Source organism: Prosopis cineraria, unplaced genomic scaffold, assembly GCF_029017545.1.
Source record: "Prosopis cineraria cultivar Desert tree isolate PC_DT_omini unplaced genomic scaffold, ASM2901754v1 PC4, whole genome shotgun sequence".
NCBI lineage: Eukaryota > Viridiplantae > Streptophyta > Magnoliopsida > Fabales > Fabaceae > Prosopis > Prosopis cineraria.
The window spans coordinates 42,778,603-42,850,691 of record NW_026555335.1 but is presented as its reverse complement, the minus strand read 5'-3'; the positions used below and the strand labels follow the sequence as shown (position 1 = coordinate 42,850,691).

The following is a 72,089-nucleotide window of genomic DNA, read 5'->3' as shown; positions in this document are numbered from 1 at the left end:
TTATTCGAGCTACTTGAATAAACACTAAAAAATTCTGGTCAAGCTTGAACCCAAGTAGACTTAGTTCGAATGTCCAAAATTCTTTTTTATTATTAATAAAATAATATAAAAATTGAAAATATTGATTTTTTAAAATAAAAATTGAAATTAGATAAAAAAATAAAAAATAAAATAAAATAACATTTAACAACTCAAGTATTTAAGATAACTCAAATAAACCTGAAATCCTGAGAAATTAAGGTTGGGTTTGGCTAAATGAGTTTTTTCTATATGTTAGGATATTATAAACCAAATTCAAATAAACCCAACCTAAATAAGCTCGGATCGCCTTAATTACTAACTCTACCTTAGGGTGTGGTATATTCACTGTATCCTTGAGCTTTCACCATATCCATAAGATTGCAAGAGTTGAGTTTGGAAAAATCAATCATGAGAACCTTCCAAACATCGAAGGTGCGCATATTTGGAGGGAATAGAGTTCAAATGATCGGATTCAACAAGCTATTGCATAATAGGCATCGTTCCCATCATTTTGCAATTCTTTTTTTGAGTTTGGGTTGAAGAAACCAAAATTAAAGAAGTGCAAATGGATTAAAGAAACCTTACATCATGTTGAATACATTAATTCATGCTGAATCTATAATTTGCACTTTGCACATGTTGAATTCTTTAAATTTGAATTTGCCCAGGAGCCCAAATGGACTATGTTGTGAAAACTATCATGTAATATTGTGAAAACATAAAGGTTCTCAAATTTGAGTTTGTCAATACTTGAATGAGAATACTTGTTTCACTCTTCTTTATTTGAATTGGTTTAATGCTATTATTTCAGCCTCTTCATAGTTGATGCATAATCTTGTGTTAACTTGAATTGAATTGTCTTGAATTGGTTCTTACATGATCTTGTGGAATGATTCTAGACTAGAACTTAGGTAGTGAATAATCTTGCAATCATTCTAAGTCTAATTCATAGCTTGGTCGAGACAATGGATTAGAGGAACATACTAGGAGACTTATTATAACTAGTAACCAAGGCTAGGTACACTTAATCTAGTGGAACTAGGCAAGGTTGGCTGGTTAACTCACTTAAGTTTAATTGAATCTAGGTGGATAATTAGCTAGTAAGGAGGATTAATTAGTAGACTACATAAATGGACAAGGACATCTCCAACACTATAATCTCTAGGATTTTCTTCATCTCACTAGGGCAACAACACTTTTACTCTAGCTTGCATTAGTGTTAGCAACTTTAGATTAGTTAAGAACTTAAATCATCACTCTTGATAACTCGTATGCACCTTAATAACCTGTTGAACAATTTGGATTAGCTCTTAAGGAGAAGACCTAGATTACACCCTAGGCTACATTTAAGGCCTATTTAGAATTTTATTTTGTAAGTAAGGCAACACACTTGTCACAAAGTCAAGAGAAGAAGTTAACTAAAAATTGAAGTTATATATGGAGGTGAAATTTGAAATTGAAGAGCTTTTGCTTGAGTTAGAATAATGAAATACGTGCATTGCAATTTTAACAAGAGACGAGATGTATGGAGATAATGCCACAAGTCACAAAAAGTTTAAGAATTTGGGATTGAATCTACAAAATAATGGTGAAATTGACGATAATATTACATTTAGGATCCAAGTAGGGTGGATGAAATCAAGGAAGGTATCAAAAGTTTTTTTTTTTTTTTGGTGATTACAAGGTCCCTAAGAAGCCTAAAGTAAAATTTTATAGAATTTGAATGAGATTAGCAATGCCATAGCCCCGTGAGCATAGAGATACTGAGATGGATGGGTGATTATACCAAAAAAAAAAAAGATATACACAAGGATCATATAAGAAGATAAATTAGCGTAGCATGTATGAATGGAGATAATAAGGGTATGATCGTCTAAGATGTGCTGGTGATGTCATGTGGAAAGAAAACTATTGAAAGACATAGAGAAGTGAAGGCGTGGGAGAGGCGGAGGAGGCCTCCATTCTCTGTCGCCGTGTCAATCACGCGCCCCTTGTCCCACGATGAAGAAATTCACCCATTACAATTAAGCTGTGTCAAACACGTATTTATGTGGTCATATATATATATATATATATAATGTGGGAAACGGAGGACAATAATTGAGAGAGAGGGTTGTCCATGTCATGTCACGGCGTCAGCACAAGTCGTAAAGTCTGGCGTCCTGTCTTTTAGATCCCAACACCTGTCCCTCCCCAAATTTTCGTCTTCATAATCCACATTTTACTTTCACTGTCATCATATCATTACCATTATACTACCAACACATCCTTTTACCACTTATTTGCTCTTCCTCCATGACAATCAAATCTCAAAATGCATGCACGTTCTTGCCCTTCTCACACCATCCAAAATACACCCCTTCCATTCTCTTATTGTGTGTGTGTGTTTTGGGTTCAAATACGATTTTTACACTTACCCAACTTATAAGATTTCACTTAAATAATCTAAATCTTATATTTATTTAATTATTTTTTCTACTCCCATAAAACAAATAGCCCTGGTTGGTGAGTCTTCATTACTAATGATGCCATGAAAAATATATCACGATTCAGGAGTATTTTGGGGGTGATGAATAAATAAAAATCTTTGAGTTTGGATTGAAAGACATGAACTTTGCCTCCACCTACTCTTCATTGTATTTGTCGTTTTATGAAAACATTTATTTCATGTCATATACTCCTACTGTTTTAGACTTTTAAAATATTTCCTCCCACCTAACTTATGTGATAATTTTAGAGAGATTTGACATCTCATCAAAACATAAGATATTTTTATAAAAAATAAAACTTTATTGATAATTTTGTTAATATTATCCTTTTCATTATATCATTTTTTTAATATTTTTTCATAAATAAAATATTAAAACATTGGGAAGTATAGCACTAAGGATGGCTTCAAAATGATATTATCTTCTGAATATCAAGGGCAACTTACAACCCTTGGGAGTAGTGCTATTTGGAAGCTCACACTTCCAATGAAACAGATTGTTTTCATTTGAAAGCTTCCTCATGAAGCTAATCCTTCGAATGACATTCTTCAAAAGCATCACTTATTTCCTGTCAGCAATTGCCCATTTAGATGCCAAGTTGAGGAAACAATTCCCGCCTTTTCTTCAGGTGCTCTCTCTAGGGCTTTATGGTTTAAAGTTCTTGCCTTCAAATTTGATTTACTTGCTCCAGGGAATCGCTTGCAGAATTTAAAGAGCATCAGCATGGGACTCATTGTCAAATATTGGTTAAATTAGTGATTATTTGGAGTCATAGAAATGCAATGATTCATCAAGGAATCAACCCAGATCTAGGTAAATCTATAAAAGCCATTCACCACACTTTTCTCTTCTTGAAGGAAATTTGTATCTGGTCGAATCTGGATCCCCAAGCACCTGACCTGAAAAGCACAAATGCAAATCTTAATCAATTCATGGGTTGCAGGATTTCTTCAAGCGATAGCAACCTTTTCTTTTCATCTGGCTGGTGCTTCCTATGTTAACTTCAAAGAGGAAATCGCAAGGATTCAAGACTTTGGAGTTGCTGAATTTATAGAAAAGGACATCAATTTGTTCTGCTCACCTGGCTGATACAAGGATCCTCTCGAACGATGCAAGATGACCTTCACTGCCTCCGCACTGGTCTCCTCTGGCTGAAACTGACCCATCTCAGTGAGAAGGTTTTGCAAAGTGGTTCTCTCACTCTTGCTTGTTGACCGACATTTTTTCTCCAGCCCTTGTTTTCAAAAGATGTGGTCTCTGTCCTGGAAGAAGTTATTCACACACGCCTAAGCAACTTCCAAATAATTAACAGGATTACTCTCTCACACTGCCAATAGCAAGTGGACACATGCCTACCGACAGTCCGCTTTTACATTCAGTGCTGTTATTTTTCTTTTTCTTTTTAATTTTTTTAAACTATTTAAACTTTGATAAAAGAATGAAGTGTTAAATGAAAGGTATTTTTAAAAATTTATATTTTTATTTAAAAATATAAAATTATAAAATATATTTAATAAGTTTTATTAATACGTGTTAATTCTATTTAAAAATATTTTATAATCTGACATGAAAAAGTAAAATTTAATGATATTTTTACTATTTTATTCTCAAGTGATATTTTATTACTTTTTGCATGGTATTAGAGGCAACAAACTATTAAAATGAAAGTGAAGGAAAAAAATTAATAAAATATATCCTATTTTTATATATTTTTTAATCTGTATGTAATAATTTTAAATGCTAAATATAATAAAATGAAGGGAGTAATATTTATTTAGTTGCTTCATATCAATCGAGGAATATTTCCTTATAAAAATCTCGTGGAGCAGACTTATTCACAAATAAGTCTCATAAAGTCAGGTCATTTAAGACCTAAGTATAATTTAAAATTAGACTGTAAAAATAATAAGACTATACTCCTATTAAACAAATATTACATTAATTAAATAATTAATTTAATTACGAATGCTTCATCTACAATTTATAGCTATAATTTTAATTTTTTACAATTGTAACTTTTCATATTTAATAATTAAACAATCATGCGTTACTAATAAAGTTTAAAATTGATTATTTACAACAACTTCATTAATAATTTACAACTATAACTTTAACTATTTACAATTATAATTTCACATATTCAATAGTTAAACTAATTATTGAATATGTAAAGTTACAATTGTAAATAGTTGAAGTTATAATTATAAATTATTTAACTAATATAATATATATATGTTTAATAGGGGCATTATTATCCTTTTATTCAAATTTTAAATTATATTTAGGTCCAAAAAAAATTTAGTTGTAGTTTTTAAATTTTACAAGATTTAATTGTAAATAAGTCAGCATGAAATTTATATGCAATTTTCCCTTTCCTTTTTCACACCTTCTAAATTCCTAATTCAATATTATTTCATGAGTAAATATGAAATCCAGATAGGCAATCACATAAAAATGACACTTTTGACCCTTCTCACTCCGTGCACGTAGAGGTGAGAAATAGGCCCTTAAACTCAATTTTTCAACAAGCTCAAGGTCAAGCCTATAAGTACTTTTTTTATTTTTATTTTTTGGATTTTAAAAAAAAATTAAAATTTCAATTATAATATTTCATAGTTTTTAAAAATACAAATTATAATATTAAAAAATTAAAAATAAATAATAAAAAATTATATTTTAAAGTGTAAACATATTTTGAAAGTTAAAATTAAAAAAAGATCTAAAGGGATAGTCGGGCTCGAGCTTATTTTTTTAGAACCTATTAAAGTTGGGTTTCAAAGCTCAATTTTTTTAAAAAATGTTATTTTTTTTAAATTCAAATTTATAAAAATATGTTTAAGCAACTAGCCGATCAAGCTATATCATAATTTTAGGCTCTAACAACCGCATGGCCGCACCTGCATGCATATAATTTGAGGCCAGGCTTGTCAACGTTGCCTCTATGAATGATATGGACATCGAATTTAACCCCATAATATTACTGTCGGAGCCTTCTTTTACCCATATCGCAAACAAACTTTTTCCGCAAAGTTGGGGGTTTATTATGAAGATGTGAGCTACATTTTTAAGAACATTGATACTTTATCATTTGATTATCAAATATTAAATGAACAACTTTCATTCTCAAAACATGCATGAAATTTGGGAGAATGACATTTAAAGCACTCTTAAAAGAAATTATCACAATAAAGATCCATTAATTTTATATTAAATGTTGTCTCGTGAAAATATGTAAGTATTTTTAAAGGCTGAACTTCAATTTATTTATTTTTTTTATTTTTTTTAAATTTAACAAGTTAAAGTTAAACTTTTAACAATAATATATACATATTTTTATAAAATAATATCCTATACAAAATTAATAGATTCTTATTATGATAAATTACTCTCAGAGTTTTAAATGTCATTTTCCCAATTTTTTTGTGTTATGATTTCATGTTTTTCCTTTTATACTTGAAAGATGGCTTTAGGTTTGTGTGAAAGTTTAATTGTCCTGTCCAACCCAATCTAATTTGGACAAACTCAGTTTGGTAAAAAAATTGGTTTGTAGGACCAAAGAAACTAAAGAGATTAGACTAACTCCTCATATTAAATGGAACAGGAGACCAAGTTCTCAAACTACTTGATTCAATTAGATATGAAATTGTTTTAATATAATTTTAATTATTTTTAATATGTTTGAATAGTTTAAAATTTAAACACAGTGTTACCTTTATTCACATTTCACCTTTTTTTAATATAAATTTAATTTAGATTGTTGCTAAATTATTGGTATAATGTAAATTAGACATGTTGTTAAAATTTGTCGAAGGTTATTATTATTGAAATTATGAATTTCAATAATTTAAATTGTAATTAAAATATTTATTGTTATTATTAAAAATTATTATGAATTTTTTATAATTATAAATATTTTTATTATTTTAATTAAATTTATCATGTTAATATAAATTGTTGCCTCCCACAAAAAAATTAAATGAATATTAAACCGTCAGGATCAATTCTCCAGTCTTATAAATCAGATTCACTCCTGTAAAATTAGACCAAATTACGGTTGGCGTAATCTCTTTTTTTTTTTTTTCCTTCTTGTATGAAAGAAACCAAATTTTGAGTAACACTAGTTCAGTCTTGTCAAGTCTTTTGCGCATCGGAGCAAACGGACACAAGTGAAAGGTCTACAGAGTCTCCCCTGTCTGCCTCTAAATATAGTAACCACAAATCTCTCCCTTCCATGGAGTTTGGGTCGCACTGAAAATTCTCTCTCACCTTCACTCGCTTCTGCTTCAACCCCCTCACTCTCTCATTATTGCAACTACACTGTTTAGAGTATTAAATCCATTTCTTCCTCGTGTTCTGGGCTAATTCCGGTTTCCCTGTACTCGGTTACTCTTTGGCTTTTTATTCAGTATCTGAATTTGAGTTTTTGCTTCTATTCAGTCCTCTGCTTAAGTCCACGCGCAGTCTTTAGTTATTCCTATTTCCGTTGAGCATATTCGCTTACCGTTTCACAGGTGCTTCTTTATTCATTTCACGTGTGCTTCTGCCTTTTTTTTTCTTTCCCTATTGTTTCGCTGTCTTCTTCTCTGGATTTTGAGCTCTTTGTGATGGGTTTTCTTCCTTTATTCAATCTTTCTTGTTTTCAGGAATTAAGCAAGTTCCCTCACTTGTGGCTTCAGGACGGATAATTTCTTTGCTTCTCTCTCTCTCTCTCTCTCTTAAGACTCATTGTTACTCCCTGCAAGCTTTCTGCTCCGTTGAAGCTTATACAAATCTAAATCAACTTTTGGGTAAAGCAGTACTGTTGACATAATATTCTTGAATCAATTGAAGTGGGTCCTTTACTTTTCCTCGGACTCTGATTCTTGCATATGTAATGGAGTCTTGGAGATACAGTTCTGAAGAACAGGGTTTTGTGCCCAATAATACACTTCCACCTTCCAATACACCTGCGAGAAGTAAAAATTCCTTCCTGGGTTGGGGATTCAAAACTCAACCTAGTTTTTCCGGCAACGTTTTGGCCCCAGCTCAACAACATTTCGAGAGTCAAGATTGTGAGGAATTGGGATTTCCAGAAATGTTGGGGAAACAGTTGTTAAATGATCCGCTTGGCTGTATTATGAATGATCCGAATTCATTTTCTGGAGGTGAAGACTCTGCTTCAAAGCTTTCAAACTCTGTGGTTGATTCTAATGGCCGGGATTCCCTCGTTGATTTGAAGTTGGGACGAGTTGGTGATCAAAGAAATGTCATTGAATCGCCATTTCCCAAAGGTATTCCCTTTTTGTGTTCATCAGAGTCATCTACGACCCCCAGGAGAGTGAGAACTTCAGGGGTTCAGTCACAGACTGCTTACTGCCAAGTGTATGGCTGCAACAAGGATCTAAGCGCCTCTAAAGACTACCACAAGAGGCATAAAGTTTGTGAGGTTCACTCCAAGACTGCTAAAGTCATAGTGAAGGGCATAGAGCAGAGGTTTTGTCAACAATGTAGCAGGTCGGTCAATTTCTCAGTCTTCCACCTTTCAACTCCTTTTGATTGCCGATTGATACATAAAATTAGTTTTAAGACTCCCAAAAGCTTTTTCTCCTTTCTCATGTCGTGGAAAGCTAAATTTAACCTCTTAAATTAGACGTTGTAAAGGTTCTTTTTCTCATGTCAATATCTCAAAGCTTTGCCTGCTATTGTTTTCATGTTCCGCCTTTCAAATTTTCTTGTCCAACTTGTTATCCCTCACTGCCCCACACCATTATATATCATTACTGTGGAAGTCATTGAATGCAACTTTTTCCCCCCTTTTCTTTTGGGTGGTTTTCAAACATCCAAGAATTTAGCCTCCCCCTGCTGGCTACAGGAGCAAACCTGACCTAATCATTGTTGGATATTTCTACTTCTCAAATAGAATCTATTTTTTAGCACTTCGTCTTGCTTATTAAATTTTGGAGTTCAGACGTTCTGACAAAGAGAAGCTTTAGAAAACAAAGCCATATTATTATGATTTTATAGCACCGCTAAAATGGTTAGCTATATATTCAGGTTTCATTTGCTGGCTGAATTTGATGATGTTAAGCGCAGCTGTCGCAAACGCCTTGCAGGCCACAATGAGCGTCGTAGAAAGCCACAAATGGGTACTCACTCTGGAAAGGGAAGGAAGTTAATTCCGTCGTATAATGGTATTAATATATCTTTTCTAAATCAAATCACAATGGAATAGATCTTTCCTCCCATAGTCCTATTAGGGCCTCTCAGGACATTCATATGCATTCTTGCACTTGTCATCCTCAGAATTTGCAGTAATTCCGTACTTCTTAGGTTTGAAATTAGATTATTTCTGTAAGTGTATAATTTTTCTTGTCTCATGTGAACGAATGCCGAGTTGTGATAGAGACAAAAAGACAGCAAGCCTTGCAAAAACTGGTTTCTTTTCTCAGTTCATTTCCACATTTTCAAATTTATGACCACTGGAATTAGCTTCTTAATGTTGATTCTGGAAAATTCTGTAGCTCATTTGCCACTCGATCCCCCTGAAGCTCATCTGGGAAATTCTGGAAAATTCCTAAAGCTTCCTTGATGTAAATTTTATCATATCATACATATCATAGCACCCCATTCTATTCAGTGTAGTTTCTTGGTGAAAAAATATTGATGTCCGGTGGTATTTGCTAATTAGACAGTTGTGCTGCCTTTTGCATGCTGAATTACTCTGGATAAAATTTTGATACACATCTGAGGATATACTCTAGTCCCCTTTGTTTCAGAATGGTTTTTGTTCATCAATACTCTCCCTTGTGGTCACTTATAGTCTATCCTTTGTCAATGGTCAGTTTTGAGGAATAAACGAGAGGATTCTTGTGTCAACAATATTTATGTTGGAATATTAGGCCATATGATATGTTTGAACTATAAGTGATTTGCCCGACAAATATGGTGGGGTGAACTCAGAAGAAATTCGATCTTTATTCTCTATATCTAGTCATCTTTGAATACTAGATTAAATCATGGGAATTTAATTACATTCATTTGGTAAAACATTACCCGATCACTGTTAGCATTAAAACTATTATATGATTAACTTTGACTCCTGGTTTTGTTTCACATTATTAACCTCAATTTGACATGCACATGTTACGTGTTAGCTTCCTGTCAAACTACTTTCTTTCTGAGGAAAAGGAAAACAGGCTGAAGAGACGTGAGAGTTTCCATTGGTTACTGTGTTTTCTAATCCTTGTAAGATTCAAGGGGATATTGCTTTTTTCTACTTTTCGAGTTTTAAAACATTTATGTGTGCTCCTAAAATTAGTATGAAGTGGTAATTGGGAAATTCAAGTTAGTGTTATTTGCAATGTCTGGAATCTAAGCTTCATACTCTGTTTTCCTTTGTTACTTAAAGTCTAAGACTCATTTTGGCATGTCACCAACTATTGAGCTGCTTTATTTTTTTCAAACGGTTTTTAAATATTGTTCTGATATGATAACCAATTTTTTATATATGAATTTTCGTTGTTACGGAGATATTCTTTGTTTATGAAATTTTTAGCTCTGAAGTTATATAAAGGTCTGTGGTTCTTGCAGATAGCAGATTCCAGGGTAGCATGCTAACAAGAGCATCTTTTATCTGTCAAAAGATACTTCCTAGTGGTGTTTTGCATTCTGAGAAGTATGGCACTGATAACTGGCGGAAACCTATAAGGGTCCAAGGTGGCAGTGATTTTAGACATATCTCTGCTACTCCTATCACAAATGGGCGTTCTCAATCAAGATCTCTGCTTCCTTCATATGCTGAAAAGCAATATCAGCTCCTGAATGAAACTGGTGCTCTGCCCACTACAGGAAGCATATTCTGTGAGAACAGTAGTCAGTATCCGCTTGCTCTTGGACATAGTTATTCTGGGCCACGATCACCATACCAAGACACCATCTTAGGAAGTAATGACTTTAATGTTTTTGATACAGCATCAACCATTCAGGGATTATCGGGACTTACAGGCTCGGGTTGTGCTCTCTCTCTTCTGTCATCTCAATTCCAGAACTCATCAAGCCATTCATCAGCAATGCCCATGGGTCGCCCCAGCCACTACAGCTTGAGTCATGCCTCTGAAAAGGTCATGGGAATAAGCTCCCAGGCTTCTACAGGTGGGGTGTCAGCGTCAGGTAGTTTTCCTTCAGAAACAAATCATTTTGATGGAGGTCGTCTTGGCCCTGTGTTGATATTAGACAATAATGAAATGGTGGACATAGAAATCGCAGATGGTATTTTTCAAGGGTTAGATGCTGTGAATATGAAAGCCCGTCATGATGGCCCCACTATTAACTTGCTTCAACTGTCATCACAGCTTCACCGAGTTGATCATCAACGCCAATCCTTGCAGGTGAAGCAAGAAAATGATTCTTTTTGCTCCCTCCGGATTACTTAGGTGATTTGGAAGAGGTACATCTTGAAAAGTTAGCAACAAGCCATTTTTCTTTCTGCAAAGTAGATTAGTTGACCACTTTGCTGCTGATGTACAACAATTTTCTCCGAGAATAATGTACCAACCTGAAATGGTGTTTTTGCTTCATGGGAAAATGAGTAGTCTGTGCCTATCAGTTTACAAATAGTGAAAGAAACATTGATTTATTTCCCTTCGGATTCTGACGGAATGATTGATATTCTTAAACATACGAGTGTGATACTTTAAGATGGAAGTAATTGTGAACGGAGCATGATCCAGGTCATTGACACAAGGTAAAGGCGAGAAAATAGCAATGCACCCCTTAGAAACAATATTAAGCTACAAAAGCAGCATGACTATTGTCAATTGAATTGAAAAGAAAGAAATATTTTATTTGTTGGGGGGTTTGATTTTACTTGTGACGTGTGAAAGCAATAAGGAGCTAGAGTTATGAATATTTAGATAAGTACAAAGTGAACTTTGCTCTGATATGATTTCTCAGTACCCTATTCTTTGGATGCAGGAAAAAGGAAGAACGGCATGAGGCAGAGGCCGATGATATGACAGTCCTTCTGAGGATTAAACAACGTAAACGGAACCGTTTTAAGCAATAGGGAACTTCAAATGGCTTCAAGTTTCCAAGAATGATAATTGTTAGTTCGAAAAGGCTGATGCATTTTGGTCCCTTTCCGGGGCATCGGCAGTTCATCTAGGTCCATCATTGATTAGGACTTGAAACTTTTGATTTCTTCTATAGTCTGTAATTTTTTGTTTTGGGAGAAATTCTAAAGTCAACCAAGCTGATATGTATTTAACTCCAAGTCCAAGTTGAATTTGTATTTTATTTTCATTGAATAAATTGTGAAAATTTTCATTGAAATTTGATTATCCTTCCTGTTATCTGGAATATTTTTAATGATATTTACTATTCATTATGTCATTATTAAGACATATCATTTGACATTATTGAAAAATATTATTTGATATGACATTGTCATAAATAATTATTATTAGGTTGTTTCTTCTTTCCTGTATATATTGCATTTTTCACAATAGTAATAGATATGGTATTTTTCAATCTTCTTTAGTCTCTCTTGTCTATGATAGCTTTTATGATACTAGAGTCATAAAATATTTTTTTTACACCCAAAGTCAGTGCCTTCATTGTCAGTGTTTCCATTCTCCGTCACAAGTTTGGGGGATCATATTCATATTGATATGCAACCTTTTGAGAGAGAAGAAAGAGAATGTAATTTTTGCGTTTTTTACAGGGCAGTCTCAAAAAATTGGAGTTTGTGAATTCGTTAATCATTGGATCGGGCTGAAATTTGGTCAGTAGGTTCATAACATTCAATCTGTTATTTTCATTAATTGGGTTGAAATTTGTGAGTTCATTAACCATTAGATTAGGTTAAAATTTGGTCAACAGGTTTATAACATCCAATCCATCATTTTCAATGATTGGATCATAAATTCATTCTTGTGAGAGTTATTATGTCCGCACTACAACCTCTATGGACCATGACCTTGTATACCTCCTATAATTGGTTCCCTGATTTGTGCTACTATGTAATATTTAAATTTTTTTATTAATGCTTTTTAGGTTCTTTTCCTTAAAAATGGTGAAATTAAAAGTTGCTCAATCTACCTTAGTTACTTTAAATTATTGCAATTATTATTTTTAGTTGGAAAAATGAGATATTGCTCAAACTCCTTTAGGATCCTCCCCTGTTGCACTTAGGCTCAATCTACTTTAGGATCCTCTTTAGTTGAACTTAAAACTTTGCTGTGCACACTTACATCTCATTCCTATAACCCATTTGTTGCCTTTTCTACTCCCCCTAGTAAATTCACTTGGTATTTTGACTCTGTTTGTTGCAATTATATGGCAAATCAGACAGATTTCTCCTCCTCTATGATGCCTAACTCTACTGACTATCCTATACATATTGTTGATAATTCTCAAATGTATGTCAGTCATATTGATACTATCTCCTTGCCTTCCCTATCTGCTCATGATACATATTTTGTTTCTACCATTAGTTTTAACCTTCTTTTTGTTAGATAACTTGTTGATATAGGTTATGACATTATTTAATAAATGTAGTTGTGTTATGATGGATTCTCATATGAGACAAGTTGTTAGGACTAGGTGCAAAGTTGTTCATATGTTTAAGCTCACCTTAATAGACCTCCCTTAGGGCTACTCCTTCAACATTATATACTACCTCTGCATCCTCGTCTCCTGATTCCTCTCTTGACTTATGGCATCATCGTCTTGTTTACCCTTCTATGAGTAAATTGCAATATTTAATTTCTAGTGATCTTTTAGGTTATGTTTATAATCAATCTTTGTAATGCAGTTCTTATCAAACTGCTACACAACCTACTTTATCTTTTTGAAAAAAAATGTTTCTATTGTTACTTCTCCATTTGATTTGATACATTCTAATATTTGAGGTCTTGCACCTACTCCTTCTATAAGGGGATCTTAATATTTTGTAATTTTTGTTGATGACTTTTCTTGTTTTACTTGGATCTATATGATAAAACTTCACCTTCAGTTATCTAAACTTTATATCAATTTGTTACCATGATTCACACTCAATATTTTAAAGTTTTAAAAAAATTTCATTGTGATAATACTTTAAAATATCGTGACTCTAGATTATTCAACTTTCTTGATTCTCAGGGCACTATTTTTTAGTATTCTTGTTTCTAAACTTCTCAATAGAATGGTAGTACTGAACATAAACACTATCATATTCTTGATTCTATTAGAGCATTACTCATTCCCTCTTCTTCTCCTAAATGTTTTTAGGGTGAAGTGGCCTTAAGCTCTATCTTTTGCATTCATTGACTCGCATCTCCTATCATTGGTAACATTTTTCCTTTTGATCATCTCCATAATTATCCTCCCAATTATAAAGTCCCAATTCAATCAAGAGTTTACCATTCCCAATCACACAATCAAAAAATCAAAATTAGAGTAGTAGCCCTTTATTTATTTTCAAATCACGGGATCCCAACTTCATAAAATATATATTTAAATAAGAGGGCTAGTGGAAGCACAAACACAATCAAATGACTCAATAAGACACAATTTCTTAACCTTGAAAAAGGACCATGCGCTACAGTATGTACCACATGCGTCGTAGCATATGGTACAGAGCAACGTTCTTTGTTTTTGTTTGCATCGGCTCATATGACAGTTCAGAAGATGAACTTTTGCTTTGCTCCATTTTCACATCTGATGTTTGATTGGAGTAATTAAAGCGCCACCCGATACTTACAATATATACTAGCTAATGGAACAAGTTTGAACTCGATTTGACGGTCTAATCTAAAATTGAACACCCTAGTGCAAAAAGCCACTTTTCTTTGAAAAACTTACACTTTAAATGCTCAATTCTCATTCATTGTCCCATTAGACCACTTCAGGCCTTAAACTAAGTCTAAAAGGACCACATATACCTGATTAACGCCTCATACCATATATATCACATTCATTGCCCATTTTGGCCTCTCAATGCCATATTACACAATTGTAGACTTATAAAGAAAAATACATACAACACATATTCACATATATATAATTAGACTTGTTTTACTTTCAACCATTTGACTCTTACATATAGAGCTCCACCTCACTATATGGTCAAAAATCATAACATACTCAACTCTTCTAAATAAGGCTTTGCTTCACCATTTGTATCAAGTTCTCATATATATATATATATATATATACACACAATTCACATTCAACACATAACCATCACATCAATTCACATATAAATAAGTAGAACAAGTTATACATAACATATACTTACTTGAATGGCATCTAAGTCTACTTACCTACCCTCTATTGAGGCACCCTTGGCAAGATGCACATCATATACACATACAAGTAAGGTTTTTACAACACAATTCATATACACAATCATTTATGCATCATAGTTGGCAACTCTACTATCACAACTCATTATACATTCATTTATACAAATGGTAGTCATACTACTACCAAGTAAGACTACTCTTTCCTCACTTCCTATCTCGACCTTCTCATGCTCTCTTCACCTGTGTTAAAAGTAACGGAGTGAGACATACGTCCTAGTAATTCAGAGGTAACCCTAATTACTAGTTAGTAAGCAAAATCATAAACAAGTAATAAAGTAGCATGTGCGTTAGTAAAAATAATATCATATACATATACAAAAATTTATTCTCATCAATCTCGTTATACTCATGCAATGCATTCTTGGTTTCACCTAACAGAGTAATCTTTATGCTTAGACCAGAACTTTACAATCATAAGGAACAAGGCCCACTATACCACTGCTCAGATTAGGTAATCCTTTTCATGTATGGGTGGTCTTTTAAGTCTGTCACGGCAAAGTTAAAATCTACGCTTTGAATTATCAGGACTTCTTAGCCTTATATAGAGTAAGACCCAAACCCCTTACCCCAGTATAGGGTAACCTCGTGGATAATTTTATATCCTAGGTCCATCATGATAGAGTCAAGTTTTATACTCTGGATCATCAGGATTCTTCTCCTAAGTATGTCTTGGTGGAATCAAGCTTTACGATCTAAATCATTAGGACTTCTTGGACCTCCTCATAGTAAGGTTGTGTCCCCCTACTATAATTTAGGGTATACTCACGAATGCAATGTATGTCAATACACATGCCACCTCAAATTCATTTTAATCAATACTCACACACCTACATGCATATTCTTTCATAATGCTACTACTCTATCAGTTCACAACACAATGCACATAGTTATATCAAAATACTTGTTAACAATTTAAAAATAAATAAGTAAAAAGGTTATTTCAATTACCTTTAACATTTACTATTAAAGATTACTAATCACATTAAGCTCCCAGGGGCGCAGATTCTCATAAGCAACTTCACATGTGCTTAATCTACATAACACAGTACCTCTCAGTCAATTCTCAACACTTCACAAAGCACTAATTCAGTTAAACTGAATCCCTTAACACATGAAATGATTCAATTAACACTTTTTGAATCCACTAGTCCATTATTTATAGTCATTAGCCCTATAGGCTATTTAAAAACCATAATAACCTCTTAATTCATTCATTCATCCAATTTCACCATTTAACCTAATTTATTAGGCTAAATGAGCCTAAATCCTCAAAACTTAACCATTCAACTCCATACTAGTCATAAAATCTTAGTTCTGTATTCGATAGCCTATTTTAAACCTTTCTTTTAGATTACAACACCTTAAAACTTCACAATTTAATTTCTCAACTGATGAAATTTAATGAAAATGGGGTAGAATTGAAGCTTAGGATTGTGCGATACTTACCCAATAAATTACTAATTAAAGCAGGCTCCCAAGAGCTGAATAAGGCTTGCCCTAACAGAGATAGACTCCTCTTCCCCTCTAAATACGTTTCCAGCAATTTCTCTTCTAATTTCACGAGCTGATCATGTTATCTTTAAGTGATCCCTGAATAATGCATCATGGCGCAAGCAGCTTCCGCCTTGGTGCATGGCACAATAAGTCTAATCTCACTTGTGCTCGTGTGTTATGCCTTGAATTTTCATTCTACCCTTCAATCATATCAATACAACATCCAAACAATACAAAACATTAACTCAACACTCAAATCACAATTAATTTACTAATTACTAATTTACCTTTGATTAACAATTAATTCCTAGGATTAAAATTCAAGATGTTACATCGATAGTCTTTTGAAAGTCTTTGCTCTTGCCCATTTTGTTCTTCTTTCATCTCATCAAACAAACAATCTTCAAGCTTGTTCTCACGTATGTTGTTTCCTTAGTTATGATTCTAAGCTTGAAGGTTATCATTGTTGGAATCCTCTCTCTCATTATATTCACATTTCTTGGTACATTGTCTTTTGAGAAAATATTAAGTTTTCATCTCTGATAGATCTCCTGTCACTATCTTTTTCTTCACCTCTTATTTTTACAAATATTTATGCTGATCTTTTTCCCAGTGACATAGGTACCAACTCTTTTACTGAGCTTATTTCTCCATATGTGCCAACTATCACACCTATTTCTCCTCTAGCACAAGTCATGCCTACTGAGTCTATATCATTCACAAATTCTCAACCCATTTGTGTAAGAAATCCTCCTTCTTATCTAAATAATTATCATTGTTTTTCCACTATTCTCTAGCTATAGGAACTTAAATCGTCTATGGCTCGTTTGGCAACAAGGAATTAGGAAGAGAAAAGTAAAGGTGAAACTAATATTTTTGTCTATTTGGTAAAATGAAAGCCAGTTCCCCATGGAACCTAGTTCCATCAAAATTAATGGAAGTAGGTTCCTTGTCTAAACCTATAGAACTGGATTCTATTTCCATTTTAGACCTTTTTACTTTGCCTTCTCTTTCCCTCTTCCATGTTCTTTCCATTCTTTCACTGACTCTTTACTAGCGATGGTGATAATCTTTTGACAGTAATTATGACGACAGCCTTCTACTTTTAAGAGTGGTGACAGTCCTCTACTAAGCATGGCAATACTTGGTTCAATTTCTCAAACAATGTCTTCACCTAATTCAAATTTGACATACCTACCTAATGTGAATCAATGCTCTAACATCGACTCGAATGGTGGCGGATCGAAGCTTTAGCTAGGATTTCATGAATAGCGATAGCTTAATTACAGTCAAACATAGAATGATGATGGCTCTGTCTTCTTCTTTACTATCACAAATGAGTTCAAATATAAGTTGCAAATCTATGTTTGAATGTTATTTTTAGATCTTGTTTTATGAAATATGGGTTGCAAAGCAATGAGGTTTTTTCATGATTTTTCTCTAATGATTTTCCATGATCTAGTTCCATATGATATTTTCATGATTTTCCATGATTTTCTCCAACGATGCAACGCAATGGCATTCGCTTCATAAGTGTTAAAGGTTTAATCGGGGTTTTTTTATTTTCAAGGGTATTTTGGTCTTTTTAAAATATAAATACAATATTAAATAAAATTTTTATTCCACTTTCATGTGCATACCAAACATACTTTTATACCCCACTTTCACTTCTATTTTCACTTTCACTTTCACTTCCACTTTTATTTTCACTCCCACTTCTATTTTCACTCTCACTTCCACAAAAAACAATTCCTTGTACAAGATGGGGCACTAAGGAAGCCTCTCTTGATTCCCTCTAGTAGTAAGATATGAATAAGGAATTATAGGCCCCAGAAAAAATACATACTTAGGATCTTACTGATTTTTGTCTTGGAAAAACTCTTATTAGGTACTAATGGGTCTACAAGAACAAGACTTATTCTAATGGTTCTTTGAACTAATGTAAGACCTGAGTGGTGGCCCAAGAATTTATTCAGGAGTATGGTGTCAATTTTGAGAAGACTTTTACACCTGTTACCCGTATGACTTCTATTCTCAACCTTTTATCCACTAATGCTATTAAGCATTAGCCTCTTCATCATGTGGATGTTAAAAATTCCTTTCTAAATGAAAATCTAGAGGAAGAAATGTATATGAAGCCTCCATCTAGGTATTTGAATCCATAAGACAAGTAGGCTCCTCATGCATGGTTTGCTAAGTTTAATAACACTATGAGTCAAAAGGGCTTTACTTATAGTCCTCACGAGTTAGCTTTTTTTGTTCGCTCTACCACTTATGGTATTGTTCTATTGCTATTACATGGTGATGACATGATTATCGCAGGCAGCAATGATATGAGAGTCCAAAAGCTTAAGACATAATTGGGAAAGCAATTTAAAATAAAGGATCTTGATAGATTGAAATATTTTCTTAAGCTTGAGGTCTACCATGGGAGTGATGGTATATCTCTCTCAAGTCAAGTATGCAACTAATTTGATATCCAGAGCTCACCCTTCTAATGAGAAGGTTGAAAATATTCCTATTAAGCTAAATGTTCATTATACTTCTATTGATAAAACCTTATTGGATAATCCAACCCGTTACACCCACTTAGTTGGGAGCCTCATCTATCTTACCATGACTCATCTTGGCATTACTTATACAGTCTACTTTATTAGACAGTTTATGTCAAAGCCTCGAACAACACATTATACAGCAGTTCTTCGAATCATTTGGTATATCAAAAGCACTCTAAATCATGGGCTTAACTTCTCTGCTAGCTCATGTCTTACACTATAAGCTTACTCTGATGCCAATTAGGGCAGTAATCATGACTATTGACGGTCTACAACTAGTTTATATATCTTCCTTAATCATTCCCTTATCACTAGGAGAAGCAAGACACAAATATTAGCCTCTTACTCTAGTGTTGAATAAGAATATCATGCACTAGCAAACACGACTACTAAGGTACTTTGACTCCATTGGTTACTTAATGAGTTGGGAGCATCTCAAAGCTTCTCTATAGACATCTATTATGACAATCAAGCTGTGATCAAGATTGTTCACAATGGTATGTTTCATAAGTGAACCAAACACATCATTTTGACTCCATTGGTTACTTGATGAGTTAGGAGCATCTCAAAGCTTCTTCACAGACATCTATTGTGACAATCAAGCTGTGATCAAGATTGTTCACAATGACATGTTTTATAAGTGAACTAAACACATTAAGATTGACTGTCACTTGAGTCAACAACATGCTATTCAGGGCACTGTCTGACTTGTTCTAATTTGAACCAAGTATTAGCCAGTAGACTTGTTTATGAAGTCTTTTCTTTCAGGCTATTTTCAATTTCTGCTAGACAAACTCAAGTTGCTCTCTGTTAAACCATTTTAAGTTTGAAGGTAGATGTTATATAGAATATTCTAAGGATATTTTAGTATTTATTATGTCATTATTGAGAAATATCATTTGCCATTATTAAGAGATATTATTTGACATGATATTATTATAAATAGTCATTATTAGGTTGTTTCTTCCTCCTTATATATATATATATATATGTTGTACTCTTTACAATAGTAATAGATATGGCATTTTAGGATGTTCAACTTGTACCCATTTCAATTGACCTGATTTAGTCCCGATAATATCAAACGGGTCTCATCCTAGCCTGAAAACAATCAAGACAAGACTTTACGGGGTGGAATGGGACGGGAAAGGGGTTTGAGACAAGACAGGACACAGGATTACCATCAGGAAGTCTCGTCCTGTCCCGAATATCATATATATTATTTTTATTTTAAAAATATATATCAAATATATTAATTATATTAATATAATTTATACTTATATTAATTATAATTTCAATATGTACAATTATTATTTAAAACTAAAAGTATTGTACAATTATTACAATTCTTTATAATATATTAATTATATTAATATAATTTATTCTTATATCTATCTATTTAAAAACTTTTATTTATATTATATTTCTTGCTTTATTTTTAAAAGATTAATTAATTTAGCATATTTTAATTAAAGAAAAAGAACAATAATTTGATATTGTATTTGGCTTGTGTAACATTCTAAAAAATTTAACCTAAAATTAATTAAGGGCAAGCGAGTAATTTAGATAAATATTTAGGGATTTTGTGTGTGTGTGTGTGTGTGTTAATAAAATATTTTAGTTGAAATTTTAAGTATTCAACGACTATATAAGTATCTCAAATATTTTTTTTAGTTAGATTTTTCTTTAAGTTTTTGATTTGCAGATTATGAGAAACCTAGAGTTTGAAAGAGGGATAATTTTTTTATGAGTAAATCTAGTTATTGAGATTATTGGCAGTGTAATAAATATTTTAAAGTATTATTTTGTTAATAGAATTAAAATTTGAGGCCTTTGAGTTTTTTTCTAGATTCCTATGGGTAGCTTTTTGGTTAAATCTGAAAATATAAATTAATTTGTTGATGTTTAGATGATTATTTGGGATGAGAAATAAATTATTATGGCTATAGAATAATGAATCTAGGCTTGAGATCAAGTTTTCAATTTTTGAATATTTTTATGTGCGAATTTTTAGAATAAAAAGAAAAATTTTGATATTAAAAAATTATTTGAATGATATTTTTAGCTAAATTTCAATAAAATTATTGTAAAGAAGGCTATGAAACCAAGTAGATAGGTTCAAATATGTGAAGTTAAATTTTAGAATTTAAGAGGCTAAGACTAAAGTCTTAAAAATGAAATAAAATAAAATAAATATTTAGATGTTGGAGTATGAGCGAAAATTGTGTTAATAATATTATTGACACATTGAGATATGATTAATTGTAGATTAATTTTTTTTTAACACCATTCAAGCTTTGAAAAGTTTTGAAAGTGTTGTAATTTGAGGGGTAACCTTTAACCTCTCAAAGGTAGAAGTAACCGAAAAAAATTTATCATATGTATTTGTATGTTAATTAATTATTTATATTGATAAAACCAAAGAATTTATATTTTATATATATATATATATATATCTCTAAATTTTAAAATGGTTGTTTGTAATGCATATGTGGCTTTGTTAAGACCTTATGATTTATGACCAAGTTAATTGTGACTTGGTGTGAGTAACGAGATTGATGGTTGATGATAATGTGCACACTCTTGATTATAAATTGTGGATTATGCATAATGATGAATTGTCTATGAACATGTTGAGTGTTATGTGATGCTAATGTGATTAATGTGGTAATATAAAAGTGATACAAGAGGCATGATTGAAAAATGATGATTCTTGATGCTTGTTGAGCAAGAAAGTTAATGAGCACATGGGATAATTGTAAATTATATATATGAGTTTTTGAAATGCATTTTATCATGAGCGGGAGCTCCCCTTAGTGAAGGAGTTAGCGATTGTGTAAAATCCATATGGTGCTTGGCTATTAACCAATAATCCTAAGGGTTATAGCCGCTATTTACCTTATAAGATACTGTAACATTGTTCCTATTAAGGGATTTGACCTTATTAGCCTACTTGAAGTTTTAGGTAAAGTTAGTTTTGGGTATGACACCTTATAGTATGTGATATGAGAAAAAATTATGTTCATAAGTGAGTAAGGTAAAGCCTGATAACCCCTCACAATATGATTAAGGTCTTGGATAGTCTCACTACATGAACGATCCCTTTTAGTTGTTGGCCCACGGATTTCATGTCAGAGGAAATGAGGAGAGATATAAAGAAGAGATTGATCATGCATATTATTATTATTATCATGCCATTTGAGTGATTGATGGCTATGTTGAGAATATGATTATAATTGTGAAAATGAGAACATGTGGTAATTATGTGAATAATGTATATGTAGCCATTTGTGCAAATTGTGTACTAGACTTTATTCTTAAGATTATTCACATGAGTAAGATGTTAATGTGATTAACATGTTATTAATGTGATTATTTACATGGTCACCTTGATAAATTTATTAGCCACTTACATTCATGATTAATTATCATGCATTTGTATAACTTAGATATACCTTGATTACTGAGTGGTTGTATTCACCTCTCTCTTTTAACATATTACAGGAACTAGCTCATTTACGAAGAACAGAGGAAAGGAGCATTAGGCCAAGTGATAATAATCACTTTTGTAGGCCTTTCTCTTTTTATTTTAATATGTGTATTTAGTTTATGATATTGTCAACTAGGATAATATATTTTTGATTCACTTGCATTATGGATTTTGTGTTGGGTGGAAATGTATTTTGGGCCCTTGGGAATGTAGTTTGATGCTTGTATCTATATTAATAGGCCAAAATATTTGTATAAATAAAAATAGTTATTATCTGTTTAATTTGAGAACTTAAATATTATTATGGTCTCCCCTTGTGTTTTTAATGTCCAAGGGTGAGTAGTTGATATTTTTCATATGTGAATGAAAAAGAAAATTAATACATATGGTGAGCTATTGATGAATAGATGATATATAGAGTACGATCAATAGGTAATAGTCATTGCGATAAATGTGAGTGAGACCTAGCCTCCCCGCTGCTAGGTATGGAAGGGTTTAAATGGTCAAATGTTATGTTATAAATATATATATATATATATATTGTGTAGTACGACATAAGGAGAAAATAAAGGGGGAAGTTTTTCTCTCATGTTGAGATGTATTTTTTTTATCATGCTTGCACATATGTTTAATTAAATGATATGAGTTCTTGAAATATTTTATAGATTTGGGATCCCTTTGTTTTGAATCGTTTGTGAAAATACATGTTAAGAATTTGTTTAAGTTAATTCCTTATAGGATAATTTTTTCAGATTAATCCTTGATTAATCATAGTTAGTATGATTATCTGAGTCTTAATTTAGGCACCCTTTACAGCTTGCTTGTTTTTGCTGCTTTTATGATGTAAAGATTCTTGTAATTTTTATCATAATGTGTTATACACTTATAGTTATGATTGATGTAATTCAATAATTGGCTTTAGATTATTGTGATTTATATATTTGTGTTGTTTTGATTTTAAATTTAATAAATTATATGATTTAAAATTTGAATAAATGTTATTATTTAGATATGTCTCCGACATTGTTCAAGGATGACAACACGTCTTGATCTTGTTTCTATCCCTATCTTAATTTCTAACGGGACAAGAAGGAAAATAGGATAAAAATTCAATCTTGATCTTTTTTTAAAGATAGAATATGGGATAAAAGTGTCTCGATTCTATCTCGTTTCATCTCGTGAACCCAATCTTCCCTGATCTCTTTCTTGTTTCTACTAGCTTTCACTTCCTATGATGCTTCTCTCCCTCTCCCTCTCTCGCATATTTATGAGAACATGAAATACTCCATTAGTCTTGGAAACATTGCTCTCACATATCGAAGCTGATATATATATATATATATATATTTTGGGTATTGTGATTCGATATATTAACATGATGATTGGATTGAGAAACTATTAAGTATATCAAGTTTGAAAATAAGAATATGATTTTATTCTTTATGCAACGATATAAGCAGTTAATAAATTGTTTTTTATTCATTTAAAAAAATATTATTTTTTATTGAAAATAAAATAAAAATTTGTATGAACTGAAATAATATGTCAAATTGGAATTTTTATAAACATTTAACTCATCACGAGTAATTCACTCCACAGAAACCGAGGTTTGAAAAGAAAAAAAAACATAAGACATAAACCTATGCTCGAATAAATGAAATTTGATATATTAATTTTCAAGTTTAACATTAGCGTGAATAAGTTTGTACCCCCGCCCGGGGGGTGTAAGAATATGGGAAGAAAATATTGGGTCACTGGTAAAGTATCTGTGAATCAAATTAAATTGAAAAGCAGCACTATGTCCAAACCAATTCGTTAAAAACAAATCTTTGTTAAAATAAGTCTGAGACAGTGGTAAATAAGAGAGAGAGTCAAAGTGAATGCACTAGCAAATAAGTCGTTGTAGTATAGTGGTGAGTATTCCCGCCTGTCACGCGGGTGACCCGGGTTCGATCCCCGGCAACGGCGAACTCTTTTGCACAAATTAATTCCCTTTTGACTCCAGATCACCATCACATCACTCCCTCTTGCCCTATCGTTTGGGGTCGGCATATGTTTGGGCCATAGTTGGGCTTCACATTTTCCGCAATTCCCCATCTAATTTTTCTCATTTACATTTGCTCTCTCTCTCTCTCTCTCCCCCCCCTCCCCCCCCCCCTTCTTCATTTGCAAATTATACATATGGTCCTGCTATCAAGATGGATATAGTACATGATACCCCACATCACTAGCATATGGGACATTACTAGATTGAATCCCATAGATTACACGGATTTGAGGTCACATAAATGTAAGAATTTTTTAAATATGATATTAAACTAAAAATTAGAAACAAAATGTAATTAGAGAGGTGATTATGATTTATTTTAAAACATCATTACTTAAGCTAAAAAAATGTTAAGACATAAATTTTAAATTTTAATTGCGTAAACATGATAACTGAAGAGGACAGAGATTTTCTACATATCTATATTTATACTAATGAAGCAATTAAAACAGGAAATTATTTTATTTTTAAGACATGTATGCAATAATCCTACACGCTTTAACCTTTGACACTAATGTGCTAGATAGAGGGCAACTATCATCCACATACATTGCAGGATGATCAGTAATACAATCTTGGGAGAGTATTAATAAAAAAAACCTGAAATAATAAAAAAAGTTAAATGGAGTAATTAATAATTTAATTTTGGTTAATTTTTTTTATTAACGCTCTTGTGCTCTAATTTAAATCTCCCGTGGAAAGATAAAAGTAGATTAAAATAAATCAAAAAGAAAAAAAATAAGTCAAACCCCGGTCAATTAATCAAAAAAAATATTCAATAAAATTAATCAATGAGAAAGTAAATTAACATTAAGCTAAAGTATATCCACTAATCAAAAACAATCTTTTTCTGGTACAATTAAAAATACAAAAACAAAGTCATAATGAACATGAAAATCCAAATATACAGTCAATATAAAAAACAATAAGATTTTATCTAGAAAAAAAAAAATCAATTTTTGTTTGTATCTAGAAGTTTCATGTAGTGCAACCATGAATTTATTCCCGTGCATTGCATGGGTTTAAAAAAGATAAGATAATTTTTCAAGGTTAATTATCATTTTACCATTTTTAAAATTTGGGCGCCAAAGAGCAAAAACAATGATAATAATGTCAATCAGATTTAATACAGAAAAATAAAATAGCTATGGATTTGAATTCATCCTGGTATGTAAGCGATGGGAGAAAGTTGCTTTAGAATTAAAGATTTATTATATAGTACCCACAACTAATGACCTAAAAGTTTTATTATAAATAGATTAAAGTATACTTTTAATTATTTAACTTTATATAAAATTTTATTGTAGTTCCTTAATTTTAAAAAAGTGTATTTCTAGTCATTTAACTCTAATACTATTAGTTTCATCATGAAAATTTTTTATATTAAATTTTTAAATATTAAAAAAATACTTTTAAATGTTGACTTATTAAGTTTAATTTTTTTAAAATAACAATGATTGATATAAAAAATAATCATTTAAAACTAATAGTATTAAGGTTAAAAGACTAAAAATACAGTTTATAAAATTAAGGGACTAAAATAAAATTTTATGTAAAGTTAGGGGACTAAAAACATACTTTAAACTAAAATTGAACTTATAAAATTTATTGACATTATGCATGATCTTTCTAAAAATCTTTCAATTTTCTATATAAGTGATGGGGGAAGTTTCTTTAGAATTAAGACTTATTACCTAGTGCCCACAACTAATGACCTAAAAGTTCCATCATAAAATTAAACTTATAAAATTTATTAACATTGTTTCCAATCCTTTTGAAAATCTTTCAATTTTCTTTCTCTACTTTGTTCCTCGTAAAATTTCCTTCTTAATTTGGAACCTTGAAAATGGGTAATTTTCAATTGTTCTCATCCTCACCCGACCTCCAAAAAAATATAATCTCACAAATAACTCTTATGTTTGTCCTCCACGTTAAATAAAGACAAATAGGGTGATGAGTTTTTTTTTTAAAAAAAAACCCCATCTTCCATGGAAGTCCTTTCTCAATCTGATTGCTCATGTATAGATATTCTCTAATTTTAAATTTTACCTCTTACCAATAATGAAACTGATTCTCAATCTTCTATCATCTAATAATCAACATATTTGGCGACTAAAATATACTTTTATGGTATATATGTTTGATAATAGTTCCTTTGCTCTTCTTGGGGATTATAGCTTCATTTTTTTAATCAAGATGTATACTTAGTGCTTTTACATCCTTTGAATTGCATGTCTGATATACTTTTTTTTTTTTTTTGCCAAGATATACTTTTCATATCTAAACATTGTGTTTCATGACTTCATGAAACATACAAAACATGTTTATATCTACTTAGATCTCACTAGACATTAATGCTGCATTTTCTATACACCAAGTGAAATAAAACATTTTTTCTCTCATTTTGTCATAGCCTTATCAGTAACCTTGAGAAAGAGATCCTTCTCTCCTTTTTATATCCTATAGAAACATTTCAAAATAGTCAACAAGTAATCATTTTTTTGGACCAACAAAGAAGTGGTGGATAGTTATGATCATCCCCCCAACTTCAATACAAACCAAAAACAATTGGATAGCTTCCTCAGTTTCAAACTTGTAGATATTATAGTCCAGATATAGGATAACGCAATTTCCTCCAGTTACAAGATAATATTACAGTTACAAATAGAACTTGAGACTCTATCATCAATTGTTTCAATGTCATCTTTAAATGAGAAACCATGAGTGTCAATGTGCTTCTTCCTATCTTTTCTTTACCCTTCCTACCTCTCAATGTCCATTTGAACACATGACCTGTGGGAGGACACAAACCTCAACACCAACATGACACTTGAATGTTGATTGCCTCCTCCTCCTCCCTCCCTCCCTTCCTTTCTCTCTCTCTCTCTCTCTCTCTCTCTCTCTCTCTCTCTGTGTAAGGAAAAAAGTCCAATATACTATTTTCCTAAAGTTAAAAACAATTCAAACAAATAGATAGACTGAGTTTAGAAGATGTAGACTGAGTTTAGAAGATGTTGACTGCTACATAAATTTTAGGAGTTAATGAAAGGAAAGAAAACTTAAAATCTTTCATATCGCCAAGAAAATCATTAGTAGAATTGCCAACCCAAGTTTGGGATTTTTATCCAAGGCCTTTGTGTGAACATTGCACTGACTTTGGTATGACCTCATGCTGGAGGAGAGCCCCAAGATTCTCAAGATTGTTGAGCCTTGCTTTGACCTGTGTCAGATAGTCAACAGCAAATGACCCTCCAACCATAAAAGTGTTCTCATTTGCGAAAATTTTTCTACTTATCTCTCCTACAATAGCACATTTCTTAGATTGGTCTTGATGATGCACATATGATGTTCTAATGCTGTCTCCCTTGTCGCCACTGAAACAATTTAAACCTTTCTCAATGTCATTGCAAATTACTAAAAAATTTGGAACACTTATCATGATAACAGATGCTAAAAACAGAATTTTTGAAGCATATCAATTGGGTCTAGTCACACTACTCCCAGCAGTGTCTTTGTTAGTGCGGTATCATAGCCTACCTCAGCGCCACAAACAATGGTTGGAGTACCAATAGTGGCAAAAACATCAATAATAGGTGACTTTTTCAATGCAATGACTATTCTTACATTAATGTAATCATAGAAGCATTGAACCTTTAACTGCCAAAGCCAAGGTGAACATATTTTTCAAAATAAATGTGAGGACAAATTTCCTTGCTAGTAGATACAAACTTCTGGATACGAGAACTCTCATGAGCTCCCAAAATACATTAGGATGAGAGTCTAGCACTTTTGGATCACCAAATAAATCAAAAGCAACCATTCTCATTGAGAGTGTATATTCTTCAAGAAAAATTGAGTTGCTACACCATATGTAATTCCTTGAAACCTATATAAGATAAGGCTAATAGTTCTTCATTCATGTTTGAAAATTGTAAAATTGATAAGTAAAAACAATCTTAATTTACAATATGAAAGGTTGCTCCCATTCCTTCCAATTCCCTGGTTTGGCCATTAATCAAGGACCGGTTTAACATCACACTCAGTGCTGCAGAAGTTAAGACCTTGTACATTTCATTCCCAAAACTTGCCTCAGCAATTTTTCCTAGATTGAAACCATGACAATAAAACTGCTCAAAGGGGAGATCCCTAATTCTTGAAGCACCTGAAACAAAATTAATCTATATCACAATCCAATTAAGAATTGCATAATTCCTGTTTAATGTTCATGTTACTAATATGACCTTATTATTAATATTTACATATGTTTTTCAAAAATAATTGTAATTATAAGAATATATACTAAGGTATAAAATAGTTGGATTTAGTATTGATCACCATTTCTTATGATGCACAATCCTTTCGGTAAGTGAAAGAAAGTAAAAAATGGTGTCACAAGCACAAAAGCAACAGTCTTGCTGTGAAACATATACACATAAAGGTTATGTCTAAACATCACAAATAAAGAAAAATGACATATCAGAGCTGTCTAGTATTTGGCTCAAATTGGGGATGATGCTCATTCTACAAATATCACCGCCATTGAAAAAGCACCAATTAATAATAAAAAAATGTCTCGCACCAATGCTATTCGTCGTGTTTCAAATTGAAAACCATGAAAAAAAATAAATCAATGAACAATATAAAAAATATACATGAAGAAATCAAACCCTCACCCTTACCTTATCTCTATTGAGATAACTCCACCAGCGACAACAGCAATGATAAGGGAGGAGAGAGTAAAAGCCCCCAAATAAAAGAACAGTGACGTCTGGTGAAGCTCGATGTCCCTCCAATAGAAATGAAAAAATGAGGATTTGTCCCACCAAACTCAGAGAACCCTTTAAAGGAAGTGAATTTCCAAAAGAGGAAAAGAAATTCAAAGCATTATGAAGAAAGGGATGTTGTGAGTTTGGGTTTGGGATATGCAGTGGTGGCTCCAACATTAGTGTTGACAGCAATGACGACAACTTTTAGGCAAAAAATGGGCATGAGTGGTGATGCCATAGAGGCGGAAGTCGGTGGTGCTCAAACTTTCTTTTTAGCCAAAAGTGGTGCTCGAACTGAAAAAAATAAAGAACGAATAAAATGGTTTATGAAATGAAAAAAATATTTTTTTTATTAATAAGGCTAGCTAAAGCTAGGAGTTAAAACAAAACACAAAGATAACTAGTGTCTATGGGATAGAACCCCACTATAGCCACCATGAAATTTCATTTAGGAAGACCACTCTGTTAGCGGAGTTTTAAGCGAGTTGAGCCAAGCGATCAGCACATGTCATCGCTTCCCTAGGAGCATGCATCAATGTAAAATCTGTATGTGCAAACAACATTTCTTGTACTTCTAATATTTTCTCAAAAAACGGATGAGTGTTGCTTACTCCTCTATAAATGCAATTGATTGCATCCATTGAATCTAAATATATCAAAGCCTTTTTGATATTGAGGATTAAACAAAGATGGATCCCATGTTTAATGGCTTTTAGTTCAGCTATGGTGATTGGGAGGTTACCAAATTGCATTTAAATCCGCCTAACCATTCACTTGAAGAACTTCAGCCCAGCCCCCTGCATGATGCATTATTATGTTGGCCTAAGAATATGCATCTGCATCAACTCGTACACTGCCCAAAGGTGGTGCACTCTAGTGATGTCCATAATTTCCTGTTCTATTTCTATGTGTATTTGAAGAGCTGCCAAATCCCTCTCCTCCACAAGTTTCCTTCTACACGCATTGATATTATCCTTGGAAGTATGTTGGGTGCCTTCAAATCTATCCTTACATTTGTGCACCCACAATAGCCAGCAAAAGTTACTAAAAACTTTGATCCAAGGCCAATTTCGAAAACGGCCTCCTCTAATTTGGTGGTTTGCGTTCCATCTAATCCATTCCTGTACGTTACATGAGAAAACATTGGTCAAGATAGATAGGATTAATAATTTCCTTCCACGTGTTTTTGCTCTTGAGCAATATCTCAAAATACGTATTATGCTCTATTCCTGATCACACTCAAACGGGCATGAGGCATTTATGGTAAAACCCCTTCTCACTCTTAGTTGATTATTAGAAATGAAAAAAAATATGAAATTAAACAATTGCGCTTGAGGACTAAGAAAAAGGGGAAAATGGAGTCCCATGGGAACTTGTAGTAGACAAATGCCATAAATGGAGAAAATCGAATCAGATAATGCTCCCGTGTAAGTGGTGATTTACAATTTGAATTTGAAAAAAAGTGCAAGACGGGATATTAAAAGAAGGAAACATATTAAATGAAATCAAACCAATCAGAAAGTAATATTTACATGAGACTAAAGTGCATCAACCAACTAGAGTGAATGTTTTTTTGGCCAATCAAATTCATTCTACAACATTTGTATGATATAGATGATGATTGACTGATAAAAATCAAATATTTAATAAATATTAGTTTGATGATTTCATAAAAAAATAGTAGTATTTAGAAAGTATAAAATAAAATAAAATAAACAATTACATTTAAATAATTATACAAATAAAAATATAAATAATTATATTTTTATTTTCCAAATCACATATATTTTTTTATTTTATTTTAAATTTTTTGTCCCAATTATATCGAAATATAAACTATATTTTATTTTAATCCATGAATTTTATTCTAAGATGTATTATAATTTGCCGATTTAAGAAAAGTGTATATTTTTAGTTTTGTTCGTGTTATCCACAAATAAATTAAAAATTAAATAATAGTATTCTGTAGTTTATAAGTTATAATCTGTATATATTAAAAATATATTAAAAATAACTTAGTTTATTTTAGAATTCCTTATTGTTGTACATATTAAAAATATAAACAAAATTTTTTTATTTCTGCATAAATTACTTTATAATTCGTTATACATTGTATGTTAAAAATATGAAAAATAATTTGTTATCCTGGGATATGTTATCCCCACATAAACTAAAACTTAAATAATAATGTGCAAATTAAAATTTAAGAAAATCATCGAAAAAAATAAAATCTAGATAACAAATTGTTCGATCTTGTAAATTGTTATTATGTGCCAATTAAAATGATAGATATTATATTTTTATTTTAAATTTAGTATCAAATATGGTCAAGATGTTATTGTCATATTTCCCGCAAACAATATTGGGTTGCTTAATTTCTTTTATGCAAAGTATACTTATTAAAAAGTAAAAATGACAATATTACAATTCAGTGAAGTATTTTTATATTTTTATATGATTATTCGATTGGGTAGGCTTGAATATTGTTAAGCTGAGTTAACTTGACCTTTAAAAATATTTTTTCCATTTATATGGACTTAGTTAACAGCTCTATTTGATAGTTTAACTGATTCAATTTTTAACTTTATTTGATTCGATAGGAGGAAGAGAAAAAAAGGAGGGGAGGGGATAAGAGATGAGGGGAGAGGAGGGAAGGGAGGGGAAGGAGGGAAGGTGAGAGGATTCTCCAATTTGAGAGGAAGGTTTTAAAGAACCAAACAGACCTTAAAATAAGAAATTTTGAGTTCAATGCCCATGTAACCTGAAAAACGAAAATTATTATTATTATTATTACTATTATTATTACTATTACTATTTGCTGTGTACAGTGGAATTGTGCATGTGTGTTTTCTTTTTTTGCGCGGAAGTTTTCGATAGGATAGGGGGGAAAAAACTATCACCACAATAATAGTAATATCTGAACTATAAAAAATAAATAATTCAAAAATAGTGTAATTTTTTAGTATTAAATTTTTCCAATGCACATTGTTTTCAAAATAAACTTTAAATCACTACCTTTGATCTATTGAGAGTTCCTAACAAAGAATTTCACGAATATGGTATGCAGTTTTTCAAATTATTTCAAAATATATTTAATTTAAGAAAAACATATTCGCTGCGTAGCTCCGGCCTGTAAGGTAAACAACGGTATTTTTCTTTTTCGCTTGACAAACTAACCGAAGTATTAAATAATAATTTTTTAAAAAATTAAAATTTAATTGGAGCCCTGTACGGCTATACTTAGTTCTTCCCAACAAAATTTGTATCAGACATGCAACAATCACTGGAGTAGATACTAAAAACCTAACCATGTGCTTGGCTGGCCGGGGAGAAAAAAAGAAGAGAAAATGAAGAGGAAAAAAAAGAGAGAGAGATATAATTTTATTTCATTGTGCTTGGCTGAATGAAAAAAAAACTGAGGGAGAGAGAAAAATTATTAATTTTATATAGATAATAATAACTTTATTATTTATACAAATATTTATAAAATAAAATTTAACATTTTAACATATCATATGTATAATAATTTTTAACATATATTATTGACCGGACAAAAGCATAATTAAAAATTATTTTATCCAATATTGACAAAAAATATTTTATCCAATTCAAAATTTTATTTATTAAATTATTAAATATATAATATTTTAATTAAAAATTAACCTGAAAATTTAGAACTAACATTTGTTTAATTAGTCTAAAATTTAAATATACTGTTTGTTTAACAAAAGTTTATACTTAAAATATAACTACACTATAAATATCATGATAAAAATAGAGGAAAGCAAGAGGTGGCAATAAAAAAAATTAGTGGGCAAATTTAAAAATAAAATTTTCTTTTTAAAATCTTGCTTGGAGAAAAAAGTTAAGGTAAATATATGTGAGTCTTATATTTTTTTTTTTACTTTTTTTTTCTCTTCACTTTTATCTCCTCAATCAAGCAGACAAAAATGTTATTTTCTCTCTGTTTTTCCCTCCTACTTTTCTCTCTCCCTTACTTTTCTCTCCTACCAAACGTAGCATAAGATAGAAGTAGAAGTAAATAAAACAAGAAACAAACCCCAAAACATAGGACACAAAAGACAATCTGTTGTAGGGGCAAAATTATAAGTCGTTCGAGTATTTGTGGTAGTATAATTTTTTTCACATTCAGCTAAAATAGAGTCAATAATTTAAATAGATCAGACTTAAAATATCTAAATATAAGAAAAACTTATATAGTTAAACTCAACCTTAACATCTCAAACTTATTCAAATAAGTCTAAATAAACAAATTGTTAAATATTAATGGGAGAATTGCAATCAATCACTTCTCAAGAGAATTTATTGCAGATAAGGACTAATTTAAAATGAATTATTGTTAAAATGTGAAACATGATTTGTTATTTCTCAAATAGGACTTGTTGTTGGTTTTTGTCCATAATTAATTTCCTTGAGAAGGGGCTAGCTGTAATTGTCCCAATATTATTTTATTTTATTTTTAAATTTTATTTTTATTTTAGAAAATTAAGATTTTAAATTTTTTAATTTTATTTTAATATTATTTTATTAATAATAAAAATTTTGAGTATTCATGTTGAGCTCACTTAGATTCATGCTTGACCAAATTTTTTCAAGCTTATTCATGAGGCTTGAATAAGTCTGAAGTGAAAAAGATATTCTAAACTATCAAATTCCTTTAAGAATTTTCTAATTTATTTAGATTGATCCAAATTACTATCTCTAGTTAAAAATATCATGTTTAAAATGTAGTTAGTAAATATTCCATCGAATTAGATATACTTTTTAGCCAACTATACTGGATATTTTTTAAAAAACAAAAATCTCTCGAGGAAAGCCATTCAATAATTATTCAAAATATAAAAAACAGGTATATTTTTATATATCATTTTTAGATATCTACAAGATCAAGCTACTAACTGTTCTGATTAAATCCAAAACGTTCTGAATTTTGGATAATTTTATTTACATATACTTTATCAATTATCATTAAATTTTATATTTATTCTGATCTGACAAGCCATTTTTTAATTACTTTTATCCTAGTTCTAATAGATGTAATTAGAGTTTATCAGGAGCGGATCAAGATGACTCTTTTGTTTTGATAAAAGGATCTAAAATTTAAATTTCTCTTTAGAAACTCTATTCCAATACTTAAAAATTAAAATAAAATATTTATCCTGAAAAATCTAAAATCTATCTCCCTCAATCCTTATATATATATATATATATATATATATATTCATGAAAGGGCCTCTCATGCTTGTATTCATGCAGGAATTTTACTTATGGCTGACGATACCTTGCAGAGAATCTTCTTCGCCGTCATCGAGCATACTTTCGTAATTATAGTCTTTGCCGCTTTGCTTTGGCAACTTTGCCGTTACATTTTGGACCGGCGGCGCCGCTACCGCAGCAGTTCCCCTTCCGATGACGACGACGACATTCCCTCTGGTCTTCCTCTCTTCCACAACACTCCTCTTGACCCTTCGCTTTTCAAGTTCCTTCCCAGCTTCACCTACTCCTCCTCCTCCACCACCGCCGATGCAGACGAGAGCAGTGGCTCTCCTCTGGAGTGCGCCATCTGCTTGATCGAGTTCAAGGATCACCACAGAGGGCGAGTGCTTCCAAACTGCGACCACATCTTTCACCTCTATTGCATAGATAGGTGGCTCGGATCACACTCGACTTGCCCATTGTGCCGAAGGCTCGTCGATCCGCCGAGAATCAAGTCAGAGCATGAGAATAATGAAGCGTCTGGTGGAGAAGAATGTCAGTTAGAGGACGCGTCGAATGTAAACCTTCCTCCGCCGATTAGGTGCCCGAAAAAGACGATAGAATTGGGAGGAGTAATTCTAGAGATTCCTGACGAAGACCCTCGCCGAAGGTAGATCACGTCGTCGCGTGCTTCTGAGAGCTGGTTAACGGCTGGTGATTTAGCATATTTTTTGTATGCCTCATCAACTATAGCATTCCTTTTTCTTTTTCTTTTCCTTTTTTTTTCTTTTCCTTTCTCCTTTTTTTTTTTTTTTTTTTTTTTGCGCCATATACATCGAATCATTTATTCCTTTTCCATTGAATGAGTCTGCATGGCCTCACAAAAGCCACTGCTCCATTGAACTTTTACGAGAAAAATGTAATTTTTAATTTTTGTATTTTATTCATATTTTATTATAAATCTTTATATATTTTTTTTTATATTAGTTTTTTATACTTTTATTTTTTGATATTTTAGTGAACAAAATATAAGAACGTTAAAGGGACTCAGAACATCAAAAAATAAAAGTGTAGAACCTAAAACACAATATATATATATATAAGGACTTATAGCAAAATACAAGTAAAGGACTCAAAAATTATGTTTTTTCAATTTTGTAATATCTTTATGTATTCTGCCTCTTTAAAATACTTTTTTTTATGTATTAGATTATTTTTAGAAACAATGTTTAGAAGCTACTCAAAATAACTTTCTAAAATAATAAACAAAAATTTGAATTCCAATTATTTTCAAAAGTTTAAATAAACATCATAAAAACTTATAAAATAGATTTTGTCAAAAGTTAAAACTCTAAACATAATTAACTAATAATCACTTTTTTATTATTATAACAAGACATAAAATAATGCTTTCTTTTTATAAAATCTCTCTAAAATAAATCTCTTTTTATAAAATTTTTAAATTATTTAAAAATAAATTATTTTTTAATCTTAAACAAATAAGTCTATAATTTTTTTATTAAATTTTAATTAGTCATTACTCAGTACATGGTGATTCATATATTAAGTGCCTGTTTGTTTTAACTTATCTTATGAAAAAAAATATTTTTTTAAAATAATCTATTTTGTAAATTTTTATATTGTTTGTTTAAACTTTATTGATAATCAGAATCTGAAAAATTAATTTTTTTTACTATTTGAAAAATTTATTTTAAATATTTTTTAAAAATAATCTAATATGATAGATGAAAGATAATCCATTTGTTTAAAATTAAAAAATAAGTGATTAATAAATAGTTTAGAAATTTTATAAAAAATAATTATTCGTTAGTTATTTTTAAAGTTTATGATATATTTCTTGATTTCTGTTTTATAAAATAAGTTATTATTCTAAAATATATCACAAAATTAAAAATAACTAACTAATAATCATTTATTATTATTATAATCAAACATAAAATAATATTTTTTATAAAAATTTTAAATTATTTAAAAATTACTCATTTTTAATTTTAAACAAACAGCCATAATTGTTGTATATACTTGTTTATTCAAGCGCCGTTAAATAGTTGGTTATCGAACTATAAATTTTGTATTGATTGATGTATATTGAGATATTGATTGAATTAAAATTATTTACTTTGTAGTATATATTAATTTAATTATAATTTAGAAACAATTGGTAAACCTTTAAAAAATGAAATTATGAACAATTACTTCTACACTTCTCACAATAATTATCTTTACTTCTTCAGATGTTTAAAAACTATAAACATATTTGGTCAAAATATATTATCTACAAACATGCGCGCATCCTTTTAATCATTTTACAAATCCTTGCTACCTAATTTTGCAAATGCAAACCCTCATCATCATCTAATTTTGTAACATTTAATTTTGTAATTTTTTACTCGTGAAAATACACAGTAATACTAGTGTGTATAATTTATCAATCATTTTTTATGAAGTGTTCACTTGATCATATATATATATATATATATATATATCAAGATCCCAATTCTAGTTATATTTAAGTTTAAAAAATTATAAATTCTACTTTCAAAAGAATAAATGTATCTAGATTCATGCCACTGAAACAGTAATTTTGCTTGGCTAAAGGAAACGGTAATCAAACTGTCTAAATGATAGTGCAACGAAAAAATTTCATTAACTCACAAATAATTTGACAATGCAACACCTTAAAAATACGTGACTGACGCGTAAAAGCCAGAAATCTTGGAGGAAACTGGAAAGCATTTTGCACCTTGGTGACTTTCCTCTACTCCTCCTCCTTTTTTCTTTTTTCTTTTTTTTTGGGTCAAAGGTGACTTTCCTCTCCTTCATTTGCAAATGTGCATATATTATATATAACAGCTTCAATCTTCATCGATCGGTTCGAAGACATGATTGTCTATGAATTAGCCAATAAAAGTACCAAAGAAACAAAGGCAAACGTGGCGGTAGTTAGGAGGGAGAAAACTAGTTTTGAAGTTGCATTTGGCAGCCATGGGTAGGCATCAGGAGGAGGCATAACGCAGTTATCTCCATTGAAATAAATTCTCCGGGGAAAAGCCCAACCTTTGTCAAATGTGAAGGTTGATGCATCCTTTCTAAATAACAGCTCTGACTGTACATTCCCAAATTCTCCAGCTGATGACAGCAAATCGTTATAGAACTGTAATCCCCATAGCATGCCTGTATCATCTGCAAAATCCGGATTCCAAGTGATTACACAAGAACTGGAGCTGCGCCCTTTTTATTTGAAAATAGGTGGAAAAAATCAATTTAGTTGGTATAATGGGTATGTTTATTTTCCAGGCGGGGTCAACAAGCTGGAATTTGATCCGTTTGGTCCGTGATCAGAACGACTAGAATATGGGTAAGAAGAACAGAACTTACTCAAACCCTCGTAAGGTGTTAATGGCTTGTAATTAAAGCTAAAAAGCTGGGTCAGATTGTCAAAATTGGGGTGCTGCACAACAAGGTTCCATTGTGTATAGTTCATCCGGTAATTGAAATTCGTGACTGTGATCTTCACTCTCCAGTACTCTTTATAGTTGACTTTCACATGCCAATGCACTCGAATTGGACACATATGGCTGGTGCACTGGACAACAGGTGTATTACTAGCTTTGCCTGAAGATGCTACTACTGTGGCCAAGTGCGGGGAATTTGGGCTGTCAGACATAATTAGAAAGAATTCATCAGATGAGAACCAAAAAAGGGCTAAGTTTCACGTATTCTGTAGAAAATAATATCACGTGCTTACTCCACACAGCTTCCAGGCTCTGTTTTGTTTTGACAGCCACATGTGCAGGTTGGGCAGTTTACTATAGTATCATTATAGAAGGATGAAAGGGAAACACAGCAACTTGGGGTCTTTTGAGCAAGGAATTGAGAATATGTGCAGGTAACATTCCAGGTCACTGCCACAAAAGACGCAGATAAGGTTAAACAGATTTCAAGCTTGGTTTGAAAAGCATAATAATCATTGATACAACATTTATCAGACACCGCATCTAATAAAGGACAAAATCCAATGCAATTCTTTGAGTGTTTAACTGTTTATTATCAACTTAAACAAAACATGGCATTGTAGAGAAAATGAATGCGTGTAGATTGATGTAGGTTCTATCAAAGGAAGTGCTGGAAGACACAAGTAAAATCCCAAATTGCAGAGTCCTTTTCAATTAACTTACTCAATGCTTGAGTGGTTCTCCTTTTGTCATTGGTGACAAACTTGGTTGGTTTCACAATCTTCGCAGGGCCACAAGTGTATCCAGGCCCCGGTGCTTTGAGGGTGAAATTTCTAGGCAACTTGACAGTTTTGTTGGTAGTTCCAGCAAGGCCAACACTGACCTGAAATGAACTTACTGCTGTGGCTGGGTCCTGAGCCCATGAGTTCATTACTCCCCCTTTGCAGCAATTTGCAATCTGCTGATTGTACGGAGTTCCAGGAAGTAGATCCACCACCGTTGGATCCCTCTTGCAACAATGCGGGGGGTTCGCTTTGAACTTTGAGCAGTCACCTTGCTCGGTGGTTTGGGCTCCCATCATGTTCCAAATCACTTCCTTTTTAGCCCATGTCCATCCCAAGGTCCAGCCAGGGGCCTGAATGTGCCGATACTGTTGAAAGTTGTACATTGTAACCACAGCCTGCTTAAAATAACCAAGAAGGTTACAATATATGTTACAAAAAGGAAAGACAGCGACATACTCATTTCCCTTGATAAAATCATGTTAGAGTTTCATTGAAATACCAAGGTCAGTTTCGCTTTTGGACTAAATTATTAGTTGTTTCGTTGCCACTAAAGGCAGCCTATCCTGTCCTCCTCAAACATATTTATGCCGAAAGTCTCACTCTTACATAGTTCATAACTTATTCTATAGTACTCATCCAGTGACGTTTATACTGAAGAAATGGAATCAACACATAACTCGCAGAATTTTTCATATCAATTTATCTGTTACAGTATGAAAGCTATAATGATTTATTCTCAAAGACCATTTTGTTCCAAAGGTTTGGCGACAATATCTTCTAACGCTTACAACATAGCCATCTGGAGTCCAGCTTATGACATCCCATTTGATTGTTATGTTTCCACTTGGATCAAGAGGGTCATAGGCTTCTGTATGAAAGAGTCAGGACAATGAAAATCAGACTTGAATTCCACTATCATGAAAGCAAAAATAATGATAATAATAATAACCAGAGTTGTATTTTTTTTTTTAATACCAATTAATCGTTTCACAGAGATTATCAAAGGAAAATAAGAAAACAGAAATGACACTTAAGCCATGATTATTATCACGCTTCTTCAAGCTAGACAAAGTAACAGTGAGATGCTTTTAATTCCTCCTCTATTTTTCACCACTTGATTTTAAAGATGTTAAAAGATTTTCCAACCCACCCAATAAGATAAGGCTTGTTATTGTTGTAAAAGATTTGTAATTATGTCCCATCAAGTATGACCTTGAACTTCAATGGCAAGCTAGTATGGTTCTATGGAATGAACTGGAATGCACAATTAACATCAAGAAATGGAAAACTTCAAGCTCTCTGTTCTGTATTCTATTCACGAATAAGTACAAATCTCTGCAAATATTAGTTTTGAATAGCAAGCCAGAGCTATGAAGAAACACTAACGGCAAAAAGAGTATCAATTATAAGATCAGATCGGATTGTAGGGAACAATGCCACGGCCAAGGATTCTCCAGAAAGGAAATCTCCATATTCTAGAAAATGGAGCTTGGAAGCAAAGTCCAGCAGGAGAACACTTTCCGGGTAAAGGAAAGAAAGAAAGAAAAAAAGAGCTAGAAGAAGTGGTGATACCTGTGGAGGTGAATATGGAGCAAGAGAAGAGAAATGCGAGTAAGAAAGCGGAGGCAACAGATCCACTGATTGATGTCGCCATAGACTCAATTTCTGCGTGCAGAATCGCCGAGGGTATTTGGACAGGCCTCGAGATCTGCACGAGAAAGAGAGGCAAGGAAGGAGATGTGTTGGGCGGCCTTCGAGCTCACATGAGAAAGCAGGGAGGAGAGGTCGGGTGTGTTGAGAAGAGCAAGGACTCAAAAGCTCGAGCTGAAGCGAAGCTGTCACCAACGATGTGTATGTATGGAAACAAAATCTCACGAGAAGACCTGATACAGACTTAACTGTTTGTTTATTTATTTATTTATTTATTTATTTATTTTTGGATCACCGACTTAACTGTTTGGTGAGATTGATTAATCAACGTGAAATGTCTGTTATATAAATTGGAAGATTTTTTTTTTGGCCAAAAAATTGGAAGATTTATTAGATATTTGTAACTTTATAATAATTGTATAATTAACTTTGAATTCGGAAATCAAGCATTATATTGGGAAATCAAACAATTCTAAATCATTCGAAAATTAGCTGGAGTTAATATGGGATTTGGGGTAGATACAAAAAGGAGGACAACCACGATGGTGGGTCGGGTCGTGGCCAACGGCTCTGGAAGATCATACTATTAAACTTCCCACACTACGATCCTTGTCGGTGGATATCTTAATCTGGAGCCTGTGGTTGAGATTGACCAGTAATAGTATTAGCAACAATAATGGTTGTTTTTCCAACGCCTCCTCTAACCACATTGTCACACATGTAAAAATGATAATATAAGTCAACTCATAATCCATGAGTTAACCCACAATAAATTATGAGTTTGACATGATGAGTTAATATAACCTACATTTTATGCGGATTGTATTTCTACCAACTTATCAAGTAAATTAATGAACTAAGCTATCAATATAAAATATTTTTTATATCCATTTTGTTAAATTTTTAAAGATTACAAATTCATCATAATATTATAAGCTTTATTTATCATTAATTGTTAGCATCACATAATTAAATATAAAAATATAATTAACATGTAAAAGTCTGGAAAGTAAAATCAAATTTGACATTAATTTAAATAAAGGTTAGCAGGCTAACCTTTTTTTTTTCTAACTTAGAAATTTTGAATTCATTGAAGTAAAATGTAATAACAAAGATGCTACAAGAAAAAAATAAAATTAAGATTTGTTCACAACTTGACAGCCCAATATGTAACACACCAAATTTTTTTTTAAAAAAAAAATTTAACTCAATTATAGTTAGATTACAGTCACCCAACACATTTTATATCAATAAATTCAATATAAAAATATTTTATAATTGGCTTCAACTCACACAATATAACATTTCAGATAAATTTTTACCTCCCACATACCATTAGGTTAAATCACATTTGTCCATCCTTATACTCCCAACAAGTAAACTAAATCACATTTGTCCATCATTATACTCCCAACAAGTAAAATAAATAATTTAGTTAATTTTTAAAACAAGTTAGTTATTTGGCCTCATAATTATGCCATTTTAACCAATCCAAAGTAAACCAAATATTAAAATTACAGTCATCCAAAGTGTATCAAAAATAGAAATAGTTTGAAAGGCATGATTACATTTATATATTCATATAATTGTCAATAAACAAAAAACTCTAATATTGGCAATATAAAACATTATAAATCATAAATCAAATACCCAAAAGAGACAGTGGATCTATGCCACTAAGCCTCTGAGACTCCTCCACGTGTCACTCGTGGCTCTTCTCCTGAAAATTATTAACCACATAATGAGACTCAAAAGTCCCAGTAATCAAAGCCAATTTATGATAGTATATACAAACAGTTAAGTGTGTGCTTATTAAGTGAGAATTAAAAATGATATAATTCCAACAAATATAAAAAATATTACAATACACACAAACAACCATCCTTATATCCCTCCATTAACCTCGAGCCGTAGCTCTCACTCGGTGCTAAATTATCCAGCCAAAGGTAGATTAGCCTGAACCCTTACAAGCCACCTATTGAGCTCCAATAGGGGCGTACCACGTGGCACATAAATACAACAACAATAGCAAGTCTCCCAACACCTCCCACAATAATCAAACAAATTCATAATAATATTGTACAATTATATAATATTACAAAATTCATAATTTTCTCAATAATCACCCAATTAACATGAAGTAACACTAATCACAAATTAAAAGCATGGTTACCTCGTGGCTTTTTTAATAAATTATTCCTTATAAATTTCTCTCCCACCACAATCTTCACCAACAACACAATCTACAAATAACATATTATTTATAAATATTAGTTTCAATTATTGAAACTAATAAAATAATTCTAATAATAGAATTAAAAATATAACATAATTCCTAATCTAAATCTTAATACAAATCTAGAGTTAATACTATTAAGTAAAATTTTTAACTCCTCTTTTGCTCATTAATAAACATTAATAATCTAAAAATCAACTTCCAAACTAATTTTTATTATCAAAATTTTCTTTTTATTTCATAAATTCGCACCTAAAATACTCAAAAATTGAAAATTGAGTCTCAAACTTAGAATCATAATCCTATAGCCATAATAATTCATTTCTCATCCCAAATAATCATCTAAACCTTAATAAATCAACATATATTTTCAGATTTAATAAAAATATAGTTTAGGATTTGATCTTTAAGCCACAAATTCAAAGATCACCAATAAATTTATACTCTAGAATATTTATTATACTACTAATAACCTCAAAAACCATATTTATTCAACATAAATTCATCCCTCTTCCAAATCTTAAATTTTTTACCACTACAAAATCAGAAACCAAAGAGGAAAGATGACTAAAAAAGATTTTTAGAACACATACTTAGTCTTGAAAAGCTTAAAATCACACTCTAAATATCCTATTAAAAACTCTTACCTTAAAACCCAGCGCCAGTGAAACTAGATGCTCTTTCTGCCTCAGCTCGTGCACAGGAAAGAATGAAGAAATGAAGAAGTAAAGAAAGAAGGAAGGAGGTGGGTTTTTATAAAAAAAAATTTGTGGGTCTCACATTTTTTTATTATTTCTTCTTTCCTCTCTCTCCCTTTTTTTTATTATTATATACATAATCATTGCACCGAAAGTCGCTCTCATTTTTTTCTTTCTTTCCTTCCTCTTTCTCATACTTTTTCTTCTTCTTCTTTTTTTTATAATAATAATAATAATTTAATATATCTTTTTAATTAATTAATTTTTAATTAATTTTTTTATTTTTAATTTAGAATTATATCCTAAGTTAGATTTAATAATCATCTCCTACTAATTTACTTACCTCTAAATATTTTTCAAAATCTCTATTAACCTAAATTAACTATTAAAATTTAAATTGGGATGTTACACAATAACTCACAATTCAAAAAAAAAAAAGACGACTATATTGCTTATGCTTACTTGAAAATATTTTACTTAAATTATGAAAATAAATTTAGTTGGGTGCAAGTCACACTAGTGCATTTTGACTGGTTATGAATTTATCACTATCTCAATTGATTTGTTTTACAAAATAAATGATGGGTTATGTCCACTATACATTAAAGAAATGTATGATTTGCTTCCGCCAGTTATTTCTCTGATTGTATTATAAATTGAATGGTTTTGTAAAATGAGTCTTGAGCCTAAGCTTTTCAAATAAATCCTTTGATTCATGGTTGGTGAGTTATCATTTGTTTTGTGATTGAGTTGCATAAATATGTGATAGTGTGTATAGCATGATCATTGGCAAGAGCTCGCCTAAGGAGAAGAGTAGATTGATTTAAATCTATGTGGTATTGGCAGTGACTGCTAGAATCGAAAACTTACCTTGGTACCGATCGTTGGAATCGAAAGATAGCCTTTATCTCATAGTTGATTCAAGATTGTCCTACTTATTCCATAAGGGATTTGAACCTAACTAGTCTCCATCGATTCATGAGGAGGCTAAATTAGGGGTATAAAACTGCATAGTTATTAGTATTGGGGGAAATCGAATTACATAAGTGAGTAAGATGACCTAGGCCTGGTATGTAACCTCCGCCTATATTCACTTAATATAATTTAAATTATCCTAATAATTTGAACAATTGTAAGGGTTTGAGAATTGAGAGAACTATTTTGTGATTTTCATCTTTTTTTTTAAAAAAAATAAGTGGGTTAGCCTATTAGGTGTTCAAGCTATGCTAGGTGAGTCAAAACCGCCCCTTATAAAAATAAACCCATTTTTTCAACCTAATCTACTTTTTTTTAGGGTTGTTAGGTTGAGCTACGAGCACAACGTATATTACTAGCTCTAGTCTTATGTTCTGTTTATTTAATTTAATTTTCACTATATACAGAAATGGTCACTTTTTTGTATAATTCATCATAATTTAATCATAATACTGACATTGTTCACTATTTAAAACTAGCCATATTTTTGTATTAGTTATTTTATATTTTCTTAAAATAGAAACATGATGTTCATTATACTTTTGAAAGTAATTTATTTTTTATTTTTTGTAACAAACAAGTGCTTAATGTGCCCTCATTATGATAAATCTTTTATGACAACATGCTTAAAGGAAAACTAGCCTGGATCATGCTTACACGGGCTTAAAAAAAAAAAAAATTACAAGTAGCTTAAATACCAACATTTGCCTAGATCAGATGTTCATTATAATTTTTAAAATGATTTATTTTTCATAACAAATAAGTTCTTAATGTGCCCTCATTATGATAAATCTTTTATGACAACATGCTTAAAGGAAAACTAGCCTGGATCATGCTTACACAATCTTAATATAAAAAAATTACAAGTAGCTTAAATACCAACATTTGCCTAGATCAGATGTTCATTATATTTTTTAAAATGATTTATTTTTCATAACAAATAAGTTCTCAATGTGCCCCCATTATGATAAATCTTTTATGACAACATATTTAAGGGGAAGCTATCCTAGATCTCGTGCTTACACAGGTTTAATATAAGAAAATTACAAGAAGTAACTTAAATACTAACTTTTGCCTGGATCCGATGTTCATTATATTTTTTTAAAATGATTTATTTTTTGTAACAAACAAGTGCTTAATGTGCCCTCTTTATGATAAATCTTTTATGACAACGTGTTTAAGGGCAAACTAGCCTAGATCCCGCGCTTACACGAGTTTAATATAAGAAAAATACAAGTAACTTAAATACCAACATTTACAAAATTCCAACTTAAATAATAATGTTATCTTGTTTAACAAAATGAAGATTTGTTGACAAATATATTCAACTAGACTCAAATCTCATGCATTATACGAAATTGACCTAACACAATTGAGTGGATTAACTAACATTTCCCAATTGAATGGAGTACATCCATTTTTTGCTGCATGACTTCCATTGAATTTTGTATATAATGATATGTCTTATCTCTTACATGTTTCTTTTAGATTTTGTAAGATAGTAATTTGATTTTAAAAATTCAAATACCAACAAAAGACTAAATCCCGTGTGTTGCACAGATTTATCCCAGCATAATTGAGAGAAGAATATGATAATTCGAACTTTTAATTTTTATGATTTAAGAAATATTTTTTGGCTCAAAATTGTTGAAAAAGACTACTCCCTCCATTAAAAAATATAAGACATTTTTTAGAAAGTTGAATGTTAAAAAATGTAAAGTATTTTTAATATTTTGAGATGTAATAGTTGCTTTTTAAAAAAAAAGCCCCTATTGATAATGAATTTATATTTATTGTAGAGTATTTAATAGAGATAAATATAAAAAAATAGAGTTAGTTTGGAAGTAGATAACTACTTTATTAGGGGTAAGATTTACTTAAAAATGCCTTATATTTTTTAAATTATATTGATTATTATGCATATACTTTTGTTGATATTTATTTTAATATATAAATATCTGCTCATTATATAAATCAATTATCATTCTTTTTAATCGTTAGAGAAAATTTGTTAGTGATAATGGTTTATTGCTTTATTTTCAACATCAAAGACATTGAGTTCCAAATATTTTTTATTAAGAATATGATGACCATTTAGTTATAATCACCTTTTAGTTGACTAAGTTGTTTGAAATAAATATCATTTAATTTTTAATTATCCGGTTTCAACACCAAAAATGTTGTATTTTGTAATGCTTAAAGTTTCTTTAGTAATTTAATTATATGTCATTAATAAATGTTGAAGTTACATATTTCATTAGTATGTAATAATTTCCACTAAAAATATTATTTTTATATTATTTTTACTTAAAAAAACATTATAAGGTACTTTATTCAAACTGCAATATAAGTTAGAGTTAATTAATTCATGATTTATTAATAATATTAGTTGAAACTTTAAATTTTTAAAAATGTTCATATATTTTCATTTATGCCCTCATAAAATATTTTATATGAGAGCCTTGATGATAATAATTAAAATTTTGATACATAATTTTTTCAAAAAGAATAATAAATGAAATAAGGGTATGGTTGAAAAAATTATAAAAATTATTCAATATCTTAAATTTTAAATTAGGCAAGGTGTTTAAAAAATGTCTTGTATTATGATTTGAAATGGAGTATGTAATAGATGTTTTACTTCAAAAGGCACATTGTTATTAATTATTAATTAATGTCGCTTAAATAAACAATAAAAGGTATGTAATAAATGTTTTACTTCGGAAAGCACATTGTTATTAATTAGTAATTAATTATCATATATACGGGTCAACGTTGGAAGATAAATATAGATGTGAATCTGAGAATTTGATTTAAAAAAATTGTAAGAAGTAATATAAATAATAACATTTATAAATTTTTAATTTAAATAATAATAATAATATTATCTTGTTAACAAAAATGACGTTTTATTGTTTACACATACATACATACATACATATATATATATATATATATAAATGAATGAATGAATGTTAATTTTTTTTTTAAATTGAACATATTCTGTTAAGAAATAATAGATGTTTTTTGGTTACGGCTCATGTCTTGCTATTGATTTAAACAATAATATCTGTAATTATTAAAATTGTTATAGATTTTTTTTTTTTAAATCTAATGACTAATGGGTTAGAAAATGTAAATTAATGAAATCATTTGAAATAACTTCTTAACTAATATTAATGTGAAAAAATGAAAATAAAATCTTTCTAAATTATATAAATGATAATCTGCCTTTTTAAAATGCCATAATTTTATTGAAACTTCTAAAAACTTTTGTATCTAGGGATAAGAGGCAAAAATATCTTCTAATTTAAAAAAATACTAAATACTCTTACCTTTTAATTAAAATAATTTTACTTCTAAACTTTAAAAAAAAAAAACAATTTTACCCCACCATCAGCTCAAGCTTACGTTGACTATTACTTTGACCTTCATGTGTTCATGCGGTAGCCACTTGGCATTTAGGAAAAAAAAAATCCACACTTCTTGTCCCTTGGTTCTCAGCAACGTCAATCTCTCCAACCTAAAACCCAATCCTTAGATTTTTTTTTTTTTTTTTACTGTCATCAATAGATTGTCATTTGCAATAGGGTTCGTAATCAAGTATTAAAAACCCAACTCAAGCTTCATATCTAATCTCTAAAGAAAAATCAACCAATAAAGGAAAAAAAAAAAAAATCTCAATATCTAGTTTCAGTTTCAGACGAGGGAGAATAGCCCGACAACCATAGTCCAAGGAGAAACATACATTCGAAGCAGGTTAGACAGTTCAAGGGAGCAAAAGGGAAGACTGGAAATCTAGAACACTAAGCTGAAGAATCAAACCCAAAACACTAAAATCAAACCTGTTCAAGCAAGGTAAAAACAATTGAATCCATATCAATAATAATCGAACCGATTTCAAGCAGCTCAAAAGCAATCAAACCCAGTTTAAGCATGTTAAAAATACAAAATTAAACCCAGTTCAGCAATGAAACCGTCACCATCGTTCGTTGTTTCTAGCCCCATTTTCTTTCGTCTTCTTCAGGGCAGTACCACCACCGGCTTCACCTCTCTAATTTCCCTTTTCTTCCTTCCAGTCATCACCTCTCAAAGCGTCTTCCTCATCCTCAACCCCATCCATCGATCCCTCATTTCCTAAGCCAAGACGCATTCTAACCCCTTTGCTCCAAACCCTAAATCCTCAATAATATCGAAGCTCTTCGGTCTCTCATGGAGCTTAAGATGAGGGCACATAAAATTGAAGAGGCTATTCGGGTCATTAACCGTTTGATTGAACTTAAACCCTAAGACTTTGAGTGGCTATTCGCGCTTATAAAGATCACGAGTTCACGGCGGATGAAGATAGATTTGAAGGTCTTCACTAACGTTGGTGCACGAGTTCATCGTGGCGCGGTCGAAGAATCTCAATGGCAGGTTGGGAGAAGGAGACGACGGCAAGAGAAAAGTGGAAGGGTCTCAACTGATCTCCAGTGGAGAAGAATGGGCTTTTTTACCAAAATACTATACACACACTAAACAAATTCTGAAAATGCTACAGCATGTAAAGTTGTTCTTAAAATACTATACAAAAAATTATTCATAAAAAGAATAAATTTAAGGTTTTGAAAAAATCATTCTTATCTAAAAGGATTTTAAAATCAAAAATTAATTTTTATTTAAGTAAAAGTGAAATTATTCATTGCCTAAACAATTTTAATTTATTATTACTAATTTGATATTTTATTTTTAATTTTTTTAATTTTTTAACTTGTGATCATTTTGTTAAAATTTTCAAAACCCTCAGGCTTAGCTTCTGCTTTTCACATAAGAATAAAAAATTCATGCACAATGGCTATATAAATGGCCAAAAAACATGAAAACACAATAATAAAGTTGAAGCCACATTGTGTGAAATCAATTTTTTTACCGACATATCATACAATATAAAAGAAAATACTAAAATGTTACATTTAAAATCATGCAAGGGGAGAATAATTTTTTAAAATTCATTATACTAAGAAAAATTTATTCAATGTGTCCATTTAGTTCTTTCAAAATTTATTCTTGGCAAAAATAATTTATGAACTTTAGTTGCACCTTATAATCACAATAATAATTTAGTAATCATTTGAATGAAAATAATAAATAATAATTGTTACTAATATGATTAAGGAATTATTATGAGGTGTATTAAATTAAAAATTATTAATAATAAATAAATAATTATTAGATTTATGAAAATTAATAATGAATGATTAAGTTATATGAATAAAAAGTAAAAATTAATTTACCTCACAAATACTGACTTTTGATGTCACATCTTATTCTCCTTCTCATACGTTGTGGCCATTATTTTTGTTGTATGTTTCCCTCTTCTTGAAATTCAAGTGTTTCATTTATTTATGTAGTCAGCTTATTCAAATCAAACTAAGGTGATTCAATTAAAGAAATTGATTGTCGAGGGGTGGCATATGCTTCATTTAATGGTTCACTATGTTTAAAAATAAAGGTATTGTATTCAACAGAAAATAATACAGGATTATCAAGTAAAGACATGAATGATCCGAAATGAGTAGGCATGAGTAAGTTAAAAAGAGATGATGATGAGAGTGGCATGTAATGAGACTTAAATTGAGTGAGATTGAGAGAGATGAAAGGAGGTGATGATAATGATGAGACTGGCATGTAATGAGATTGACTAAAATTTTAAGGCTCTTATTTCCCTACATTTTCATTTTCAATTAATGGTTGAGTGGACAAGTAGCCATCACATCACTTACTGGGCCTATCTCGAGGAATTTATAGATGAGGCAACTTAACTTTTGGTGGAGTAAGCTGATAGTCCTTGTTAAAAGTTGAAAAATTATTAAGAAAATGTACCTTAATTAGATGAAAAATCAAGCTTTAAGCAGATAAAAGGAAGAAAATGCAAACTTTGATCACAACACTAACACCAATAACTAGAATAGAGAAATGGAATAGAAATAAAAAATTTAAAGTTTGAGTAAGAAAAAAATTATAGAGCACGAGAAATGAAATAGGCAGGAAATAAAGCAAGAATGAAAAGTGTAGGAATAAAATGTTAGAACACTAGATAAATAAGAGCAAATAATATTATATTCAATCTTACTAACTCATGAATAAAATGAGAAGAGAAAAAATTACCTCACACTATCTAGCTTCAACTTATCTGATGCCTCTTTATGTTTTCAACCATTTATGCAGTCACTGCCTATGAATTTTTTATTTTTGTGTGAAAAGCAAAAGCTAAACTTAGGGGGTTTTGAAGATTTTGACAAAATGATCACGGGTTAAAAGAATGCAAGGACTGGAAATAAACCTTAAATCAGCAATAATAACCTGAAATCATTTAGGCAGTAAACAATTTCACTTTTAATGAAACAAAAAAATTAATTTTTGATTTTAAAATCATTCCAGACAAAAATAATTTCTTTAAAACTTCAAACTCATTCCTCTCATGAGTGATTTTTTTTCAAGACTTGTTTCTTTTACTATATTCAGTATTTTAGTAAAAAAGCCAAAAGAATGAGAAGATGAATAGATTTGAGTTGGGTTTGACAAGTCATCCACGTGAGACCACTTGTTATTTTGCTTGGTCACTACTAGAAAAATGGGATTTAGCAATCTCTCGCTGAATGCTATTTTCCCTCACTAAATTGTGCTTCAGCAAGAGGTTTTGCCTTCCATTAAATTCATAATTAATAAAAGGCATGTTAAATTTTATGAAGAATTATATTTCTTTTATTAATTAGCGAGGAATTTAACGAGAAACTGAATCCCTCACTAATACTATTCAAAATCTGATAGCGTTAGCAAAGAAATAGTGAGGGATTAGTCCCTCACTAATACTAGCAAGAGACTAATCCCTCACTAATCCTATTCAAATAAGAGCACATTAGTAAGGGAATAATGAGGGATAAGACCCCCATTAAATCCCTCACTAATATTTTATAATTTTGAAAAAAAAAATCCTTATTTCCTTACTAATTTAATATAGCAAATCTTTCTACATTTACATTTCTAATCACAATCCATAATCAAATTAATATAACAAAAATTCAATATTGCATTAATCATAGTTATAAAGTTCAAACTACTTTATACATTGAAAGTTGAGAAAAATATAAGGGAGTGCGTAGAAAGTTGAAAGCACTCATACAAAAGTTCCTTTAACCATGCTTGAGCCAATTCTTCAGAACAGAGAGAGGCTTGAGTTTGAATGAAGCCATCATCTATATCTTGTTGGGTTAGTTGTTCACTTGCACATTCATTTTCAAGCTCCATAACATTATTACCATTTCCTTTTTGTCCATCTTCCTCCTCAACAATCTCTTCAGATATTCAAGCCCCACAACTGATAATCTCATAAGCCCATAAATACAATCATGTTCTGCACTCTAATGAAGAAGAAGAATTAGGCATTAAGAAGCCCATTCTTGTCCAGCATTGCGAAGATATCTGGTCATTGCTATTTTCCAGCATTCTGATGAAGTTTCTTAGGAAAATAGAAGTGAAAAAAACCAAAGGACTGAAAAAAGTATTCTCCACCTTTAGTCATTGCTATTGGCTTATCAACTTAATCAATTTGGTTAATGCTATTCCACACTAAATGAAGCTTTGCAATTTCGCTAATAAGTTGACTGAAATTGAATTTGGTAAAGAGATCTTTAAAACAAGCAAAGCCATCAGCTATGAATATATTATCAATCCAAATTAAAACAAACAATGAATAATCTTAAAAAAAAAAGAAAATTAGACGTTACGAAACCAAAACTTCATTCATTAATGACTTGTCTCATCTAGTAAACAGAGCATATAGAAGTTACAAATTTACCATTCAACTCATTACCTTTAACAGGTCAATTCCTGAAATCAAAGTCCTTAATGGTATGCCCATTACTTGAACTCTCAGAAACCTCCTTCTTAATATCTGAAATCGTCTTCTTTCTCTAACTTTAAAAGAAATCAACACTTACTTCTGGTACCACCAAGCAAGATACACTGGCATGCAGTAGATCATTTGATATTGCATCAAATTTGAATTTCACAACTGGTACATGAGCATCTGTGATAGAGCACAATGGCGTCTTGCAATCTATGTAGCCGACCCCACCTAGTGGGATAAAGGTTTGTTGTTGTTGTTGTTGTTATACATGAGCATCTGGAACTAGTTGCAGTTCAGAGACTTCATCCATGTTAGCCAAAATGTTGTGCAATACAAAGAAAAAATCCTCTTGATGAAAAAACCCTCCTGAATCTCTCGTGATGCATGATATAGAAGCTAAAGAACTAGTTTAATAATTATGCAAGTGTGCTAGAAATGAGTTCTTTAATTACATAGAGTTAGAGCCTATAAATCCTTACTCCTGACAAAGTTTAGTGCAAACATAATTAAAAATTCCCAAGTCACATACCGCACAAGACAGGATATTGAATTCTCCTATCAATATTTTTGGAATGAAGTACTACATGCATAAATGAGAACCCATAAATAATAAGAGATGCACAATCACCTATCCAAGTTGATGTAGGACCTCTTTTTTCTTGGCAGCCAGCCACCTCTTTGCTTTTATATAGCCCCGAATGAACTAGAAACTTCCACGCCCAAGAAAAAAAATATCAATAATTCAATATAGTATTTAGACTTGCGAAAGTAAGGTACTTTAACAAACCCAGAATATGAAAATTGGATTAAATAGAAAATCGGATCCCTAAAACTCAATAAACACCAACATGAAGAGAAGATCTAAACAAATAATAATAGAAGGAAAGACCTAATGCGAGCAGAAGTGGAAAAGGGGGAATTTCCACAAGAACTTATGATGAGTTTCTTCCTCACTACATAATACTGCAAGAGTTGACAAACCATTTTAGCACCAAATAGATGAGTTTCCAGGAGAAGACAACGATTAAGGTGAGCCAGTACCTTTTATCTAGAGAACGCCGTTGCTAGACAATGGTGGCGTCGCAGGAGGAGGAATTGAGGAGCACAATGACGTTGCAGGAGGAGGAGGGGCATGGCGTGAAATGCTAACACGTAACCGAGAAGGTGTGAATGAGAGAGAACCGGATAGTGGCTGACTGAAAGTGAGAGTAAGTTAGGTTACAAAGCGTTTGGGAGGGAATTTTTTTTCCCCCTCGTGTTAGACATTGGATGATAGGAGGGAATGAATATTCTGATACTTCAAAAAAAAAAGGGAATGAATGCATGTTGCCGTAAAACATATTTCACCCTAAAAAAATGAGGAGAAAAATAATAATTTTATGTAAAGAAAATATTAGAAACGTTAAAGAAAATATAATTTTTTAATAAAGAGAAATAAAAATTAAAATTAAAATATCTCACTAATTATCTTAATTCAAATAGTCATAAAATTACTTTGTTAATTATCTTATTTTAAAGAGAAATTATAATTTTTTGTTATGTTTTTAACTAATTATCTTATTTTAGAGAGTAATTAATATCCCTTTGCTATTTTTTTGCTAATTATTTACTTTAGAGAGAAATTATTAGTCAATTGCTATTTTTTTCATTAATTATTTTATTTTAAGGATGAATTATAGTTAGAGAGGAATTATAATCCCTTACTAATTTTTTTATTTTAGAGAAAAATTAATAATATCTCGTTATTTTTTATCATTAATTTTAAATCAAGCTATGAAATTAATATTCTTTGCTAACATGGCATTTGAAAGAGGAATGGATAATCTCTTACTAAATTTTTTCTTTAATTTATATTTTCTAATAATGGTCAAACAAACTTATTTAACGATCAACATGAGCTTGAGATCATGGTGGGGCAAAAATTGCTTAGTTTTTTAAAGTTTTGAAACAGAATTACTCTAACTAAAAGGTAAAGATGTCCAATATTCCTTTTAAAAAACTCCTGGGGCATTTTTTTTCCTCATAACCCATCTTTATTTACAAGTTATAATTTCTCATTCAATTCTTATGATTCTTTGAATAAAAGTTGTTATTTTTTAAATAAAAGTTATGATTAAAATTTTTTATTTTAAAAATTTATTTTTCAATAACATAAATTACACTTAACAAGTTGTATTTTTTTGTCCAGCTTTTGTAATTTACAAAACAAAGTATTATTCTTTAAGTAAAAGTTGTGACCAATGCATGTTTTTCAATAATAAAAATTAAACTTGATAAGTTATAATTTCTTATTCAACTCTTAATATTCACATAACAAAAATTATTATTCTTTAAATAAAAAGTTGTGATCGAGACTTGTTATTTTAAATAATGATAAAATAATATTTTTATTTTAAAATTTATTGATATAAAAGTTCTTAAAAATTTCAGTAAAATTATAACATTTTAAAAAATTAAATTATCATTTATATAATTTAAAAAAATTATTATCATTTTTTCTATTAATTAATATTATAATAAGAGGAGGTCACATTTTTTTTTTTTTCAAATCCTCGTGCTTCATTAGAGAACCTTAAAACTTAGTCATGATTGAATCCATAGCATTGTACGGTTCAGAAAACAGCAAGCTCAGAGGTGATGTCAGCTGGAAGCATTCATCGTCTACTGTACGTCTGTACCTGCTTTTTCAAAAGTCAAACATAAAATTGATATGACTATAACCCCCTTTAAAATTCGCATGGTAATTTCTCTCATTACTTTTTTATACCCTTAAATGTTATTTCTTCAATGTAAATTGTTAGTAAAATTTAATCACTAGTTATTCTTGTAACATTTATTTCTTTGATCTCATTTATAAATAATTTTTATCATATTTTATTAGAACTAAAGTAAATTTTAAAATTTATTAATTTTATTTTTTTAAAATTCCATGTTATCCATGTTAAATGCATTCTTAAAAAGTGTTTTACTTTCCTAGATCAGCATTGAATAAGGTAAAAATGAAAAACTGCATTAATAACTAATCTATGTAATGCTTTGTTAAAAAAAAAAACACAAAAAAAACTCCTCCAAGTATCTTATAAAAAGAATTGAAGTGAGTATTTAAGAATTATGATAACTACATACAAGTATCCTGCGCAATGTTTTCAGAATCAGACCAGACATTGAACCGAAAAAGTCAGCGGTTCATGGTTCGCATGGTTCAACCGGTTGGACCAATGGTCCAACCGGTGACGTAACAATTAAATTAAAAAAAATTATATATGTATATAATAATTTAAATATAAGAAATACATATGAAATTACTATTTAACTTTAAAAAAATTAAATATTTTAAGTTTATCATGACTTAACAAGCCATATGATACAATATAATATCAAATGATTAAAAAAAATAGTCATTTTTTTTAAAATTTGATAAAAAATAAAAAAAAATTTTTTTGAACAGTCCGGTTTTTGAAAACCGGATCCGGTTCCCGATCCGACCGTCGGTTCGAAACGGCTCAAACCGGCTCAACTCTTAAAACAGTTTTTTCCTTTGAACCAGACTGGAAACCAGACCGGTCGACGGTCCGATCTGCCGGTCCGGTCTGGTTTTCAAAACAGTGATCCTGCGTTATAAATTATAAATAATTTAAAAAATAAATTTCATTGTTGCAAACTTATAAATAATATAACTTATTATAATTTCATATTTTATATTGCTAGTCATTGTTTTGAAAATGAAGATATCTATGAATAATAAAAAAAATAAAGTTAAAAGAATTGATTTCAATCCATAATAACCTATTATTCTCTCTATTAAAAAAAATATAAAGTATTTTTTAAGAAGTTGAATATTTAAAAAAATGTAAGATATTTTTTAGTCTTTTGAAGTATAATTATTACTTTTTTTAAAAAATATCTCTATTGATAATTATTTTATATGTATTATAAGGTATTTAATATGGGTAAATATAAAAAAATAAAATTAATTTAAAAATAAATAATTATTTTATTAAAAATGATATTCAATTAAAAATATCTTTTATTTTTTAAAAAAAGGAGTATACATTAGCAATCTATTGTTATCCAAGAATTAGGACATTTGGTTAGTCGGATAATGATTTTTTTTTTGGGGGGGGGTTTTAAGGATATATTTTTGACAGTAAGAACAATTTATTGAGAAAAGGATGGTAGTACATCCTAAATCAAGAACCCTTTCTTCGTCCACCAAAAAAAAAAAAAACCCTTTCTCTTTTGAAATTATTTGTAGGAGAAGTCTAAGGAGAATGACTGATAATTTTAAAGAAATTAATTAATTTAAATTAAATTTTAAAATATTAAATTTTAAAAATTTAAAAATTTAACTTTTAATTTTATAATTTTATAATTATAATTTATTTTTTAAACTTTAATATAATTGAAGAATAATTAAATTTATTTTTTATTAAAATTTAAAATATAAGTTGTGAATTCATGATAATAAAATTATAAAATTAAAAGTTAAACTTGTAAATTTATAAATTTTAATACTTTAAGACTTATTTGAATTAATTACTCTCTTTGAGATCTATTTGTAATTTTTTCAAAAGTCTAAAACAAACTGGATCTTAAATAAAACCAATACAAAAACTGAAATTGGAATTAAAAATGCCTTTTGTATTCTTTAAAAAAAAAAAGGGCTTTCGTATGCTTTATTAAAAGGAAAATAACCAAGCAAGAAATGTAGAGTATAACAATGAATAAGTTGAAATAAAGAGTTGGAAAGTGCTTGGCCAAAGAGTTGGAAAGTGCTTTGAAAAAATAGCAAATCGAAGTTGCTAAAACTAATGATAATCTGAATTAACAAAAGGGAGAGCAATCCTGAATGACCTTATGTTTACGAGAATAAGAAATGCGTGGGAAGTGGCCTGCTGCAACAATCTTCGCCCAAACATCACAACCTGTAAAAGGAAATTTCATCTACAGTTGGTTCCAATCCTGAAAATCTCACTCCAAAAAAATTAATTATCGATTTTTTTTTTTTTTTGTGCCCCGCAAAGCAGTGATTTTGGGTAATGAGTTTTTCTCCCTAAACACCTCATAGTCATGGTGATGACTGGGAAATAAGAAATTAATCAAAGCAGATCTCGACTATAGGGTTTTAGGAAGAGGAAAATTAGGGTTTTTTCGCGCAGGAAGATGGATAGCTCCAGCTTGGATCAAACTCTGCAAGAGGGCAAGCTCTTCAGACAGGTCAATTCGCTAATTGTAGCGCATCTTCGAGACAACAATCTGACTCAGGCAAGCAATTCGTTCTTCATGAGTTTTAGGTGTTTTTGAAGCTTAATTTAATAGTTACTGGATACTGGATGCTGCGTTAATCAAGCATCAAGAAACTAGAGGTGCTTCTGTTTTTGAAGTTTAGCCTTACTTTTAGACGTAGGCAAGTAAGTAGCTCTAATCAAATGTTCGAATTTGAAGTTGGGGATGCTGTTTCTGTAGGCTGCAAGTGCTGTTGCTTCGGCTACTATGACACCGCTCAATGTGGAAGCCCTGCCGAACAAACTTCTTGAGTTGGTTGCTAAGGTTCTTGCTTTCTCCTGCACTCATCTCTTTCTAACTCTTTGATATTAGCGAAATAGAACTGCTGGTCCTAAAGAAATAGCAGGGTCTTGCAGCGGAAAAATTCGAGACGTTAAGAGAGACTACGTCAGATTCATTTTATGATTTGGGTGCGGCAGTTTCTGTTCCCCTCGCTCGCGCAGCTGCTGTTGATTTCAGGCAATTTTATTGATCGACCTTGTTTCATCTTGTGTGGCATGTCCATCCAATGCAATTCAAGTCTCTGATTCTAGTTTAAGAAATGCACCATGCACTCAGTAACAACTGTTGGGTCTGCTTATTCTGAATAAAATTGAATTTTTTTTCCTTCTAGAAAATGAAAAAGCGGGTCATAATTTTGAAATTTGCCTGGTGATATGTTTTACAGTATTAGTTGTTGGTTTCTTTTGCCTTAGTTATGTTAATAATAATATTTTTTTTTTCTGGGTGATTATTCTGACCACAAATTAAATCAACTCAGAATGATAAAGAATTTTTTGAATAATACTTCAGTCTCATTCCATGCCATGCAATACCTTTGAAGCTCCAGCATTTTAATGTATCAGCTAGTGTTGTCTGTATGGTAGATTTTAGTTCCTCAGTCAGTGATAAAGTCTTTGAAAGAAGATGAAAACAGATTGTTGATGAAAGAGTTTTGTTATAACAGTGTGCAAGACTGGAAAGGCTCATCGAAGAGCTTTCCTAAGCATGAGACACGACACCTTTCAGAACATAAGGTATGGAATGTATGGCACATAAGTAATAATCCACATGACTTCAGCATCAGCATGTCAAGGCATGATTGAGCATTTACTTCTGTGGCTGTGTGTTTTGGACTGATCTGCTGAATTTCTAGAATATTGCTAGATGTGCTAGGTTTAGTCCTGATGGGAGGTTTGTTGCCACAGGAAGTGCAGATACATCAATAAAGCTATTTGAGGTGCTGATTCCTTTTGTATATGTATAACTCTTTCTTTGATATCACTATAACTAATGTGCATGCATTTTCTATTGCAGGTTGCAAAGATTAAGCAAATGCTACTCCCGGATGCCAAAGATGGACCTGTTCGACCTGTCATACGAACATTTTATGATCATACACAAGTATATCTGCCTGAAATTTTAACCTTCTACACCAAATCTGATGAAAATCTTGTGTGGGAGTGTTTCTTCAATCTCAAAATCATAAATTTTTAAAGGATTTATATTAAAAAGTTAGCCAATGCACTGATTCATGTTAGCTTGGATTTGTGACAGTGGTGCAATCTGAAACTCTGGCATGGAAAATTCAATAATTTTTACACCTAAAGGGCCTAATAATTTTTTATATAGTCCATATTCAGATTTAGTGAAACAAAATAAAGTTACTTTTTGGATACTGCTTGAAGAAATTATATAGACCTTTGATGGAGAGCCCACATGCTTTTGAAGAAAAAACAGAAAACTTCTGGGAATGTAGCCTTTGAATTGGAAACAAATTTTGTACATGTTCTGTTCTTGGATAAATTAAATTGCAATTCACTAGATATGTGGGAATCCTTGGAAAAAAATTATTGTCATACTGAATTTACTGATTCCTAAACATCATTTTCATATATCAAGCTTTCTATTGGTAGCGATCAGTTTTGGAAAATTGCTTCTTTTTTGTTCTCTCATTGTTCATAATATTAACCATAAAGTACATGAAATAGTCCTCTGAGTCTTTCCTTGTATCTTTAATATCTCTTGTGCACTTGCAGCCAATAAATGATCTGGATTTTCATCCGCAAGGTTCCATCCTTATTTCTGGGGCTAAAGACCAGACAATAAAGTATGGCCTCTTCCAGGATTAATTTATGATGTTTTTGCTATCATATGTACCTCAATTGTACATTTTCCTTGTTTCTCCATCCTTGCTATTTTAAAAATGACCTTCTAACCTGACTTGCTAGTTTTGAAACCTTTTAGGTTTTTTGATATCTCAAAAACTAATGCAAAGAGAGCATACAGGGTTATCCAGGTTGTTTCATTTTGTGAGTGTTAGCAGCAAGTGAGCATGATGTGAGAATGATGCATAATATTTTTTTTTATTTTTTTTTCTCACAGGACACACACAATGTGCGTTCTGTGTCTTTTCATCCCTCAGGGGATTTTCTTTTGGCAGGTAAACACATGTTTCACATTTACTGCTGTGGCTTTATGATGTATGCTAACTGTATCCATTTGTTATCTAAAATCTATTTGATCTCCGTGGCTGTAGGCTGCAGGTTTGTTTCTAGTTCTTTATGGCATCTATATTAGTTATTACATGTCATGTTGGCATATGTTTCTGACTAAATAATTTTAAACTTGCGCTACTTTTGGTTGGTATGATGGTCTCAATAGAAAGGTATATTGTTTATGTATTTATCGTTCTACAACTTCTCTCTGGTTTATTAGCTCAGATAATATAACTATGTGCAGTTTGAATATTTTCCATTAAAGGGAACTCAATTTGAAAAGAGATTTCAAATATAGTAAATATATTCCGGAAACAGTCTCTTAATTTCAAGAGCAACTGTTTTTTAGTGAATCAGGAATAAGATGTGCATTGTAAATAACAACACAAAAAATATAGAAATGTGAAATGTGGAGAGACCCACATGGTGACTTGCTTGCTTACCGTATCATTTTAAATTCAGCATATACATATAGGTACGAATGTTGTTTCTGTATTTCCTATATTTAGGAACCTTCTTTTCCCCAATTTCACGCTTAAGTTGGTTACCGGTTGCCATTCATCAGTGAGATCAACGATGACAAATATCCTTTTTTGACAGGAACTGATCATCCAATTCCACATTTGTATGATATCAATACCTTTAAATGTTTTTTACCTGCAAATATTCCAGATATTGGCATCAATGGAGCCATAAACCAGGCATGTTTAACACTCTCTTCCTTGTCCACAAACTACCAAATATCTGCTTTCATGTACCTTTTTTTGTTTTGGCATTTTATATCATATATGATGATTCTATTATGATTTCATTCTTGATTATGCAGATCAGATATTCTTGTACGGGAGGCATGTATGTTACAGCATCTAAAGATGGTGTCATTCGATTGTGGGATGGTGTTACTGCTAATTGCGTGCGCTCAATAATTGGAGCACATGGAACAACAGAAGTCACAAGTGCAAATTTTACTAGAGATCAAAGGTATTTCTAGCCTTAAAAGTGTCTTGGGGGAAAATATGTCCAAGGTATTTCATCTATCTAATCGAGTTAAAGTTGGCGTAGCAACATAACTAGCTGAATTTTCTAGATTTGTGCTTTCTTCCGGGAAGGATTCTACTATAAAACTTTGGGAAGTTAGCTCTGGAAGGTTAGTTAAACAATATCTTGGAGCCACACATACTCAGTTAAGATGTCAGGTATGGATATATGTGCTTCTATGCTCTTTTGAAATCATCCCCATTCAATCCAATTGATACTATTACTCTTGTGATTCCAGCAGCTCACTATGCTTGAATTTTTCACTATTCTTTTACATTCTTTTATGTTTTATTTTCCTCCTTATTTTTTTAGGTTTAGGTGGGTTTTCAATTTAAAAATTACCCCTGTAGTTTCTTTTTGTCACAATGAATGAATTAGTGTCTCCCGCTATTATTGGATATTAAAAGCTTTTTGTGAGAGCTTCAACAGATCCTGATCTAGAGTCTGAAAGTATTGTTTTGCGTGCTTCTTCGTAGGCCATTTTTAATGACACGGAAGAATTTGTTCTCTCAATGGATGAATTGAGCAACGAGGTTTGTTGGGCTGTGTCTTTGACTGCAGTGATTTCTTCAAGGCTTTATATGAATTTAGTTTGAGGATTCTTCTGGTGTGGTTTGCAGATTGTTACGTGGGATGCCATGACAACAGAACAAGTGGCAAAGTGGCCTTCAAATCATGCGGGTGTGCCCCGCTGGCTTGAACACTCACCAGTGGAGCCTGCTTTTGTTTCCTGCGGAACCGATAGGTCAATTCGGTACTGGAAAGAAATTGCGTGATAATGCGCTCGGGAATGGCTTGGTTAAGGTTTTTGACGGAACATTTCATGTAAAACAAAGGAATTTCTTCTCATCGCTTGCTGAATCAGTCAATTCATGTCTTTACCCCTTAATTAGTTAATAGTATAGTGCTTATTGATCCAAGCAAGTTAGGCGACTATTTAATGAATCAGTTATTTTAGTCAGTTAATGATTAAGATAGCCATGACTATGTAATGAATCATTAAAAAAAACCTTTTGCACCATACTGGGAATGCCAATAAGTTATGGCTGGCAACTGGCATACACTGGAGCCTAGAATTCAGTTTGAAACCCCAATTCAGGATGTAAAATCATCGCGAGATTCTGTATCATTCTTATTATTATTATTTTTTATCTGTATCTATAGTATTAGATTATACTTCTTTAAAGCTTAATATTTTATACGCAACGCAAGGGCTAGTAAATCTAGGCATTACTAAATCCTTTTAAAATATAGATTTTTGCAAACCCAAGAATTCGGTCATCTCTTGGCTCAGTTCTTCCTTCTTCTCCAGCGGTCAATAGGTTCTAAACCCACATGTTCCCTTGTGAGACCATCAATCTTTTCGGTTTCTTCACGAAATTTAGTCGGATGATTATGAGCACATAATTTCACCATCAACAAATAAGTTTTGATCCCAGGCTCGCATTCGTTTGCTTTCATCTTCGCAAAAACGCCCAATCACAATGCACCGTCTATTCTCTATATGCCACACAAAGTCTTCAGGAACTGGTAGCAGGCCTTCTCATCAAGGCCTTCACCAAACCCGGCAGATTTCATCCTGTTAAATCATTTCATCCCCCTCTTCTAATCTTGCAGCCTGATACAAACTCTAATTAGAATAAGAACGTGGTCGCATTGGGATAGCAACCCCATTCTCTGGTTCTGTAAAACAACTTCATTGTATCTTCAGTTCTCCTAATCTTGCACAAATTAGTTATCAACACATTAGAAGTTTCCACATTTAGTGGAACCCTTTTATAATCCACATCCACCAGTACCTTCTCGGCCTCTGAATCAAGGCGAAATGGATCCTTTTCTTCTACAAAGCTTGCATGCAAAATCAAGAATGGCGTTGTAAGCAGATCTCCGGAGTTCGAACACTCCACGATACATTTCCCCAGCTAGTCTTCGAGTTTCGACCAGTTTCTCTCATCAACACACCGACCCTTGATTAGCAGATCACAGATGCGAACTCATTAGTCAGATTGTTCACCATTTTCTACGCAGAACTGGCATACCCCTCTTAAAAAAAATACTGAACACCCTATACTGTGAGGTTACTTGATATAATTTTGAGAAATAAAATGAATAAAAAAACATTAATAAAAGGGGAAAATACGTTTTAATAAAAAAATAAAATAATATCTCTATAAATTAAAATTTTAAAAAATATTTTCTCTTTTTGTTTGACTTCCAAATCCTTATAATTGAGCTTTCATTTTATTCTTTAATTAGGGAAGGTCAAATGAAAATTTAAATATCTACAATTAGACCTTGATCCGAGTCTTCAATTGGAGAAGGTTAGGTAAAAATTCAAATTCCCAAATTTGTATCCTTATTTAAAATGGTAAAAGTTAAATAAAATTAATTAATATTTTTTTATTTGATGGGATTTAATCATTAGTGATGAAAACCTTAATTTTTATCTATGAAAGGGAGAGTAAGATGGTGAGTCAGAAAAAAAAAAAAGGGAGGTGGGAGGGAGAGGTGAAAGTTGAGGGAGCTTGAGACATGAAAATGGAAAAGAAAGCCTAGAGAAGTTGTAAGAGGGAGATGTGAGAGAACTAGAAGAAACAATTAAGAAATATTGAACGGAATTTGTTATGCGTTTTGTTTTGCACATTATGTGTCTAGAGTATTTCTTATGCCCATGAACATCTTAATGAGAAGGAGGCATGTACATATCTAATCTCAAGACACATCTTCTCTTCCTTTCATTATTAGTTTTTTCATCTCTATAGATTGTTGGTTGAGCATTCCTTGTTATTTGACTATGGTCTCGCCCACGCTCAGGAAAGGGAATTGACATTTTGTGGCCAAGTTTTTATCTCATTTTACACTATCCTATTCTACACATGTTTGCTTTGTCCTGATGATCACAATTTACTTGTTCACGTGTGATTGTTTTCAATGATTCAACCTCGCCCCTTATATCAACGATCACACCTCTCCTTTATTTTCAATTTTCTCACCTTCTCTTTCAAGTGTGTATTGTGAAAAGGTAACAAGTGTTAATAGGTATGTGTAACTATGTTGCAACAAATTTCATTTTGAGGGATATTAACTAATGGATGATTGATGCATCATGTCACAACGAATCTGGTTTGGCTCCTTTTTCTCATTGCTTCATTCATCTTGTTTAATTTAGTGAGATTAAATGGCTTGATGGATTTGATCTTTTCCTTAACTCACATTTTATTTAGTTATTTAATTTATTTATTTTGCCTTGCTTTTCTTTTAATTTTTCATGTTAACTCATATTGTGTGATATTTTTAGTCTCTACAGATATATAGTTAATTGGTATGCTATGTGTAGCAATAAGCTACCACAAGCATACCAATCAAAATGCTTAATTTGTATATGATGATGTTAAACTCATTTTTTGAGAAAAAAAAATTAAAAAATCTTCTCTTATAAAAAAATAAATAAACATTTTGTTAAATGATTTTTATGCTGTGTGAGATTTTAAAATTTTGACAAGCATGTAATAATTAATTTCCATATGAGACTTTTATAATTTATGGAAGAACTTCAATTTAAAATTTTTCTTCCAAAATCTTTTGTCAAATAATGAAAGAAGTCACTTTTATAAATTAAAAGGTAAATGTGCAAATTTAGTTCTAAATTATTTTTTCATGAGCACTAGGCAGTCAATAGAATAAAATAGTGCAAAATCAATGCTCAACTTTTAAAAATGATGCATCCAACAACTTCTATTGATTTTCATTTAACGGACGTTAATTTTTCATATGGAGGCCACCATTTTTTTTTATTGAAATGACACGTGACACTTTACCTCAACAAATAAAGGTATAAATTTATTTATGAACTATTTTTTGAAGAGCACTTAATAGATTCTACTATAAAAAAAGACCATCTAGCACATTTCCATCAATTTTAACCAAACGTTGTTTATTTTTAAACTTATGGGACCTACAACATATCAATTTCTCTAATTTTTTTGCATTCATTCTCAATCTCAACTCAAAAAAAAAGAAATTTTAAGAGTTCCTATCTTATGACATTCATGAGGATGATGTCAATGAAGTAGAAAAAGATAAGATTTCACTTAAATCTCTATAGCAATCCAAGCAAGATAATAGTTTGAATTGCAATATTACTATGTGTGGGAGAAGCTTGAGTTAAGCTTAATTTAGCCACGAATTATTTTTATAGAAAATAAAGTGATTGAATCAAGCTTCTCCCACACATAGTAGCATCATAATTCAAACTATTGCTTCTCTGAATTGCCACAGAGATTTAAATAAAATCTTGTCTTCCTCCTCTACTTCATTGGCATTGTTCTCATAAATGTTTTTAGATAAGAAACTTTTTGAATTTCTTTTTCTAAAGTTGAAACTAAGAATGAAGAGAAAAATATTAGAGAGATTGACATGTTGTGAGTCTCATGAGTATAAAAATAAACTGCGTATGTTCAAAATTGATAAGAAGGTATTAGATAGTTTGTTTTTATAGAGATTACCTAATGCTCTTCAAAAAATAATTTATGACTAGATTTGTACATTTGTTTGCTAATGTAGAGTGTCACATGTTATTTCAACAAAAAATTTGTGTGCCCCACATAAAAAGTTAATGTCCATTAAACAAAAATTAATGAAAACTACTAGATGCTTCATTTTTTAAAGGTGAGAATTTACTTTACATCACCTAATACTATAGGTTACCCAATGTTCATGGAAAAGTAGTTGCGGTTCAAATTTACACCTTTACCTTAAATTAAAAGATACAAACCCAATCAAAAAATAATTTTCAAAAATTAACAAATTACTCTTGTAAAAGCCACCAACAATGTAATATGTATTTTTACCCTTAAACTATGTTAATTTTAATCCTTTTAAAGGATATGTAAGTTTTAAGTTCTCATTTTAAGTTTGATATGTAAATAAATAATATTGTTTCTTGATTTAATTTTAATTTTCTTCTTCTTTTATTTTTATAGTTTTATTAAGGATAATTAGATTATATTTAAGGTGATATTAATTTTATTTAGTGAAACTAGACCTTTCTTGTGAATGGATGAGGTAGCCAATGAAATAAGATAGATGAAGACGTAGGTTTGAAATTAGTGATTGGTTAAATTTAGAGCTGTCAATTAGGGCCGGCCCTTGAAAGGCTAGGGCCTAAACGGGCTAGCCCTAATAAGCCCGATTGTATGTTAGGGTTTCATTTTATAAGGCCCGACCTTAGCCCTTAGGGTTAAAGGGTCGACCCTCAAGGCCTCGGCCCTATTTTTTTAAAATTATTTTTTTAATTAAAAAATATATTTATAATTATAAAAAAAGTTATTATTTATAAAATTACGTTTAAGAAAATAAATTTAAATCAATTTACACCACAACAATAAAGAAAACTAAAACATTTAGGTCTAATATTAAATAATAACATCAAAGTGAATACTAATAAAAATTAAACTTAGTTAATATTATCAACTAAATTTTAATAAATAAATGAGGAATGGATGAATGTATTTAATATATTCATTTCTTTGAGTTATGTATTTAATTTTTTATTTTTTTATATTATAATTTAAAAAAAAAAATAATAAAAGGGCCTACAAGGGTCGGCCCTTTTATTTTTGAGTTTAAAAGGGCCAACTTTTTTAAGCCCGATTTATTTTTTTAAAGTTAAAATAGAAGACTGGTCCTCAATTTTTTCGAGCCTAAAAGGTCGTGCCCGTAATTGCCGGCTCTAGTTAAACCTAACACAACGTAGCCAGCTTCAGGGGAAACATTGTGTGTTTGAAGAACAAAGTTCCGCAGTGGACATGATGTGAGAGAAACCAAGCTGAAGGCATTGTGTCACGGACAGGGGGTCGGAATCTGGGTCCTTGAGAAGTTCGTCGGAGAGGGATAGGCAATAGAACCTACGTCTTCTGGGAGGCCTTGAATTGATGATCTGAAGCGCTATGAGGAGAAAGATCTGGAGAGAGAGAGAGAGAGAGAGAGAGAGAGAGAGAAGGAGCAGTGAAAACAATGGTGGATTGAGAATGCCCGATGAGGGAGGAGGGGATGGGAGGGGATTCTGAAGGAAGCAGAAGACAAGGTTGAAGCAAATAAAATGGAATGAAGGGTGAGGATTACTGGGGTAAGATCCTCCGAAGCTGCAGAGATTGAAATGGCAGCATTGTTGAGGAAGGAGAATCCCGAGCGCCAGAAGATAAGCTGGAAGAAGAAAATAAGACACCGAGGCATCGCAAAGTGTAGAGGAGATGATGAGTAACTGGACCGGGCCCAGAAGATGTTTAACGTTTTTTTTTTTTTTTTTGTAGTTTCCTATCTCTATTAGACTCTATAGTCTACATTATTAGCTAATAGAGACAGGCATGTTACTATACCTCTCTTTATAGGCCTTCTAGGCCTTGAATCCTATAGTATAATAAACTCCCCTCGCCCCCTTCTGCTGACCCCGGCAATTCCTTAACAAATGGTTTCAGGTACATTCACAAATCACAATTGGGAATTTGATTAGTTTGAGGATAATGAGGGAGCTGCCGGCACCAATAAAATAATGGACATTACACAAACTGGGAACTGTGGGCATTTGTAGGGAGTAGATGTCTTGTGTTATGGATAACAGGGCTCCGTATGAGGCCCAGCTGCCTGGGAATAAATGTTTGGCCGTTTGGTAGAACATTCTCAATGAAAAAGCCCAATATTTAGGTACGACACCATTTTTTGGTGCATTTGTAAACTTCATACGAGCATTGCATTTTTAAATCCTTCTCTTCAGGTTGAGCTAACTAAGAAGCAGTTGATTTTTAGAAAAAGAACATATGTTTCTTTGTTAATTAAAGGCTCTCTCTTTAGCATTTAGCATTATATGAAAACTCATATCAGACCGGTTAGTTCAGCCAGTGAACTGGTGACCCGACCTCTTTTTTGGTATGGGTTTCGATAGTCGAGTTGCTGGGTCAGTCGGGTCACTTTTTATTTTTTTTATTTTTTTAAAATTATAAAAACTAAATAAAAGGTAAAAAAGTTCAGCTTGAAAATTAAAAAAGCGAGACTATGGAGAGTAAGATAATTAAACTAGATTTCACTGTTTGTTGTTTGAATTTCAAATAGAGGATTTTAATTGTACGTTCAAACTTAAAAGATTCAGTATTCTTTTAAATTAATTGTGCCTTAATTATTTTAATATTTCATTACTACTGTTGGTCATTCATTTGATTGTTGCTTAGTATTTATAAATTATGACTGTCATTGTGATGATTTTAGTGTTAGTGATGATTATTTTTAAACTTTTTAATGATTGAAGGGTTGTAAATTATAATTATAAAAATGAATATTTAGAAAGTTATATTTTATTATTGTTAGACTTTTAGGTTGTTACAATTACAAAATTATTATTGTATTTGTATATTGTATTAGAGATTAGTCTTAGATTTGATTGAATATTTTCATAATTAATGTTTTTTTATTTAAATTGTATTACTTTAATCATGATCAATTTATCCTCTAGGTTGACCTCCAATTCAATCCAAGTTGAATCACTAACTCGTAACCCATTGGTTTGATTAGTTTAATGACTGGTCTGATTTTTAATATCTTACTCTATATCTTAGAACAAAAGAAAACACTATCATTTCTTCATAGGCATGGAGTAAACCTGATTGCTACTTTTTAATGCTTAAATAGAGGTTATTATTTCTGTCCTTTGATCATTTAAATTAATTTCATTTCAATCCTTGGAACTAAATTAAAATTTCAGATTTTAATGAATCTTATGTCACATCCTTGGTCCTCCGATGAATTCTCCTTTTGACAGGTATATAGAAAATTAAAAATTGAAAACTTGGATAATCATGGGGTCACCCTTATAGCTTTGATCCAAATTCTTATGACAAATTGAAACAGAGGAAGCATGCCTTTTACGTACAATAATAGAATCCAATTCGACTTGGAAAAAAAGCATGCCGTCACCCTTAATCCACATTTAAAGTCGATTGGTATATTTTCTTTAACATGCACACTTATAAAGCTAATTCAAAACTATGTTTGACGAAATATTCATTTTCTTGAATTACTTTTTTGTTTTCTCCAACGTGACTCTGTTTGACTTGGGATCGACTGAATGAAAGGCCTATCCATCATCCCTAAGTTTTGAGACGCATGCAAGCCAATCAAAATCCCACATGCCTCATTGCCAGTCTCATAATTAAGAAGACGGCTTACCTTTTGAGCTTCCAAAGCGCCCCCGCCCCCCCCAAAAAAAAAAAGACTTTCGAGCTTGCAAATTAAAATGACTTCTACTTAATACTTACACGTATAATCGACGTGCGCTACTCATGTAAGTCGATTGATTTGCTCATTGTTAATTGGATATGCACATTATCATCTTTGCGACTTATAAATAATGTAATTTATATTATATATAGTTTCATAATTCATATTGACGTTGACATATACTTGAAGAGAAATTCATTAAAGCTCCCACTAGCTCTAACTTGCGCTATCAAGGGCCTCTTATTTTGGATCTTAATCATTAATTATTAATTAGAATCTTTGGTGGTGGTTATACACTTGTAGTACTAGTATTAATTAAGACCATTTTGTGGCAAGTTGTGCATTATCATTGGTGAGTTTGAAAATAAAATGCATTAATTATTCATGATGTGCAAATAATGCCGTTTATATTATAGTTCCATATAATTCACATTGACGTTGATACTTGACGAGAAATTCATTACTAAATTGAACTCAGACTATATGAAATTATCAAATCTAGAGTTCGCCCACTACCTCTAATTAATGTAATTTGCACTTCAGGGCCTCTATTATTTTAGGTTATAATAATTAATTATTAATTAGACCATAGATATACACAGATTCTGATCTTACGCTTCCAATCTTCATGATTGATCATCATCACGAGATCATCATCCTCCTCCCTCCACATTCATTATTTGGTAAGTATGAAACCTTGACGCCGCCAAAAGCAAAAGACTAATTCGCTATAAAATTAACTTTGATCAGTGATTGGTTTTTGCTCGCATAGATATCCACACAACTGTCCCAGATCATGTAATTCTCGGCTTAATATAATATAATCAATTCGTACGTATATCTCAGCATATGATTATATTATTACTGTACTGTAAAGCACTACTATAATTATTTGTGGTCCATAAGTTTAGGAGATGGAGGCATAGTCATAATAATAATATATATATATATAGGAAGTAATATATGCTTTTGCTCTCCAATGTTTCTTTAACATGTTAAAAGTATATGTTGGAGAAGCATCCAACAGGCCTGTATGATGCTGACATATTAATATATATACCCCAAATTCATGCTTTTAGGCGCATGCAAATGCAAAAGAGGGCTTCAGAATTAGGTTCTTTAATCATCTGTCATAATCTTACAGTACCATATAATTAACCCCTTAATCATATTCAAATACGGTGCATTTAATGGTGGAGGATGATGATTTGTTCATATGCTTCCTCTAGGGCTCTCGAAAACCTATATTATTCATAGTTGAGGAGGCGGCGCCAATTTTAAATTCATTCTTACTTAATCTAACTAATCTGCTCAATTCTTCTTTACCTTTCTTCTTCAGATCATCAGAATCACACTTGCTTGCAAATGGGATTTCAGAGATTTAAAAATGATCTAGATTCTTTTCTTCTTTAAAGGAGATGTGTGGGCGGTTTCCAGTTTTAGGTGTGCATAGTTCTACTGCAAATCTTTCCCTTGTTTGGAGCAGGGCTCGATCTCGTTTAAGTACAAGGCTTTCTTTTGTTTCTGACTAAATTTACAGTTTATGCCCAAAGATCTAACACTACGTACGTACAAAAGAGAACCTATATATATTTTTAATTGAATTAACACTTTTTCGAACATTACTTACTGTTATGAATTAAAAAAGAATCAGTGTATATGTGATATAATTGCTGGATGATAATTCATGTTTGAATGGATACCCAATAATTGAGAATACTTGAAACAATATCGATTTTGATTTCTGCAACGTAACTTCTTCTCTCCTGATGATCTCCTCCGTTGTTTTTTGTTTTCTACCATTGAAATTAGAGTCCATTGGTTTGGTGCCTAGAAATAATGTTTTTTTTTTTTTCCTGTGCTAGTAGACTTGATCCAAGAGTCACACGTCAAATATAGTTAAATTTAATAACTAATACAAAATAAAAATGTAAAATTTATAAATTTGAGCTTTGAGATTTTGAAATAAGATATAGTGTTCTTTTGTCATTTCTTTTCTCCCCCAATTTTTGAGTAGTCGCTTATCATTTTTGAGTAAAAAATGTAGTCTCTTCTTTTATTCTTTGTCCATTTCTTCTGCTTAAGCATATTAAAATTTAAGGCAAGTCATATATTTTTTTCGTACATGCTAGTATATTAGAATTTCAAATCTAAGGCATATTTTCAGTTTACTGTTCAATCTAAATGTGTATGATGTATTGCATAATGAATAGCATGATTTGTTAAAGTATATATAGAAGGTTTTACGAGCACAAAAAAGTGTTCAAGACACTAAAGAAGTCATTTTTAGTCAAGGGAATAATAGTGGATATCTTGTGTGATGTTGCGGCATTAATTATATATATAAAGCCACATTTTGTGTGAAGCCAGTCCTTTAGAATATTAATTAGAGATAAGATGCCAACTAATGAAAAGTTGGTAAAATCTTTGGCAAACAAAATCCTTCGGTATATATGTTGGTTGGTTATAATAATTAATTAATGATACAATCAGGTGCATATATCCATATCCATGTAATCAAGCATTTTTGTTCCTAAATATCACAATTCTTCACTTGAAGGATAACATGTTTGAGAGCAGACGCTTTTCAAAAACCATGTGCTGACTGTGTATTTTAATGAGTGTCTCAATTATAATAATTGCATTTCATCAATCCTTGGAAAGCATTAAGATATCTTTTTTCTCTAAAAATTCAAAACAACCCCCATGATCAAAACACTCCTTACATTATATGTTGTTTCAGCTCCTCCAAAAATTTGAATTTGATAATTTTTTAGCATTATATGACAAAATCTTTTACAATTATTTGATTAAGTTGAAAGGCTGTTTTTCGTGTCATGTAAGACTTATTGAGTGAATGAACGATCGTGCCACTCCCAAGATCCAAATCGAAAATATTTTGTGTAC

General features: G+C 31.2%; 4 protein-coding genes, 1 long non-coding RNA gene, 1 other non-coding gene and 1 pseudogene across 12 annotated transcripts; 5 read left to right on the top strand and 2 right to left on the bottom strand.

The window, feature by feature from the left end:
- The first annotated feature begins 3,016 nt into the window (after positions 1-3,016).
- LOC129309321 (uncharacterized) lies at positions 3,017-3,593 on the top strand. The gene is made up of 3 exons (XR_008592894.1): positions 3,017-3,138; positions 3,216-3,323; positions 3,454-3,593. It is a non-coding gene; the product is annotated as an uncharacterized LOC129309321 (long non-coding RNA).
- A 3,068-nt stretch (positions 3,594-6,661) lies between these two features.
- Positions 6,662-11,839, top strand: LOC129309320 (squamosa promoter-binding-like protein 6). Of its 5 annotated transcripts, XM_054950861.1 has the most exons (6): positions 6,662-7,021; positions 7,154-8,003; positions 8,544-8,680; positions 10,080-10,361; positions 10,461-10,935; positions 11,463-11,839. In XM_054950861.1, exons 2-5 carry the CDS (start codon positions 7,384-7,386, stop codon positions 10,919-10,921), a joined length of 1,500 nt encoding a protein of 499 aa, XP_054806836.1. In that variant the 5' UTR covers positions 6,662-7,021; positions 7,154-7,383; the 3' UTR covers positions 10,922-10,935; positions 11,463-11,839. The 5 variants fall into 5 exon arrangements, 4 of the variants coding, with proteins under 4 accessions (XP_054806836.1, XP_054806835.1, XP_054806832.1 ...); XM_054950860.1 differs by having other exon boundaries at positions 10,080-10,876; XR_008592893.1 differs by having other exon boundaries at positions 6,663-7,021; positions 10,080-11,232.
- Positions 11,840-24,271: 12,432 nt separating this feature from the next.
- Positions 24,272-24,343, top strand: TRNAD-GUC (transfer RNA aspartic acid (anticodon GUC)). Its single transcript has one exon. It is a non-coding gene; the product is annotated as a tRNA-Asp (tRNA).
- A 3,148-nt stretch (positions 24,344-27,491) lies between these two features.
- Positions 27,492-28,242, bottom strand: LOC129309031 (mitochondrial outer membrane protein porin 2-like; annotated as a pseudogene).
- A 6,134-nt stretch (positions 28,243-34,376) lies between these two features.
- LOC129307892 (RING-H2 finger protein ATL2-like) lies at positions 34,377-35,095 on the top strand. Its single transcript, XM_054948833.1, has one exon. It carries the CDS (start codon positions 34,477-34,479, stop codon positions 35,077-35,079), a length of 603 nt encoding a protein of 200 aa, XP_054804808.1. The 5' UTR covers positions 34,377-34,476; the 3' UTR covers positions 35,080-35,095.
- Positions 35,096-37,048: 1,953 nt separating this feature from the next.
- Positions 37,049-40,519, bottom strand: LOC129309212 (protein COBRA-like). The gene is made up of 6 exons (XM_054950648.1): positions 40,239-40,519; positions 39,455-39,534; positions 38,605-39,061; positions 38,175-38,331; positions 37,805-38,082; positions 37,049-37,609 (listed from the first exon to the last, which is right to left on the bottom strand). Exons 1-6 carry the CDS (start codon positions 40,318-40,320, stop codon positions 37,317-37,319), a joined length of 1,347 nt encoding a protein of 448 aa, XP_054806623.1. The 5' UTR covers positions 40,321-40,519; the 3' UTR covers positions 37,049-37,316.
- A 16,370-nt stretch (positions 40,520-56,889) lies between these two features.
- On the top strand, positions 56,890-62,071 carry LOC129309315 (cleavage stimulation factor subunit 50). 3 transcript variants are annotated; one of them, XM_054950849.1, is made up of 14 exons: positions 56,890-57,378; positions 57,580-57,663; positions 57,746-57,858; positions 58,346-58,415; positions 58,535-58,618; positions 58,696-58,782; positions 59,418-59,488; positions 59,626-59,677; positions 59,764-59,821; positions 60,477-60,577; positions 60,703-60,857; positions 60,964-61,072; positions 61,391-61,447; positions 61,535-62,071. In XM_054950849.1, the coding sequence occupies exons 1-14, from the start codon at positions 57,277-57,279 to the stop codon at positions 61,688-61,690; spliced, it is 1,299 nt and encodes a 432-aa protein (XP_054806824.1). In that variant the 5' UTR covers positions 56,890-57,276; the 3' UTR covers positions 61,691-62,071. The 3 variants fall into 3 exon arrangements, with proteins under 3 accessions (XP_054806824.1, XP_054806826.1, XP_054806825.1); XM_054950851.1 differs by lacking the exon at positions 56,890-57,378 and having other exon boundaries at positions 57,578-57,663; positions 57,756-57,858; positions 58,546-58,618; XM_054950850.1 differs by lacking the exon at positions 56,890-57,378 and having other exon boundaries at positions 58,546-58,618.
- Positions 62,072-72,089: the final 10,018 nt, after the last annotated feature.

Bases quoted from the DNA above. Each gene is read 5' to 3' on its own strand.
- LOC129309320 (XM_054950857.1), top strand. From the start codon at position 7,384: ATGGAGTCTTGGAGATACAGTTCTGAAGAACAGGGTTTTGTGCCCAAT. The intron at 8,004-8,543 runs GTCGGTCAATTT...CTATATATTCAG, and splicing joins TTTTGTCAACAATGTAGCAG to GTTTCATTTGCTGGCTGAAT. The intron at 8,681-10,079 runs GTATTAATATAT...TGGTTCTTGCAG, and splicing joins GTTAATTCCGTCGTATAATG to ATAGCAGATTCCAGGGTAGC.
- LOC129309315 (XM_054950849.1), top strand. From the start codon at position 57,277: ATGGATAGCTCCAGCTTGGATCAAACTCTGCAAGAGGGCAAGCTCTTC. The intron at 60,858-60,963 runs GTATTTCTAGCC...TGAATTTTCTAG, and splicing joins AATTTTACTAGAGATCAAAG to ATTTGTGCTTTCTTCCGGGA. The intron at 61,448-61,534 runs GTTTGTTGGGCT...TGTGGTTTGCAG, and splicing joins TGGATGAATTGAGCAACGAG to ATTGTTACGTGGGATGCCAT.
- LOC129309212 (XM_054950648.1), bottom strand. From the start codon at position 40,320: ATGGCGACATCAATCAGTGGATCTGTTGCCTCCGCTTTCTTACTCGCA. The intron at 39,535-40,238 runs GTATCACCACTT...TCTTTCATACAG, and splicing joins CTCCATATTCACCTCCACAG to AAGCCTATGACCCTCTTGAT. The intron at 39,062-39,454 runs GTAAGCGTTAGA...TATTTTAAGCAG, and splicing joins GGACTCCAGATGGCTATGTT to GCTGTGGTTACAATGTACAA.
- LOC129307892 (XM_054948833.1), top strand. From the start codon at position 34,477: ATGGCTGACGATACCTTGCAGAGAATCTTCTTCGCCGTCATCGAGCAT.